Below are 72,089 nucleotides of genomic sequence, written 5' to 3' on the forward strand. Positions count from 1 at the left end.
AATCCAAAATGCTCTCGATTGGTCCCTCGGAACTCATTCAGGGTCCAAAAAAATAAATCAGATATGCTACTCTACTGAATTCGATATTCCAGACTCAATGGAATCGTTATATTTCCAAAAAGAAATTATTTTGACCAAAATCCTTCCCAAACCCCTGATTGGCCTAAAACCTCAAAACGAAAATTAAGGCCCTGGGGCTCTAAGTAAATATTCAACTAGACCAAACTCAACCTTCCGAACGCAACGAAACTGCTTGAATTCTCATCCGATGCTCGAATCTCAAAATGTTGACCGAAGTCAAACCAACTCATTTAAAATATCATTTTTCAACTTAAGACCTCAAATTCACATATTAACCCCAAATCTGATTCCGACAACTCCTCTAAATCTATTTAAACATTTCGGAGCTGATAAAACTGACGGAATTCCGTTCTGAGACCCGTAGTTCCGATTGATCCCGAAAACTACTTTTTCACCTTTTAATTCTATAAAACTCAATAATTTACCCAATTCACTAACTATTAAGATTTTTAACACATTCAACCACACAAATGAAATAAATAATACTCGGAGGAACTAATGATAGAGATAAAATGATAATTTCGCATAAATTTTCAAAAATGACCCTCAAGGTCATTACATGTAAATACTCGATAGAGGTAAGAATTGTGACGAGCTTCCCTTTTGTTTTTCAACCCTTGTTAATACTAAGAGACTGTTTCAAATCAGGTTATTTTGAAGTTATAACTTTCATGTCAAACGCCTATTAAATAGAGATTTTTTTAGGGATAATTTTCGTAGATGTCTATTCGATCATTTTAATTATCAAAAAATAGTCATTCGGTGTATATTTGGTGTATATTCATGTATACTTAGTGTATATTTCATATATAGAATGTATCATAATGTATATTAAGTGTATAGCTCATGTATAAGTAATCTATATTATATAGTCAGCTTATACTTTCTATGACTTTTGGCAAGCTATATTGTATAGTCACTGTATATTTTCTATGATTTTTGACTTTTTTTTATAAATAAAATATGACTATATTTATTGTAAACTAATTAGTTTATTGTATATATTTGAAATTATCTCTTTTTTTTATTCAATTTCTAGATCAATGATGCAATGTTGTAGAAAAAATTTCACTCGAATTTCGGCCAAGACGTCACCACAAGACACCCTTCATAGTTGATTCATCAAATGTACTAATTATTTTACCCACATAATTGTTTTATTTTATTATATGTAATATGCAAGTTGTTCACAAAAAAAGTAGGTATAAGCATGATGTAAGATTTGTATTTGCTTCAAATAAAGTAAGACATGAGCGTGTTTAAGATTTTATATTTGTATTTTCTTCAATTGGGTCATTTATAAGATAATTACAATTAAATTTATGTGATAATAATTATCAATTGATAAACTAATAAAAGGGATGACTAATAAGTTATAACATGTTAAACAACACTAATCGTATACAAATGTTTATACTGCTTTAATAAATATAATTTAATCTTCTCTATAAAAAATATTTTTCATTTTGATTATATTAGGTAAGTGAACAAAGTCCCATATTAATATTTGAAAAAATCGAAAAATTATATATAAGATATAGAAATACTCTTAATTGTATGATAAAATTGATGAAAATTGTTTAAATCTGACACATTGTGAACAATACCAAATCATATTAAGAGTTGGATTAACTTAGCCGAATAATTAATATCAGATCCAATGGTTCGACTAACGAGTATGGAGATGGAGGATTGATGGTGTGGATTAGGTCTATTACCTTTATCATGCCAAATATTGCTTGGAGGTGCACACACAAAAGAAGAAGTTAGCTCTAGGTTTAAGTGGTCATAAATGCTCAGTCATGTGATTGACACATAATGAATATCAAAAATTAACTCATGGATTGTGATGATAGACCATGTGAAATTTAGGTCGAGGGAGGAACCCATAAAGATTGTAGTGATAAACCATATGAAACTTAGTTTAAAGGGAAGATTATTAGGTGTGAACAAAATCTCATATTAATAGTTAAAATAATTGAGACGCTACATATAAGGTGTATGATATTCTTAGTGGTATCAGGTTAAATCAAATGACAAGTAAGAAGACAGTAATCCTCCATTGAGCTAAACAATCACAAATTAATTGTAAGAAATGTGAATTGCATGTCAAAGATTTGATTGTGATTTGTGAGGGCGGCTAATTTCCACTACCCACAAGAATTGATGACAATCCTTTTCAAGATAAGATTATATGCATGTATTTAGTCAATATGAAAGCACATACAGTGTAATTACAATGACCTTGCCTTCCATAAAGAAATAAGAAAGTGACATATATGGTCAATAAAAAGTGTTTCTTCATGTCTAGCAATCAAATTTTGGTCCGAGCTGATGAGTAAAAATTTCAATTTTGAAAGTGCACATCTAGTTAGACATATAACTTAGTTTGAACTGATAACTAAATATTTCAATTCGTCTTCATTGCGTTTCATGGACACTCGATGATAACATGACACATAAATTTTGGAGGTGTTTAGAATGTCCAATTGACATGGTGAAGACGAGTTGAGTATCTAGAAGTACATTCTCAAATTGGAATATTTACTTCCCAATTGAGGTCAAATTTGAATGTTTATTTATGTATTATGCCGTTATCTAATAATAAACTTCAAGATTAACTTGGTCTCCTCAACTTTGATTTGCTTGATTGTAACATGTAGCAAATTATATTATCTTGTACAAGTAGTAGATTTGTATAGTAGTAGCAAGTCGAATATTATATGAATTGGTTGTTTGTTGTTCAATTTTTTTCAAAAGATATAAAAAGTTACAAAAATGTCATATTTAGGACTTAAGATCGAAAGGCGCAATTTTGGATTACCTTTGTCGTTACACTAGTAGGTTCCATATATTAGTCAATAGATTCAACAAATTATGTATATACAAAAATAATTATTATTATCCTATTTCTGAAATATAATTTTCCGACAAAAAATGAACAATATTGAATGATCCCTTCTTTACAATTTACATGTAGCTCCATTGTCCATGGGCGGATGTAGGGTTATAGATATTTGCTTTTGCGAACTGAGTAACTTTGCTCGAATCCTATATTTATGTTTAGAGAAAAGACATAAAGTGACATCTGAAGCTGTCATCAAATTTTAAAAAAGACATCTTAACTTTGCGGGCGTTTTATTATTCTACGGAATATTTTAAATCACAATAAATACACATTTTTTGCACAACTTGTATTCTCAATGCTTGAGTGTGTGTCTCACTCCCAATTAATAATATAATTACTTTTTTTCCAACTCATTTAGTAAAAATAGAATAAAATTCTGACTCATTCACATTTTAAGTCTGACCCGCTCCATTTAACCCTAAACCCTTTTTAGATTTTCACTCTACTCGCTCTATTTAATGATCAAAACCCTAAAATATTTCATTAGTCAAAATAATTTTATTTTGCGGTGATAATTTCTTGAATTATGGAGTCAAAATGAAGAAGTGAAGGCTCACATGTTAATGACTTCTTGATTTGAATGCAAATTTTGATTTTAAAAAAATGTTCTTTTTATATAGTAGTATTCAAGAGGTATGGATTGAAAATATGGAAGGTATATTGATCAAAGCTTCTTGAAAGAAGATTTTTAAAAATTCATCTTTGTGGTGATTTGTTATTATTTTCTTCTTGTGCTATCTATTATTTATGTGTATATAATGTTGGTTTAAGACTGATTTAAGTTTGGATTTTTTTTACTGATTTAGTGTTGAAATTTGTTTTTAGTTGCACTTTCAAGATTTCCAAATTAGTTGATTTCATAACTTTAAAATAAAATTAGAAAAAATTGAAGCTAGTAAAGCTAGATGAAAATTTCGTTGAGAATGGAGATTTTCTTTTTGGTTGTAGATGTAAAGCTCTTCAACATCTATCAATGGAGGTTTTGGAGAAGATAGGAAGTGGGTTTATTAAAGAAGAAAATTCATATTGTAGTACCACATGGCATTTTTACATTGGTTTGGAGGAGTATTTTTACTCCTCCACTCTCCTATCAAACATGAAACACACTTGTGAAAATGGGTCAAAAGTGTTTATTTATTGTGATTTGAAATGGTTCCATGGGTGATAGAATCCCTACAAATTTTAGGTGTCTTTTTGAAAAATCGAAATAACTTTAGCTGTCATTTTATGTCTTTTCTCTTATGTTCAAAAATACATATAAATAATTGATGTCAAACCTAGTAAATTATATAAATGAATAATAATACATTTGAATCTTATATTCATAAGGTTCAAATCTTGAATCTGCTTCTTCCGCTACTTAAATCGTTATATCCATTTATTATAATCGCGATATTTCAACCATTCAATGATGCCAAATTAATCACATACTATCATTTATTATGCCTTTTCAAAACCATAAAATTCAGCCATCCTGTTTTCTTCTCAATCACATGATTGTTATGAGACAAATGTGTATGCCAAGACAAAAGCACAGTTGTTAGGAAATTCAAAGTCCAAAGAATATTTTTTAAAAATTTTGTTAACTAACAATGAAGTCCATAGAGGAATATGTAAAGCTTAGGTTACAAGAAATAGTTTCTAGATTTTAGATCAAAAGTAGATGAGCAATTTAATTTCTTGATTGCTTGAGCACTTTGTCTGCTATATTTTTTTGGATTACCATATCATATATGTTATTAAAATTTATTATATGTTATTTCAGATAACTTAACCTGATGGATAAGAATATCATACATTGCCTTCGAAAAAAAATTAAAGGAAAATTTATCTAAATATATCATATTTAGAAAATATTTATCATTTATAGCTATATAATTTTAATATATATAAAATTCATTTTTAATAGATAATGCAGATGTTTTATTAAAATAAGCCTAATACATTTTAAAACACTTATAATACATCTATATTGCATGTAAAATTATTTTTATACATAGTGTAATACATATATATTGCATAATTCATTTTTGATACATAATGCAGATTTTTTACCAAAACAAATAAAATACATTTTAATATATTTATAATACATATATAATTCACTTTTGATGCATAGTACAATTTCTATAAATAATAAATATTTTTTAAATATGATATATCTTGATAATAAATAAAAAATATATTTAAAGCAGTAAATATTTTATAAAAGCAACTCAAAAAGGTAATTATCCCAAAATTAAATTCAAAAGAAGATGAGGTAAGAAAACAAAAAGTTGGCAAGTATTCATAATTTGGAAAAAGAAAAAAAATAACAGGACAATGTCTCATCCATTAAACTTTATAACGAAATGAAACAAAAAAAAGAGAGATACAAACGTTTTGGACAGTTTCAATATTACAACAAATCATCAAAATCTAAACTCTCTGGAATTTCAAACTTCATGAAATCATTGAAGTTACTACAATAACTCTCTTTCTCTTCTTCTGTGCCTGACAAAGGTGTGCTAAAGCTGAAATTCTGACTATTCTGATTGTTGTTGTTGTTGTTTAAGTAACGAATCGTTGAGTTCTCAGATAAATCAGACACCGAATAACTATAGTTTTGAAGAGGTACCATCATATTTTCTTGGAACATTTGGCCATTATTCATCATATAGTGTCCCATGTTATCTTGCATGGATTGAGAAGATGAAGATGAAACATTTTGTGGGGTGTAATTTTGTATTTCTGAAACTTGGTTGTGCAATTGATCATTATGTTGGAAAATAGAGGACTGATTATGCAATAATTGATTTTGTTGAAGTTTTTGGAGCAAGAGTTCAGGCCCTTGAGAGTTTTGATTTTGTAATAATAGTTCTTGATTTTCATGAGTGTGGGATACTAAAAGGGAATTTGCAAGTTTGAAGATTTCAGGGTTTACAAGTGCTTGTAGTCCTAGCAAGCTTGAAAGATTAAGTTGAGTCGAGTTGAAAAGTGATGACAAGTCTAAGAAATCAAGACGGGGGCTATGAGTCACAGGATCAATACCCATCCTCAATAACCTTTTTCTTATATTTGTGTTCCAATAGTTTTTAATTTCATTGTCTGTTCTTCCAGGCAGGCGTGCTGCTATAGCTGACCACCTGAACATAAACATAGTGATATACATATGAGCTAAATGTTGAGAATACAATTAGGTCAAAAAATAGAAATAAAAAATTTCTAATAATTTAAATTTTTAGATAAAATTGCTACACAATTCAACATGTTATCATAATTGACAAAAATCGTTGGATTCAAGTCTTAAAGAAACCAAGTTTGCACATAAGAGACGTGTTACATATATAATTAAATAAATAAGTGTGTTATCTCTAACAACCCAAAATAGTAAAGACTAGAGAGAGAGAAATGGAGAAACTAATGGTGAAAGATTGAATTATATTTTTAATCAATCAGACATAAATCTTACTTGTTGCCAAGAACACTATGAAGTTGGATAATAGTTTCTTCTTCTTCAAAAGAGAATCTTCCTCTCCTAATATCAGGCCTTAAATAATTCGTCCACCTAAGACGACAACTCTTGCCACACCTTTGAAGTCCTACACAAAAAATTATTGAAATATTAGAACACCTATATATTATTCTTAAATTTTTAGGGGCGGAGCTAGAAGGTCCGAACGAGTTCAGATGAATCTCTTTTTCAAAAAATCACACTTTATACAAAAAATTAAAAGTTTTATATATATATATATAATAGATGTCGAATTCCTTGATGAAAATCTTGTCTCTATTACTGTTTAAACACATATATATTATTCTTAAGAAAGGATGGAACAACATACATATATATAGTGTTTAATTATCTTCATGTCAAATAAAAGATGGATGAATTTAATTATTTACCAGCATTCTTGGGGAGGTTTCTCCAATTTCCAGGGCCATGAACTTGAATATATTGAATGAGTTTTTGATCTTCCTCTGGAGTCCATGGACCTTTCTTCAATCCATTTTTATCAGAAGATAGTGTTCTTCCCATATTGTTTTTTTTTTTTGGTTGGTCTTTAGGAATATTGATTTAGAAAATTGTAAGTGTTTGAAGAAATTAAACAGCTGAAAGAAATGTGTTAAGAATGAGAAGAAAGTGAGTATTTTGGAAACAAATTAAAGTGAAGTTGTAGGTCCCTAGAGGGGGATTTATGACACTTATTTATAGATGAGAAAGAAATGATTAATTAAAAAAAAATGAAAGTCAATAGGATTTATCACCCTTATTTTATTTTATTTTATTTTATTTTCTCCCCTTCTCTTTCGTATGTTTTTACATGACATATGAGAGGAAATGTTTAAACGATATTAGAGCGGAGTCAGAATTTTTAATAAAAGAGTTTAAAATACAAGAAAGTAAAAATAAAAGTTAATTAAGAGAATTTAACATCAATTATATATCTATAAAAAAATAATTTTAACCTTAAATATACATTGTAATTTTTTATCCAAAAAAATTATGATGAAACCCTTGTATCCGGTGGCGTCGCCAACTTACCGAACCCCTTTCATTGAAAAATTATATTATTTATACATAATTAAAATATTTTTTTTATCTATATATAGTACATATCGAAATCCCTTCGGCTAATTTATTAGTCTATTTTTTTAGATTTTGAATCTCCTTACTAAAAATTTTGGCTCTACCACTGCTGGTATCCATGTGGTCCGCCTATGTGAAGATTGATTTAAGTTGTATACTCCGTATATGTGGATACTCCTTATATGTGGAAAGTTTTATCTATGTAATTATGTTAATCGTTGTATCATGTTACTGTAAAAATCTCACTTATAAAGAAAGATCGAAATTAGAAATCATATAATTAAGAGCGAGTTCATAATTCAATTATTGAGACACTTTTAATTTTGAATTAAAATTCAAGGAAAAACATGAAAAAGGTATTATAGTGATCTCACTGCACGCATTACACATTTTGTCATCTAATCAGCTAGATTTTTTCTTATCATTTAGATTTTATTGTATAAATTTACATTATAAGATCAATTAAAAATAAATATAGTTTATAGATAGTTGTGTATAAGTGTTTCTTATACTATCAAACATATAAGTAAAATCCTTTGTTGCATACCAAAGAGAAATTTTTGACAATTTCATTTTTTAACGGTAAAATTTTTGGATTTTAATTATCTTGAAAAACGAAAATGTGAAATTTTGGAAGTATGGTTAAGGGACAAGTGGCTGCTAACTAATGGTTTTGACTTTGCAACAATTATCTTCAAACAAAGACTTATTAGTTGGTATGGTTGGTCGATTTCCCCTACCAATTATGAGGACAATATTTCATGTTCAATTTTTATGAAACTGTTTGCTCTTTCTAATGAAAATTGCCTTTTTAAAATTAAATTTCTATAATATACTTCACAAGAGATATGCATATTTCATTTATTACGTTGGATATCATCATCATTCTAACTTGTTATCACCTTTTGAAGGTTGGGACTTGGGACCAAATCTTGGGGATCCATGACTGTTATAGTAAGGTATTTTTATATATATATTTGATATTTAGGTTTTATTTAACTGTCATAAATAAAATTTACAAAATTAGAGAGAGTATGAATGTCAAAAAAACAAATATTAGTAGCTTTTCTTCGTGATGTTATAACGATAGTTGATGGACATCATTTAAATACAGTTTATTTTTTTCTTTTTTATATATTCGTACTTGAAATATACTATGTGTAGACATTAATTATGATTATCATAAATTTTACTTTTATATATATATTTCTTATAAAATATTATTATACAATATTTGAGTACAATTATTATAGAGGAGTGATTTACAAAAAGTGTATAACTATAATAATTGTTATTATTGTTATAGGTAGAGTATTATTACAAAAAAGTTGAGAAATATATTTTGAAGAAAATCAAATCATCATAATAAAATATCATTATAACCAGGTTTGACATATCCCGTTTTAAGGAAGCCAACTCTCTATGCTAATTAGAGAAACAAGTGCTAAAATGTGAGAGTAAATAACTCATTATATAAACATAAGCTTAGACAAGCGTCGCGCAATTTGGTATCTATTGAAGTGAGTGTCGTAAAAGAAGTTTTTGAAGGCCCATCGACTAAAGAACAAATAGAAAAAATATTAAAGTTGATAATTATTCATTTTATGTGGTCATATCAATAGGAATATAATAATATTTAAAATAATATTATTATCATAAAGATCTTGAAATTGACCTATGAATATCAATAATGTCTATTAAGATCGGGGCACGGACATGGGTGGGCGGAGCCACCTTAAAGATGATCCAACACACATTTTTTATTGAAAAATTATGTTCTATACAGAGTTTAAATGTTACTAATTGTTACAACTATATTTTTCCTAGATGATTTTAAATTTTTCATGTTATGAAAAACACGTGTTTAGGTGTATAAGACGCCAACTTTCTAAATTGGGTACAAAGTGAGGTCATTTAAGATAATCCAATACCATACACGTACACTAAAGTATAGTACATTTGTCAATTTTAATTTCTATTTCAATGATATTAATTAGTTAACAAACCAACAAGGATTCTTATTTAGTCTCACATACCCTAATTCGTACTGTCAGCAGTCTACAAATGTTGATTAAAAGTTTATGATTAATTAATCAGATTAAAGAATTAGCTTCTTCACAACCACATATATTATGCATGGCCACAACGTGGACAGTTTAATTTTGGTTATCAACATTTCTTCAATTTTGAAATTTTGCATGTTCAAATTCTTTAGTATATAGTGTGTACACTAAAGAATTTTAATTTGGTGTATGTGTACTCATTTGGTACTCTAAAATCTTTGTTTTTATCTGGGAAATATATAGCTAAGTTTAGCTTTAACTTCTACAGTGTTCTCTTCGTTTGATGGCGAAGTCACAATTTTACTAATTAAAGAAATTTAAAATAAAAAAAAGTAAACACATGAATAATTCAAGGGGCGAGATTTAGTAGAAAGTGTGCTGTGACGATCCAACCCATTGGACCGTACGAGCACCCACTCTAACACCTAAATAGGAAAACCATTAACCTCTTAAACAGGAATAACAGGCAGAAGTTTAATAGGGGGAACAATCATAAGCCAACAGACTTACAAAAAAGGGCAGCCCGGTGCACTAAAGCTCCCGCTATGCGCGGGGTCCGGGGAAGGGCCTGACCACAAGGGTCTATTGTACGTAGCCTTGCCTTGCATTTCTGCCAGAGGCTGTTTTCAAGGCTTGAATCCATGACCTCCTGGTCATATGGCAGCAACTTTACCAGTTACTCCAAGGCTCCCCTTCGGACTTACAAAGCACTTTAAAATAATTTTACAAATTCAAGTCCTATTACAAGAATCACCTAACATCCCCAGGAATACTAGTCTAAAATAGGTACAAGAGATTCTACAGAGGCAAGGCATAAATAAAATAAATGACACAACTTCGACTATAAGGAAGGGGGTAGAAACTGCTGAAGAATTATCTTCGTCTTCACCTAAGAAATATCGTTGATCCTGCAACCAGACTATGCCAAGTGGAATATCAAGAGTAGTATCAGTACAAATAACACTTACTAGTAAGTATCATCGGTCAACCTAATACCCACCACATAGTATAAAGAAAACAATAGGAAGAAACGAAATCAATAAAGAATTACACCGCCGACCATCATTAACTCACAACTATCTCTCCTCACAAACTTTTATAGTATTTCACTCACCTATTAGCTATTGGACCACTGCTAACTTCGGTTTATAACCCCAAGCTAACATTTCTATAACACAGAGAAGTCCTCTGGAACCACACTAGCACTAAGTCTATTGTGCTAGCCTTACATACTGACAAGGCCATAAGACATCACACTGCCCTTAACATGTGGCTTAGTTAACAAAGATTACCAACTATTCTAGACGGCTACTTTCTAACTAGATAGAACTCAATCACCCCACAATCACACCTCCCAACTAGTTTTGACTCTCACTCGTCAAATACGACACTGTTACCACTTAGTTGAACTCTAAGTAATCGAATTTTCAACCTAGCCACCCAACCTCTACTCTTACGCCCAAACTCCATAGATTATCACAGACACTGCAATAGTCACACAAGGTTACACAGTCTTACCTTCCAGATAGTCTGTTATTTCCTCTTAATTCTCAACTCGAACCAGCCACCAAATCGGTAGGGTTATTCACAAAAATCTCACCCCTCAACCTTTAAACAAGTAATCACATTATTCCACAAAATGATATATAATAATTGTGTCACGCCCCGAGAGGGTACCCTAGGCGTGGCCGGCACTCAGAAACCATCTCTGGCCTCTGAGAGAACCACTTGGTCTCATCACTTATTCATTCATCAGCGAAAGACTTAATAAGAATACTTATATGGGCTCTCCATTAACAACATCTAATGAAAAAAGATTTTTTTTTTTGAAAAAGTAGTTTCAAAGGAGAACTACTTCAATTACATCATTAAACTCTGTCTATGAAGGCTCTAATACTCTTAGATGGTGCCAATGACATATCCATGGCTACCTTAAAAGAAACATAATACTCAACAATACTTAAAGGATAAAGAGTTCCTCCGAATATAAGAAGGACTCACCAAATAATTGAAAAATAATGATCTTCAACGAAGCGCCTGTTGAGGATCTCTAACACCTGTATCTGCATCATAAAACGATGCAGGTCGAATGACGTCAGTACGTGGAATGTACGAGTATGTAAAATGGCAGGAAGGTAAGGAAAAATATCAAGAAACTTCTCTCAAGAAAACTCAGCTCAGAACTCAACATCATCTCAACATCAATATGTAATGCAAGTTTAAAATATAATAATAAAAATAATAGTAACAAGCAATGCTTACTCAATTGGGAGTTTCTCTAACCGACAACCATCACTTATGAGCTAGCGATGATACAACGAAGCGATGTCGTTGCCACATCCATCCAATACCTTGCCAGGGTAAAGGACATCACCATCTTGGATCTACTCATCAAAGTCCTATTTTAGGGACTTAAGAGGCATAACCTCCATCCTACGCTGGCTACGTAGTTCTGGGGTTTGAGTCAATTAAACTCTTACCCAACTCGGTGCTCAATACTACTTCCAAAATATGTGCTCATATTAAACTCATCATCTAGTCTCATTGGACTTTAATTTAAATCATTAAACTCATCTCATTTCATGTTCATCAATCATTATACTTCCAAAAACATCATTTACATCTCATCAAAACATCTTGCTCAAAATATCATTTTTCTCAAATTCATTCAAATTCAACTCTTTTGCTCTTTCAAAACTCATTAAAAATACATATATAGTATTAATTCATATAACTTCTTTTTATCAATGAAAATAATAAAAAGCCAACATCTTTACTCAAAACATGTGTAAAAATATTCATGAACATTAAATCAATTAGGATTAATGGGAAAGTAGCCATGAACAATAATTCCAATAATATGAGAGATAACAATAATAATAATATTGATGCATAAATATATCAAACTCAATAGAAGAAGAATTAATTTATTTAGAATTCAAGATTTGGATAAAACTCAACTATAACTCAATTATAATAAATTTAAATATTGGGTGCATGGACGAACTCAATCCAATGCTATGAAAGCCTTACATACCTTAAATCGGAAGCTTTACTTCGAATTGGAACACTCTTGGACCCCTAGCCTTTTCTTCTCGCCGGTTTATTTTGTGTACTACCCGGAGTATAAGAATCACTAGAGTAGTATCTTTATACTACTAAAACTAAAACTATATTTGAGAAGGAGTAAAGAAGTATATAGAGAGAAGAGTTGCTTAAGAAAGCTTGGTGAATAAAATGAGGAAATAAGGTGGGTATTTATAGGTGTGGAGGAGGGACCTAACAATAAATAAACATAATCATAAAGGATGATCTTAAAAATTCAATGGAGAATTTTGATGTCATGGATGATGTCAAATGGTTCTAGATCTTTCTATGGTAGGTGAGATGAAATTTCTTTTAACGGAATATCTGTTTTCGAAGCTGCGTTTGAATAAGATAAATTTCTTATTAGGATTTGGTGTCTTCATAAGAATTGTAGATATAGAAGTCTAGTTTCAGTTAGTTCAAGAATCATCCAATTTGGAGCATTCTACATCGAGATATGAATTTTATTCTACAAACACTCCATTCCGTCACAGCACTATGTCTTGCAAAGATCAATTTATTTGATCTACTTAAAATCCGAATCTTAAGATATGTTCTCATGAAAGTTGTAGGTAATGATGTTGTGGTTACTCAAAAATTTTAATCACCTAATTTGGACCATCCTATGAAAAGTTATGCCCAAATTACTTTAGGCATGAGAGAACATAATCAAAATACTTTTAGAACATGATCAAAATACTTTAGAACATGATCAAATTTCTTTAGAACATGATCAAAATACTTTTAGAACATGATCAAAATACTTTAGAACATGATCAAAATCTTTAGGCATGAGAGAACATGATCAAAATACTTTTAGAACATGATCAAAATACTTTAGAACATGATTAAAATACTTTAGAACATGATCAAAATCTTTTCATGCCTTCATATAAGGACTTTTGATAAATCAACAATTTAATGCATTTAAAAGCCAATATAAGTTAATATAAGATAGGTAATTAAATTTTATATATTTAATAATCTATGCATTTGGAATTATGATATGAAAAATCCATAAAGTTTCATGCTTGAATTAAATAGAAAACTTTGATAATTTATTTGGACTTCATGAAAGAAAGGATCCATGAATCAATAATATTTATGGGGTGTTACAATATCTCCCCCTTGGAATCATTCGTCCTCGAATGAAGATGAAACTAGGAGACATCAAGAATGAGTATCATCAAGACATCAATTTCTCATAAACTCCATTACTAAAATTCAAAAATATACATCGACTCAAAGGTTGGAGTAAGGAATATTACCTTGAACATCATCATCGGAAGGCACAAATAGATGAGGATATTTAGCCTTCATATCTTCTTCAGCTTCCCATGTATCCTCTTCAACAAATTGATTTCGCCATAAGACTTTGACAGATGCTACTTCTTTAGTTCTTAATTTGCGAACCTGACGATCAAGAATCTGAACTGGAATCTCTTCATAACTCAAACTCTCTTTCACTCCAATGCTCTCAGCTGGGACAACAAGTGAAGGATCTCCCAAACACTTCTTAAGCATAGAGATGTGAAACACGGGATGAATAGGAACTAATTCTGGAGGCAACTCCAATTCATAGGCTACGTTACCTACCCTCCTCATAATCTGATAAGGACCAATGTAGCGAGGACTAATCTTTCCTTTCTTTCCAAATTTCATCACACCCTTCATGGGTGAAACTTTCAAGTATACCCAATCGTACACTTCGAACTCTAAATCTCTCCTCCTAACATCAGTGTAGGATTTTTGGCGACTCTGAGCTGTCCTCAACCTTTCTTGGATGGTTTTCACCTTCTCCATAGCTTGGTGAACCAAGTCTGGTCCAATCAACTCAGCTTCACCAACTTCGAACCAACCAATTGGTGATCTACATCTCCTCCCATACAGAGCTTCATAAGGAGCCATTTGAATACTCGAATGGAAACTATTATTATATGCAAACTCAATAAGGGGTAAATGATCATCCCAATTACCTTTGAAGTCAATGACACAGGCTCTTAACATATCCTCCAAAGTCTGTATCGTACGCTCTGCCTGGCCATCTGTTTGCGGATGAAAATCAGTACTAAGGTTCACTCTTGAACCCAAACCCTTCTGAAATGACTTCCAAAATTGAGCAGTAAATTGAGCTCCCCTATCAGAGATGATAGACAAAGGAACTCCATGCAGTCTAACAATCTCTCTAAGATACAGTTTGGCATAATCCTCTGCAGTATTGGTAGTCTTCACTGGCAAGAAATGTGCCGATTTGGTCATCCTATTCACAATCACCCAAATAGAGTCATGTTGTTTGCGGGTTCGTGGTAAACTGGTAATGAAGTCCATATTGATCATTTCCCACTTCCATTCTGGGATCTCTATATTCTGAGCCACTCCACAAGGCCTTTGGTGCTCAACTTTAACTTGTTGGCAGTTTGGGCACTTGGACACAAATTCTGCTATATCTCTCTTCATTCCACTCCACCAGTATACTTCTCTCAAGTCATGATACATCTTTGTTGAACCTGGATGGATGGAATACCTAGAATTATGGGCTTCTGCCATGATTCTCTCTCGAATACCATCAACACTTAGAACACATAATCTTCCTTGATATCTCAACACTTCATCTCCCCCTTTGGTAAAAGCCATTACCTTCTGCTTGTGAACCTCATCCTTCAGTTGAAAAAGAATGGGATCCTGATCTTGTTTTTCTTTCACCTCTGCAACTAGAGATGATTCAGCTCCATTTCGTACTATTATACCACCCTCACTAGAGTCAATAAGTTGAACTCCCAAATGCGCAAGTCTATGCACTTCCTTTGCCAACTCCTTCTTTTCCTCTTCCACATGAGTTGTACTCCCCATAGATAACCTGCTAAGAGCATCAGCAACTACATTTTCTTTACCTGGGTGGTAGAGAATGCTCATGTCATAATCCTTGAGCAACTCTAGCCATCTCCTCTGCCTCAAATTCAGCTCCTTCTGGCTGAATACATATTGTAAGCTCTTATGGTCTGTGAACACATCCACATGTACACCATAAAGATAGTGACGCCAGATCTTAAGAGCAAATACCATAGCTGCCAACTCAAGGTCATGAGTGGGGTAGTTTCTCTCATGAGTCTTAAGCTGCCTGGAGGCATAGGCAATGACCTTACCTTTCTGCATCAATACACATCCCAACCCAACTCTTGAAGCATCACAATAGGTTACAAAACCATCCATTCCTTCGGGTAGGGATAGTATTGGAGCAGTAGTCAATCTAGCTTTCAACTCTTGAAAACTTTTCTCACAAGCATCAGACCATTGAAACTTAGCCTTCTTCTGAGTCAGCTTAGTCAATGGTGAAGATATGGATGAAAATCCCTCAACAAACCTCCTGTAGTAGCCAGCCAAACCTAAGAAACTCCTTATATCGGTTGGAGAGGTAGGTCGGGGCCAGTTCTTAACTGCCTCAATCTTTTGAGTATCAACTTGGATTCCATCCCCAGATATAATATGGCCTAGGAATCCTACAGACTCAAGCCAAAACTCACACTTTGAAAACTTAGCATACAACCCCTCCTCCTTAAGAGTTTGAAGGACAATCCTAAGGTGATTAGCATGCTCACTCTTACTTCTAGAGTAGACCAAAATATCATCGATGAAGACAATTACAAACCTATCTAGGTATGGCTTGAATACTCGGTTCATGAGGTCCATAAAAGCTGCTGGAGCATTTGTCAATCCAAAGGACATAACAAGAAACTCAAAATGACCATAGCGGGTTCGAAAAGCCGTCTTCGAGATGTCACATTCTCTCACTTTCAACTGGTGATAGCCTGATCTGAGGTCTATCTTAGAGAAACATGTGGCACCCTGAAGTTGGTCAAATAAATCATCTATTCTGGGGAGAGGGTACTTGTTTTTAATGGTGACCTTGTTTAGTTGTCGGTAATTAATGCATATTCTAAGGGACCCATCTTTCTTTCGCACGAATAGGACAGGAGCGCCCCAAGGTGAAACCTTAGATAATCCTTTAAAAAGTCTTTAATATGCATCCAATTTGTTATACTTAATTGTTCTAATTTTATTACTGCATTTCTTTGTAAAGCTAATAATCCACTATTTGAATCTTCTCCTGTTAACAAAACATGTATTTTATTAGCAAAATTATATGGATTTGGCCCCATTTCTATTAATCCTTGGAATTCTTGAGGATAGGTTTGTTTATACGCTTCCCAAACTGCTTTGCATGATTCTCCTAAAAAGGTTTCTAAATATTTATACATTGTTTCGGCATCTGTTTCTTGGTAATTTTTTATGAAATCTGCTACTATTATTCCTTTCCATACATCTATTACTGTATTCCACATTTGTGGATCATGAGCTGCTATATTAAGTATTTTTCCTTTATTTCCTCCTTCTTGTAATTTAATTGGTTCTTCTAGAGGCATCCGTCTACCTGCTGGTTTAATGTTATCTCTTATTTCTAGGTCTTGTGTTGTAGGCCATGCTTTCCTTGGAAGATTTCCGGAAGTATGAGTAACATTTGCTGCTGGACTAGTTCTTTGGAAAGGGCTCGCACTATGAGCACTAGTTGCTTCATTCATTAATTCTTTGTAACTAATTATAGATTCTATATCATTAAAATATTCTGAGTTTTCTATGGTTGAGGTCTTTTCTATACTTTCATCTGTATCCTGTATTCGGTATATCAAATTATCGTCTCTTTCTGAGCAAGATCTAAAGTGTTCTATGGTTTCTAAAATATCCATTTTACCTTTTTTACAACCTTTACATTTAAACACACTATATTTATTTTCTTTGTATAATTCTTTTACTATCTCTATGACATTATCTACTTCACATCCTGTTTGTATTACTTCTATATTCATAAATCCTTCTTCTTGTGCTATAGTACTTTCTGTATCTGTGTCATCTACTAGGTTTTGAGTTATATAATTATAGTCTGTAAATCTTATCGAAGTTTCTCCTTTAGAGCTAGTATACATTAGGTGTTCTTTAGGTGCGAATGACTTAGGTTTACTTAATTTATCTAAATTCCATTCTAATCCTGCATATTCTTCTGGATTTATTTTAATAGGTTTTATTAATTTTATTCCTTTGTTTCCCATTACTTCTACTACATCATTTACTTGTAATCTAAATTTTGTATTACTGTTTAACGTTAGTTTTCCTATAAATCCTAAACACATTAATAGATTATTACCGCTAACCATTTCTTCATAGCCTTTAGTTTGTATGCCTATTTTAATATTATTACCAAAATCCTTTAAATTCATTAGAAAGTCTGGACTAATATAAAATATTCCTCCGTTGTTTGTCATATCTACTTCAGTGAGTCCTATTATGGATTTCTTTAGGTCTGACCATCGATCATCATATATTACTATTAATACTTTGGTGCCTAAATTTTTTCTAGTTAGGCCTTTTAGTCCTATAACAATTAGTCCCATATGCATCATCATAAGTCGAGGATTTTTTATTGTCTTTAAGAAATCAGGAGTCACTAATTTTAAGATAGAGCAATTTTCTCCTAAAGCTGAGATTTGTTCTTCTCTATAGTGTCTACATAATTGATTGTCTTTTGAGAAACAGCCTACTTTGTATAAAGTCTTAGGATTTAGTAGTTTTAATTGATTTTGCTGAAAGATCTGTAAATCTTTATCTACATCTACTATTTCATTTAGCTCTTGATTTTGTTCTTCAGTAGGATTTCTTCTTCTAGATAGTATTCTTGATATAAGGTTATTTCCTATTCTATTATCCGAGTAGCTTATGCTTGGTCTGCTTCTTTGGATTTCTTCTTCGTCTGTTGATCTAGACTTGTGTGAAAAAAGGTCCATGGTTGTGGTTTTTTGACTACTTGTATCTTTTCTTTGTGGGGGGTTATTTCTATTCTTTTTAATTGTTTTACTAGATCGTCTATTTCTCTGTTAGGAAGTTGCGGTATTGGTAATTCAGGTTGTTTTTCTTTTAGTATCTTATCTATTTGAATATTTAAGTCTATCAATAATGCTATTATTGTATTGTTTTGTTTTACAATAATTTTGTCTGAAGTGCTAGTCGGAATATGTCTTGTAAATCCTATTGGTTCATCATGGTATAATTTTGAGATTTCTATGGCTTTTAGATAATTTATATCTTGTTCTTGTTCGTTCATGAAAGAGAAATTTGTTCTAATCTTTTTATTATTTCCTTTAAATTATTTATTTCAGAAATAATATAGTCTATTTGTTCTGTAATTTTTGTTATTATCTGGATGTTTTGTATTTCTAACTCTTTAGGTGTTTCTAGAATTGTCTTTATTAATCTTTCTATTTCTGATTTAGTAGGTATTTTTTCAAGGTTAAATTTAGTGTTTATAAAGTGTACTTTTCTATCAACTTCTATCTGTTGCGTTTTTAGAAAATCAAAGTTTTGTTCTAACTTATTTAGAGTCTTTATTTGTTTGTTGACTACAGAGTCTATTGTTTCGAGAAGGCGTATTACTACCTTATCTTTTAGCTGAGTATTATCGCTAAGATTTATGATTAGGTCTACTAGCGTATTATGATGTTTATCTTCTGAATGTAATATATGTTCTCCTTGCGAGAAATTACACCTAATTGTATTAGTCTTGTGTATAATTCTGTATTTCTTTTCTGGATGTATTCTTAGGTCTAAATATTCTAAGTGTTTTAGGGAATCTATTTTGTTTATCCTAATGTATTAATTTTCCAGATTACTTCGTATAAACTTTCTCTATATGCACTGAATCTAATGTCCGCCTCTATTTGGTTTATTTCTTTGATAAATTCTGCTCTAAGTTCTGTCTGCTTTTTATATAAGTCTTCTGAGGTATACAAAGGTTTTTTGAGAAAAGAGTTTGGTGTCTATATATATATATATATATATATATATATATATATATATATATATATCATGTTTATGAATTAGGGATCATAACAATTTTTCGAGTTGAAAAAATTGACTAAACAACTGATTTTTGTTTTTATTATTATTATTAAAGAACTGATTTATTATTTGGTGTCTCAAAATACGTACGTGGTTACGCTTCATGCAAATACGTGTTGATGCATGTCATTCAATGTATTTATCGATACGTTTCTCGATTAATATTAATGTCTCCTTAATTTGTTCAAATTAAAACGTAATCACCCCAATATAAAATATGTTACAGAGAAATTAAACAATATTTTCCTCTGCTTTAAGCATCTGTTGACACTGCGACAACTTCAGAACTTCTCTTCTCTCTCGAATTATTTGTTGCATTTCTCTATTATATGATTTTTAAGAAAATATTATTTAGCAGGAGATTTTAATTATTTTACCGTCATTTATATCTACAGATATAACTTCTATTCATTAAATATATTTGACTTTTAAAAAGCCATTAATTAGTTGTTTAAATTATCGAAATGTTAATTAAGGGTTTTTTTTTATTTGCGTCCTTTGATATATATAATCTTTTGTGATTTGCATCCCATTCTTTTTTATTTAATAATTTATACCCTGATCTTTCTTTTTTTGTAAAAAAAAAATTAAAAAGATAATACATTTGAATTAAGTGGGGCTTTTGGAAACAGTCGTCCTACCTTGGTAGGAGTCAAGTCTGCGTACACTTTACCCTCCCCAGATCTCACGCTGTGGGATTTCAATGGGTTGTTGTTGTTGTTGTTGTTGTTGTTGTTGTTGTTGTAAGTATTACTCCTTCCGTCCTATTTTAGTTGTCATGTATGCTAAAAATACTTGTTCCAAAATGGTATTTGTCAATTTAAACAATTAAGAGATAATTAATTATCTTTTTCCAATTTTTCCCTTAACATTAAATATTCTAGAATTAAAAGGCACATATACAGATAAAATTAAATAATTAATAAGGGATATGTTAGTCAAACAACACTTCGAATTAATTTTTTCTTAAGTGTTGGGTAAAATTTTATCATGACAACTAAAAAGGGGCGGAAGGAGTAATACTTATGTGAGAAAAATAGGATATAACATACAATTTGAAATATTTCCTAAAGCTAAAATCTTATATGTTGGAGGTGTGGAGGAAAACTCTAATTAAACTTCAGATTAAAGTACTTAAGATTGTGCAAATTACATTTGAATTGGGACAAATCACAAAAGATGACATACTTTAGAGAATGCAAATGACAAATTAAACGACTCTTTGATTAACCAAATGAGAAGCTTAAACAAATGTGATGGTTAGTTTAGATAAATACTCTTATATAGTAAGGTGTTCAAAAACTATATGAAAAGTGTTATAAGTTGAAATTCTTCCCATATTAATATGATGAAAAAATATGACTTCAAATATTGATCAAAATTCATGTATTTTGATTCTCGAGAAGAGAAACATGACAAAAAGTGATCAATCGAGTAAAACTGATGATATGTGAGCTATTTGGGCTCAATTGGTTGGGCCTTATAGTCGTATAGTTTGGGCTTAACGTCTGTCCAACAACGCCGAATTGCACAGATAGCCAATCGAAGTTTATAATTTTTTGCTATTTTAGCCATTTCTAAATCAACTTTGTACGTACGCGATTGAAGTTGCAAAATCTTGAACATCTCTATTTATTGAAAAAAGTGGGAACTGGTACATGAACCATGCTTTTCTTCACTACTTAAAACATGGTTAAAGCGCTAATGATGATTCCATTAATGGTGGTTTGGTTCTGATTTTGTTCTTATATTAATTTATGCTACTAGATTTTGATGATGATATCAAGGATAAGTTTGATAAAATTATGACAAGTTTTAGATTTGGTTTTTTGAAAAAAGAGTGGAGGGTCAAAAATACATCTAAAGTTTTCTGATTATTTTAGTTTAATATCTAAATATATATCAAGTGTGCGAGTTTCCTACCTGAACTATCATCAATTATTTATCAAAACACACCTTGACTATCAATTCTTCTTTTTTCCTACCTAAATGATGGTGAATTATTGGTCGCACGCCCTTTAACAAATTATCATTAAAAATTATTGTTATCGCCCATCGAGCATAAATTCTAGTTGTAGGTGTGCATAAGTTAGTTTTGTTTATGATGCAAGAGATTGAGACATTTCAAGAAGTTACGGACAATGAGGATAGAACTTATTGTCAATTGAGCAAAACTAAATGGTCATATATAACTTATCATGCCTGGCGGAAAAAAGAGGACATTTTTAAATTAAAGTTTTTTGTTTATCAAGACCAACACCTTGTGGGGGTCATTCTTGCAGATCACACCTTAAATAACATGGTAATTAGGGTTGTGTATTGATTGATTCGGTTCGGTTCGGTTTTGAAGTTTATCGGTTTAACTTATCAGTTATAGGTTTGTAGATATGCTAAACCATTATAGAACCATTAAGATATTGCCTTATCGGTTATTTATCGTTATCGATTCGGTTATCTGTTTAACTGTTAACATTTCACACAAAATTTGACTTAGAAACAAGGTGACAAATCAAATGAACCATACATATTAGTTGACAGATTGCATCTTGATCAAAAGCAAACACTTTCACATTTTAGAATAACTGGGAGTTTGAGACAATCCAAAATAAAAGTATAAAACTGTTAAGGACTTTATATACCAAATGGTACAATTATAATTATTTAATTTACTATCAGGTTATTGATTAACCCAATAAGAAAAAATCTAGAACCGCTAAAAATTGATAACCCAATAATAATAAAAAATTGAAACCTTTATCGAAACTGCAAAACCAATAACTTATTATAGATAAATCAATAGCTTTTTTCGATTCAAATTGATTTTGAACAGCCGTAATGGTAACTAACAATTGGCCACCAGGTGCAATTCCTGCGTCGAATGACATGGTAATTAACAATTTGCACGTATTGGATCATTTGAGACCGCTATTTAAATTTTGTCCTCGTTTAAAGGAATTTGTACAAAAAATGATCTCAACCCTATATGTTAATTATGAAATGAGGATTCAAATCTTGACAAAATCAACTTAGATATACCAAATAGCATTTTGAGAAATAAAAAAGGATTCATAATTAACTCGGTCAAGTTTGATCTCTACATTCGCGATCCTGGGTCCTACGTTTGCGGAGGCTAACTGATTGAGTTGTTAAATTTAATTCTCGTTTTTAGCCTTTTTCCTCATATATTTTTCTTCATAAAAAGACTTTGAGAGCTTGAATTGTGAGGAGAATCAGTGAGTTTTGTTGAATTTTGTTTGTGGATTGATTAGGAGTGTTGCTAGAGTCGATTGTATCGCGTTTAACCCGTAAGTTTTCATCGAATTCCCATCTTCTGATTCCTAAATTGGTGTTCTTAAATCTTTTTGGTCATAGTCTGATTTGAATAGGTTCTCAAACTCGAATTGTACTCAAATTTTGAGCACAAGTTCCTCGAGCTATTAGGGACCTAGTGATAGGTTCAATTTTGGAATTCCATTAACGGGTCCCACTAGCCTATTCTTTATCTGATTTTGGGCTTGGGTTATATCATTGCAATATGAGTATCATTCTTCTCATAGTGACGTGTAGTTTACAATATTGATAGTATCGTGGCATTAGAAGGACGTGAAGAAGAAATGGACAGCTCGTGAATGGTCTGAGGTTGTTGTTTGGCTTTCAAGTAGGCTACGATCTATTTTTCTTTAGATTGTGCTCCACGAGATAATGTTTAGTAAAAATTGCATGTGAGTTGGGAATGTATGTAGCGGGTTTAGGATTTCTTTCCTTATCTTTATTTTCTTGATTCTCGTAGAAGCCTCAGGCTAGTATAGTGTTGCAAGATCCTTAGTCTAGGCTAGAAATGTCTTGCTTATACAGTAGTTGATGTTGTTAGAATCTTCGGAGTTGATGTTTGGGGTCTTAGAATAATGTGGTGATCTAAGTGCCTTAGAATGAGTTTTATTGATCCCTATCTCAGATTAGGCTATGAAACCTTAGTTTCTTGTTATTGTCGTAGGTTGGCATTGGTTGCATTTGGTATTCGCTTGAGTAGTACTTGTGGGTTAAATCTGAAATCCTTTAGTTACCCTTTTTGATTGTTGAATTCTTCAAAAATTACTTAGTTTCTTGAGTTATGGTGATCATGATATGGTATTATTGTTGCATATGTTGAATTATCATTGGGCGCGAGACCTTGATCGAGGACCAGTTGGATTTCAGGTCAGTTTTCTAAGCTTTGGGAGTGAGAAGATTCTGGTTATGTACTTTAGGTTGTTTAGATACTATTGTTTGGATGTTGATGATATCATGCATTCTATTGGTATTAAGTTTCATGTGTTTTGTGATACGATCCTAGAAAATGCGTCGACTTTCTCTACCATTATTTTAAGAAAGTATAATTTTGCACTTTTACTCGCAAACTAATTTTAATGGGAGTTGTACCACCTTTACTGTTTGATAAATGAATTTTTGAGATGAAAAGACATCGGAGATGCGTTCACTACTTGTTTGTCTAGTCGAGGATATTACCGATCCTCTCTTACTAATGTGGTTTCATATATATCTCTAGTACCACGATGGAATAGGTCCAAGAGAATCGATTGTGAAAGTCTTGGGTCAGGACTAGGCAAGTAGATACGGGCTTCCCAAATTCCCTATGGGTACCTCCGTCCGTGTGACCCACTGAACCGGAGGAGGAGACCACATGGGTCCTACCTAGCATGTCAGGGGCAAGAGGTAGGTGTATATACTTTGTTACATTGGTACTTGTTATTAACGACATTATGAATTTTCATTGCATAACTTGCCTTCATATGCATCGAATATCACCAATATATTTGATGATATTTGCACCTTCTAGTCTTATGGGGGGGCGGTTGGGTTATATTTGTTATTGTGTGCGTTCCGAGCTTATGGGGGTCTAATTGGGTCATTATTTGATTATAATTGTGTATTTTGTGTCGATTTTATATTGATTATTATATTTGATTGGATTGGATTGGCTTTTTGGCTGTTGTGATGTGTAGCGGTGGTTATCATTGGTATATCTCTGGTTAGCTGACTTCCGTAGTAGACTCTTGTAGTGATTAGGTTGTTGGGTCAGCACCTCCATGTATGTTCCTTTATTTTAGCTTTTTGCTTTTTTTAATCCCATTTCCTTGTCTCTGTTTAAGTTTATTGTGGATTATCTCTTCTTAGTTGCTTGCTTGCTTGCTGTATATCCTCCTTATTCACCTATTATTTTTACGTGCTTTGTATTTGAAGTTCAGTCGGCCTATGCCTATTGGGTAGCACTTGTTGATACTTATACTACACTTCTGCGCCATGCAAATCATAGTATAAGTTCTTGTCGCTAACATATTCCTCGTACGAAGCAATTTATGGATCGGAGATTTGAGATGAGCTTCTAGCATCCGGAATTGTCCTTTTCCTTCTGTTTTTGGCTGAATTAGTCTTTACTTAGTATTCAAAGACTATTCAATATAAATATATTTACTTTGTACTCCTATTTTGAATTAGTAGCTTGAATTTCGATTATTACCAGGTTTTGGGGATATATTATGTATGTTTGATTCTCTCTTTCTTTTTTTCTGATTATTGTCAATTATGCTCCACATTCTCCTCTTATGTGTGATAGCATGTTGCATCCGGTTCTGGACTACAAATTCGGTTACCTATTGGTAATCCTAATAAGTGGGCCGGGACGGGTTAGATCAGCCCGCTAATTATTTTGACCATGAGTTACCGGGCCAGGATCGGTCGGTCCAGTCCGGGCCCAACAGTGCAATATTTATGTATTCAAAAATTTGAGTCAATCATCAATACAGTGTATCATTATCTATTTAATTTAGAAGTATGTCTACACGTGGGTAGCACTCAAAAACCATTACTGGCTCCCAAGCAAACCACTTGGCCTGATTACACATTCTTTCATTCATTCAATCAACGAAAGACTTAAAATAAAAAGATAAAGAAGTGGACAATTTCAATTAACAATCTAACTTAAGGAATAAAGACCATAGGCCAACAAATCTAACTTCAATCTATGTCATGAGAATAGTCTGACAAGAAAAAAAATTCAAAGAATAGAAATACTCAATCAACCCATCTCTATCTAGTCTATGAAGCCTCTATCACTACTGTCTAAATGGTGCCAATGAAAGGTTCATGGATACCTCAAATCAAAATGAAAAGACTAATTTAAAATCAAGAATAACATAAGTGGTATCCTCCCAGTGCAGGGGAGGACTCACCAATCAGCTGAATGTGAACAGATCCTCAACGGTGCGCTCGTTGATAATCTATAGAACCTATTTTTACATCATGAAATGATGCAGGTCCAATTGGACGTCAGTACATGAAATATACGAGTATGAAATATGGCAAAATGAAACATGCATCAAGGAAGAATAATATCATTTTAGATATCTCAAATCAGAAAGATGAGAAACTCAATCAGGATGTCATAAGTCTAAAGCAGGAGTAAGATTTAGATAGAGACCAATCATATACAATATAATCCAATCCACTTCGATCCAATCCAATCAAATCAGAGTACTATTAATACTTATATGGAAGTTTCTCTTATCCAACAACAATCACTTATGAGCCAGTAATAGTACAACAAGCTCGTTGTTGTTGCCACAACCGTCCAATAATTTACAAGGGTAAAGGATGAATTATCCAATCATGGATCCAATCAATCAATCAAGTCCTCTCTTTTCAGGATAGTAAAATAGGAAAACATCCGACTTTAACGGTCCAATCCTCTCTTATATTTGGCTACATAGTTATTGAGTTCGAGTTATTACTTACTCTTATTCAATTCGGTGCTCGATACTCATTCCAAGACTTAATGCTCATACGACAATCAATTCTAATCAACCAATCAAAAAGTCTCATATGGACTTTTATTAGTTCATCAATTCTATCAAATCAACCTTTCAACAATTCAATCTATCCACGTAATCCCAATCACATATTGCAAGAGTGGTTTAATCTCACATTTATGACCACATTCAGTTAGGTTCAATCATTTGGGTTCAAGTTATGAAAATAAAAAGGACCTTCAAATTTGTTAAGAATATCATCATAATCATATCTCATTCACATTCAAGCACTCACAATTCAAGGCTCTAGGTTAAATCATTAGATATAGACATACAATTATTATCAAACTATAACTAGGATTTTATGAACTAAAATATGTAACTTATTTGTTCAAGAGTTCAAGTCGTGAAAATCATCAATCAATTAATAGTATGTAAAAATATTCTAGAGTTAAGGGAAAATTCAAAAAATCATTCATGGAAGGTTCAAGTCTTTCACAAGTCCATCAAACACGTCTATGGGTCACATGGAAGAACACAATCCATGTTTTAGTTGACCATACATACTTGGAACGAAGAATATCTCATCGAAAATCAAATACCTCACATGAAAACCTTGAACCCTATCTCTTCTCCTTCTTTCTAATCACTTTTCTCAAAAGGTTTTAAATGTTAATGAGAGAAAACTAGCATTAGGAACAGATATAGGGTGGATTTTAGTCCCAAAAGGACGTGGATTAGGTATAGAAGGGGTGGGGAAAGGTCTGAAATGCTCTTATTAAAAAATATCTAAAAAATAGGGTCTGGAGTGGTGCCCCATGCCCCAATATACTGTGGCATGTTTCGGGCGCACTGGTGGCGTGCCGTGCCAGACCCTAAACTATTGTGGCACTAGTCTTCGGTAAAATGATTATAACTTTTTAATTCAAACTTGGAATGAGGAAAACTTAGTGACGTTAGAAAGAAGACTCAAATATCCTTAATTTGATAGGTCATGGGCTACCTAACTCTTAATATTCTGAAAGTTATTATCGTTTGAAGTTGACCCTTATATAATCATATATGAAAACTCAATCGGTAAAGGATCTTTGAACTCGACTTAGTACTAGAGATTCCTCATGACCCTAATACACTTCAAATAATTAGGAATTGATCCTAAAATATATATACAATTAGGATTCGTCGGGCTCGGTCCTATACGTATAAGAAGAATGGCTCGGGTCTTAGCTTAAAATATTTTAGGGTATAACAATATCTTTCCCTTGAGATCATTTGTCCTCGAATGGTCAGTAAACCAAGGATGGACTCGAGGCAAGAATTACAATCAAGACTCAATCATTTAACCAATCAAATGCTCTAAATAATCAACTATTCAAACTCAAGAATAGACAAATCAATTCAAGTCAAGAGTAGGGACATTACTTTTAACATTATCATCTTTAGGCACGAATTGAACATCAAAACTCAATCATTCGAATTATTTAAAAATCTAGATTATCAACCATTGAACTCAAGAAAAAAAATCAATTTGAATCAAGAATAGGATGTGGCTTTCAACATCATTATTGATGGCATGAATAAAAGTGGATATTTGGTCTTCATATCATCCTCATAGGACAGGCTATCCTTTATTTCAGCACTATCAATGGGAACTACCAACAACGGATCTCCCAAGCACTCCTTCAATCATTGAGACATGAAGCACCGGACGAATGAAGACTAACTCAGAAGGTAACTCCAATTCATGAGTGACATCTCTAATCCTCTTCACACTTTGGTAAGGCCAATATATCGATGCCCAAGCTTCCCCTTCTTTCCAAGCCACATAACACCCTTCACGTACGTCCAATCATTCACCTCAAACTCTAAGTCTTTTCCCCTCACCTCAATTTTTACACTCTCTGAAATGGTTTTTATTTCCTCCATAACTTGGTGAACTATAGGGAACTCACTCACTAGAAGACATCATACCAGAGATGAAAAAAGAGTTGCAACCTCGAATACTCCCCTCAACATTCCTCTTACTAAGTTCAATAAGAATTATCAAGCCTAATTTAACACTTCTACGTCCATTATTGCATGAGCTCTTACCCAGAGACACACTAACATACTCTTACCTATCTATTACATATCAGAGGGTCTCATCTTGCTCCTCTTCTATACCGTTATCCTTAACTAAACAAGTACAAAACAACTATCATAAATAGGAAATACTCATTCTCCCCCATATACTCTCACTCAACTCAGTCTACTATCATCTATATCGCTATCAGGACTGGAAAGGAAGAATCACCAAAAAAGTTTAGATGAAAAAAGTCAAAAGCATGATTCATTCAAGAAAGTCTGATCTTGGAACATCCAAAACTAATATGATCTCTCTAGTCCTTCAGGGACTAATATGAGTTCATGGAATTGTACATATTGTGAAACTCAAGTCATGTCTCGAGTAACATAGGGCTAAAAACTCTTAGATTCATGAGACAAAATTAAGATTGCTGAATAAAATTATCAATTCTTATCCTTGAACTCATCATGGATGTGCATTAACATGGGGGTGCATGGTTCTAGTCCATAGGCATGGTGCTCATACACACACCAAGAATAGAGTATCACCTCGACTGAAGTGTTAGGAATATGGAAGATGAAAAAATATCGATGTCTCATCTTGATCAACTCATTACTATCGAAAGCTCAAGACTTACTTTGGTTCATTACCTTATCATCTCCCCCTTAGCTCAAAGGTCACCTCCTTAAGTGTGTGAAATGATTCTCTACACTTAGTTGTAACCATACTACTCCATACGATAGAGTATCACTATTCACAAAAACACTTAAACTCTCCGGTTATACTATACCTAAGTTACCAAACTGCTACTAGGACTCATTCTAAGATACTTCCCTTAACTTCCTTGTATCTTTTAGGCATCCTTCTATACATGCGGATCTTATTGGCATACACATCCACTTTCTTTATTCTTATGATATAACCTCCTCTCTTTACCTTCTAACACTCGTCTTCTAGGTTCACATATTCCTAACTTAGTTGAATGAAACTTGAACTATAACAAGAGACTTATCATTATCTATAGACAACTCCCTTCGACACAATTCTTATGGATACTAAATAGAAAGACAAACTCACATCCAACCTTCTCCGCATTAACAACTAAAGGATACTAACTAGTCACCCAAAGCAACTCATAAAATTAGACCCTCATACAACTCTATACTATCTCAAATACACATCTTAAGCCTCTTCTCACCAAATGACTTAGCTTCAATTCACTATTTACATCTAAGGATCACATACCCCTCATTCGTAACACACACTCCTCATAGGTTAATATCTTAATCTCTCATATACACCATGTCAAGCCTACTAAATCAAATCCTAAAACTAGCACTATCACACTCATAATGTTATCCCCTCTTTCTTCACACTACTCATCTCAAATTCAAGCTTATGGTCTAGTACTAACATGCACATCACACACTACTCGCATGCTATACCAACTTACAACTACTAGGTAAAATTAAGAAACACTCTCCTACTAAGACCTCATGACAAGTAATTGATCCTCATCTCATTGTATGTCTAATTACAATTTATCACCTTGTCTCCTTTCTTAATGTAAGTATTATTTACCCATTCATTACACCTCATTGCCTAGTTATATTCATATCCCTCTAAATAACATGGGGTTCTCTTTTCAAAATCATAAACCTAGGTTAGATCAATCATCTCATGACTACTCTTCCCTTTCATTCAACACCTATACTAAGTCATTACTAACATAAAGACACCTCAACATAAAACTCCTCTCTTGGTTCAAGTATACTCTAACTCATTCTAACCAACAACTCTTCCTCTACCTTCTATCATGGAAGCTAGACGATACATACTACATCTTTAGTCAAAGTCAAAGGGACTTGACATCTAACCCCATTACTTACCTTATAGATACCTAACTATAGGTACATGACTCAATCAACCACCGCTCTCACTATCTGGTTTCTATTCCTTTGACTCCATCTTTCTAGCTTTAGGATCATTCTACAAATCATAGCTTACTATGCCTCAAATCACATTTCATCGGATGGTGACACCAATCATTTAAAGATATAACTTTCCTCTTGAGGGTAACATCTGAAGTAAGGTTTTAGAGAAAAGAGTATGGAAATACATCTTGCTTAGGCTCAATGCACGATTCATATGAATGAGGGTGCATTCTTTCAAATCAATAGAATTGTGCACACTAATCGGCTCCTCTCAAGCTAGGTGCAATGTCTTTAACCTCTGAATACTTTATCTGAAAGTAACTCATCAATAAGGATCTAAGCTTTGCGGTTCCAACCACCTTGAGTATGAGGTTAGTTGAATGGATTTGAGAAGCGCGTGAATTAGAACGGAAGTTTTATAGAGTTAAACTTTATCGCACGAATTCAGAATATGAAAGAAATGAAATAATTCCTAATTTCCTATAGCCTCCTGATTATAAGTATGGTACAAAACACACCATAAGCAAGACTTTACTAGACATGGCTTCATAGACTTTCTAGGACTTTTAAACTCTGTGCTCTGATACTAAGTTAGTCACGCCCTGAAAAAGTACCCTAGACGTGGCTGGCACTCAAAAATCATTACTGGCTCCCAAGCAAATGACTTGGACTAATTACACATCCATTATTTATTTAATCAACAGAAGATTTAAAATAAAGAGATAAATAAGTGGGCAATTTCAATCAATAATCTAACTTAAGGAATAAAGGTCATAGGGCAACAAATCCAACTCCAATCTATGTCATGAGAATAGTCTGACAAAAAAAAATTCAAAGAATAGAAATATTCAATCAACCCATATCTATCTAGTCTATGAAGCCTATCACTATTGTCTAAATGGTGCCAATGACAGGTTAATGGCTACCTCAAATCAAAATAAAAAGACTAAGCTCAGAGTAAGAATAACATAAGTGGTATCCTCCGAATGTAGGATATGACTCACCAATCAACTGAATGTGAACAGGTCCTCAACGGTGCGCTTGTTGATGATCTCTAGAACCTGTCTCTGCATCATAAAATGATGCAGGTCCAAATGAACGTTAGTACATGGAATGTATGAGTATGTAATATGGCAGAATGAAACATGCATCCAGGTAGAATAATATCAGTTTAGACATCTCAAACCAGAAAGATGAGAAACTCAATCAGGATGTCATACGTCTAAAGCAGGAGTAAGGTTTAGACAGAGACCAATCATATACAATCCAATCCAATCTACTCTAATCCAATCCAATCAAATTAGAGTACTATCAAGACCTAAATATGAGTTTTTCTTATCTGAAAATAATCACTTATAAGCCACTTATCGTACAACAAGCTCGTTGTTATTGCAATAACCGTCCAATACTTTTCCAAGGTAACAGACGAATCATCCAATCATGGATCCAATCAATCAATCAAGTCCTATCTTTTCAAGACAATAAAATAAGGAAACATCTGACTTTAATGGTTCAATCCTCTCCTACGTTTGGCTACGTAGTTATTGAGTTTGAGTTATTACTTACCCTTACCCAATTCAGCGTTCGATACTCCTCCCAAGTCTCAATGCTCATAAGACAATTAATTCCAATCAACAAGTCTCGTATGGACTTTTATCAGTTCATTAGTTCTATCAAATCTTTCAACAATTCAATCTATCCACGCAATCCCAATCACATGTTGCAAGAGTGGTTTAGTCTCACATTTCTGACCACATTCAGTTAGTTTCAATCATTTGGATTCAAGTTATGAAAATGAAAAGGACCTTCAAATTTGTTAAGACTATCATCATAATCATATCTCATTCACATTCAAGCACTCACAATTTAAGGCTTTAACTTAAATCATTAAATATAGACATACAATTATGATCAAAATTTAACTAGGGTTTTATGAACTAAAATATGCAACTTATTTGTTCAAGAATTCAAAGAGCAAAAATCATCAATCAATTAAAAGTATGTAAAAATATTCTAGAGTTTAGGAAAAATTCAAGAAAACATTCCTGAAAGGTTCAAGTCTTTCACAATTCCATCTAACATGTCTATGGGGCACATGGAAGAACACAATCCATGTTTTAGTTGGCCATACATACCTGGAACGAAAAATATCTCGTCGAAAATCAAAGGCCTTACTTGAAAACCACAAACCCTAGCTCTTCTCCTTCTTTCTAATCTCTTTTCTCAAAAGTTTTTAATTATTAATGAGAGAAAACTAGCATTAGGAACTGATATGGGGGGAATTTTAGTCCCAAAAGGACGTGGGTTAGGTATAGGAGGGGTGGGGAAAGGTCTAAAATGACCTTATTAAAAAAATATCTAAAAAAGGGGTCCCACATTTTGGGCGCACTGGTGGCACGCCGCACCAGATCCTAAACTACTACAGCACTAGTCTTTGATAAAATGATCATAACATTTTACACCGAACTCGGAATGAGGCAAACTTGGTAGCGTTGGAAAGAGGATTCAAAGACCTTTAATTTGATAGTCATAGGCCACCTAAATCTTAATACTATGAAAGTTATGGCCAGTTGAAGTTGGCCATTATATAATCTTATACAAGAATTCAATCGGTAAAGGATCTTTGAACTTGACTTAGTACTAGAGGTTCCTCGTGACCGTAATTCACCTCTAATACACTTCAAATACTTAGGAATTGATCCTAAAACATATATACAATTAGAAGTCATCGGACTCGGGCCTATACGCATAAGAAGAATGGCTTGGGTCTTAGCTTAAAATTATTCGGTGTATAACAAAGTAATTATAACAATTTTTACTTAAAATATATAATAATATACTTATATTATATTACATATATACTTATAATGTATACCAAATATAATCACAATATATTATCTATTATAATGATATACTTACATTAAATTATATATACGGACAATGTATACCAAATATAATTACAATATACTATCTATTATAATGATATACTTATATTATATTATATTTACTTACAATGTATATCAAATATACTCAAAATATATTTTCTATTATTCTATTATAGTGATATCGTTATAATATATTATATATACTTACAATGTATACCAAATATACTCACAATATATTGTCTATTATTCTATTATAGTGATATAGTTACATTATACTATATATATGTACTATGTATATCAAATATACTCACAATATACTATCTATTATGGTGATAGACTTACATTATATTATATATACATACAATGTATGTAAAATAACTCACAATATATTATATATTATAGCGATATAGTTAAATTATACTATATATACTTATAATGTATTTCTAATATACTCACAATATACTATCTATTATAGTGATATACTTATATTATACTATATATACTTACAATGTATATCTAATATACTCACAATATACTATTTATTATAATTATATACTTACAATATATACCTAAATCCTAATATACTCACAATATACTATATACTATAGTAATATAGTGTGTATATAATTATAATATATACCTAAATCCTAATATACTCATAATATACTATATACTATAGTAATATAGTTACATTATACTATATGTACATACTATGTATATCAAATATACTCATAATATACTATCTATTATAGTGATATGCCTACATTATATTATATATACTTACAATGTAAATCAAATATAATCACAATATACTTTATATTATAGTGATATAGTTACATTATACTTCATATATGTACTATATATATATATCAAATATACTCACAATATATTATCTATTATAGTGATATACTTATATTATATTATATATACATACAATGTATATAAAAAAACTCATAATATTCTATATATTATAGTGATATAGTTACAATATATATCACATATGCTCACAATATACTATCTATTATAGTGATATAATTACATTATACTATATATACGTATTATGTATATCAATATACTATCTATTATAGTGATATAGTTACATTATACTATATATACGTACTATGTATATCAAATATACTCACAATATACTATCTATTATAGAGATATAGTTACATTATACTATATATATGTACTATGTATATCAAATATACTCACAATATACTATATATTATAGATATGTAGTTAGATTATACTATATATACTTACTATGTAATTAAATATATTCACAATATACTATATATTATAGTGATATACTTACATTATAGTATATATATACTTACAATGTATACCTAATATACTTAGATACTATGTATATCAAATATACTAACAAAATACTATCTATTATAATAATATACTTAATTATAATATATATACTCACAAAGTATACCAATTATACTCACAATCTACTATCTATTATAATCACAATATATTATTTATTATAATGATATACTTACATTATATTATTTATACTTACAAGTTATACCAAATATATTCACAATATACTATCTATTATGATAATATACTTAATTATATATTATATATACTTATATACTAAATATACTCCCAATATACTATCTATTATAATAATATACTTAATTATGTATTATATATACTTATAAAGTATACAAATATACTCACAATATACTATTTATTATAATAATATACTTAATTATATATTATATATACTTATAAAGTATACAAATATACTCACAATATACTATCTATTATAATTATATTTTTTCAAGTATTGAAATCTTATAGTGACTACAAATTTAATTTTCAATATATGATTATGTAAAGTAAATAAAATTATTTAATTGATTCATTCAAATTTTATGGAAAAAAATTAAGAAATGCAAAGACTTAATGAGTCTTTGACTTTATTAATGTATTGATAAAATTCCAAACATACAAAGTTACAAACTTACAATTAGTTATATATAATAAATTGTAATTTCTACATATTTCGAATCATTTTCTCCAATTCATTTGTATTAACATTAACATAGACTCATAATTTTCAAAATCAATTAATTCATAATTTGGACTAGCTTGTGTCGAAGGATCTCCAATTGACATTATTTCTTCAAGTTCTTCTTCTTCTTCTTCCGTATCTTGTGGTCTTTCTTTATTTTTTCGCTCTGATCTAATCCAATCTCTCAGGAAAACTAAAATATTCATGACATTGCTCCCCAAAGAGTGTCAATTATCTCTAATTTGCAGCCTTTCTTGACTAAATGCGATCTCCGATGTAACAGTTGATATTGAAACATTTAGCACATCCCTAGCTATGGTTGATAGTATTGGATATTATTTTTTATTGTTCTTCCACCACTCCATTGTGGTGACACTATTTCATCATAGGTCTCTGGGGCTGTCAAAAATAATAATTAAGCTTGTCTCGATTTACACTCCGTTGTGATGTAGGTTGTATTATATTCCAAACATATAAATTAGTAACACAATGGTAGGCATACCACGTGCCTGTCTTTTAGAAGATAATGGCTCGTCAGAAGGACGAGATAGAGGAATAGTATGAGTAAGAGTAGCATTATCAAGTAAATCGATATAATGATTTTAAAATGCTTGAATATGATCATTTGCATCACACATTGTCTTAAATATACTAGGTTCTTCATCTTTTTTTAATTTCTAAAGAACTATATATAATGCGAACAAATTCAGACATAGTAGTAAATTTTATATACGGATTTAACATAGCACCAATTAAATAAATAGGAGGAATAGGAAAAAGATGTGTTTTTATTTTTTTTATCATTCCAGTGACAACTTCTTTGTAATCATCTTTCAGTTTATACTCCAGAAGCATTTTACAAATTTCGGCTAAATAAACTAAAATATTACAAACAGTAGGATAATAAGTACCAAAAAATTCAATAGTAGCCAAATAAATTTTTTTAAGAATATAACAACATCATTAATTTTAGTCCAATCAGATTCTTGCAACATGACTTCGGAAAATTTATATGCATATTTATTAAAAGTTGTAGTTATAGGGATTTTATAAATATTGCAAGTCTTTAAAAAATCATAAGTAAAATTTCACCTAGTTGCAATTTCTTCGGGCATTAATCTTGGTCTAAGATTATTTTTCTCGCATTTTCTTTTAAATTCTTTAAGTCTTGCTTTTCTATTATTTTCTTGAATAAAACCAACTGCATGCCTAACTTTTTCAATTATTGGCTCAAAAAAAATAAAGACCATCTTTTACAATTAAAATTATATATATAATAAGCACATTTAATATAAAAAATATCCTCTAAAGGAGGGAAAGCTAAGTTTTTAAAGAATTAATAGCAGCGGTGTTGTTAGATGCATTATCAAAAGAAATATATAAAACTTTGTGTTGAAGATCATAATATTTTGCAACCATTGATATAGAATCAGAAATATATTGTGCAGTATGTTTTTGGTCTTCATCATATTAAAATGCTAAAATATATTTTTTTGCATGAAAAAATCACTATCTATCCAATTACAAATAATAATTAAATAATCATTTTTATTTGTAGCACTACCAAGATCAGAAGTAAGTGAAACTCTACATGAAAGATTTGTTAATAACCAACGTAATTAATATGCATATTGTCCATGAGTTTAAAAATATCTGATCTACAAGTATTTCTAGGAGTACATTTAAAAATAAGATTATAAATTGATTGTATATAATGAATAAAAACATCAGAATAATCAAATGAAAAAAGGTAGACAATCCAAAGCTATCATTTTTGCTAACTCTTCACGGTCCCTTATTTTATTATATGTTCTCATTAATTTTTTGGTCTGTGGATTTAATCTACCTTGAACTGGCCTAGTAGCACCTCCTATTCATTCTCTCCAACCAGTATGCTGAAGATCTAGATGTCTAGTCAATTCACTCATCCTACCTTTATTACCCCCGGTCTTATGCTCGAAAATTGATTGACAATCTTTACATTGAACTTTAGTTGTTCCGGCTATGCGTTCAAAATAATGTCATACTAAATTAGTTTTTTTTCTTTCTTTTACAAGTTGTGGAAGAAGATTAACAGTTCTAGATTGAGTATTACTTATATCAACATCAGGATTGGTTGGTGTAACATCCTCATCATCATTATTATCTTGTTCTATTACTACTTCAACTTCATTTGGTTCTTTTATATTGTAAGTTTCTTGATATTTAAGGAAGCTTTGGAGTTTCCAAAAGGCCCCATGACAAGATCCCAAATAAGGAAATTTTGAGACAATCTTGATGGGCTAGAATTGGCAATTAAAAAGTATTTTATTGGGGAAGAAGAGCTAAAGCCCAAGAAAATGAATTGTCCAAATACTATAACTATTTGGTGGCCCAAATTCAAGTCCAAGAGGAGGAATATTAGGGACCAATTTTGTGCAAACTAGGCCCAAATAAAAGTCCAAGATGAGAGGAAATATAGCCCAAATCAGCCCACAAATGAAAAGAAAATTTCAGCACTTATTTAGTCTTTTAACTAGTTTCTAGAACTAGCATTTAATATCATTTTTTCTTCTATGTTGACCTTATGGTATCTATGTGTGTGGGCAGCCTTCTTGGACTTTAGGAGATGTCATTTTTTTCTTATATTTTGACATTATAAGTCATATGTATAGGCAGCCCACTAAGACTTTAGGAGGTGTCATGTTTTTCTTCTATTTTGACATTATGTGTCATGTGTGTGGCAACTATCTAGGACTCTAGAAAATTCCATTTTTTAAATTATTTTTTTAATTCTGAACAACCCCTTCTTACTACTATATAAAGGGGAGCTTTGTTACTTTAAAAGGCAGATTTTGAAGAATAATATAATTGAGAGTTCTTTGAACCTTTGTACCAAATTATTTTTGAATTTATCTTTCAATCTAACTAATTCATAATGGCATGCATCTCTAAATTATATTTATTTTGTATTTCGCCTCATATGAACATCCCTAGTGCATGTGTCTTTGATTATGAACCTATCATAAAATCGAACGAACTCATTCAATTCGCTAAAAATAATTCATATTTTAGATAAAAAGTTTATTTTATTTGCAAAAGAAAAAATATTATATTTATGATTTTACAAAGGGTAATAGCGGAAACTATGGTTCAAATTATGTCTTTGAATGTTTTTCTTAATATATATACATTGACTCACAAATTCAGTTAATATGGAATGGAGGGAATAGTAACAAAGCCCACTTGAATGAAATGAACTTACAATTAAAAGTATTTCATATTTATTCAATCTAGGACGACATGTAAATGCAACTCTATGCAACATGCAAAGTCACATAAAGACAGATAGGCGTTATATTTTCCTTGACGCCTATCTGTCACGTTAATCACAATAACTATGTTTTAATTACAAATAAATTTTGAATCTCCATTTTGTTGAAAAGAATATTTATGTGTTTCCACATAGAAACAATAGGCAGACATAACTTTTCATAAATAAGCAGTTGGTTACAATTATTCATTAAAAATACAACTGATTTCGACTTACAATACAAAGTCACGCAAGAGCCAATGATAAAAAGGATTTTGAGTCCCAACACATCATCCTCTTAATTATTTTCTCTAGCTTAAGACTTCCACGAAATGAAACCGGGCTTCTTATTTATTCAATGCAACATTATTTTGTGGTGAAAATATTACTACAAGAAGCTAAGCCCGTGCGTAAATATAGAAGCAAAAGCATTCATTCGAGTTTTAGGCAAAGACAAACCAATTTCTAAATCTCCATTTGAGTCCTTGGACTTAATAAGGGACATGAATAAACCACCATATAGAGAAACGTATTCCCATATTTTTGGCCCTCCCTACCCAAAATCAGTCGGGTATAAATCAAATTTTGGCGATCCAACAATCGAAAAAGATCTAAACCGGCGATTATCTGCCCCGTCAGCTTCTTTCAACCACTCACCCGTCAACACGTAGTCCTTATCCATATTCATTTTATGAATAGTTTCTCCAATTGATTCAGCCGCGATTGTAAAACCTTCATTTCCAATTAAATCAACACGTCCTATTTTTGAAATATACCAGATGATATAATTCCCGAAGTAAGATGTAGGAAGTGGAGGATCAATATAAAGTTGCTCTAACACGTACCTTACTAGTTTTAAATAAAGAGAATGTAGGACTTAAGAAATTTAAACAACAGATATACATAATTAGAGCTGTCAAAACAGGTTGCACGGTAAGATATTCTGATATATTGTTTATGAACAAAGGTTTACTCAATTGTTAAGAATATATAAGAATTGAGAAAATTTTAATAGTTTTCACAATTTATAAGTTTTCATGTTTGTGAGAAAAAATCTATACTATATGTTCAAGCAAATCAATCTGATACCTAATCATAATTTCATATTACATGTCTAAACGAATCATAAAACCAATCCCATTTTGATTAGAAATATCACATTATTAACACTAGAGAAAAGAATGGAATGAAATGTCAGAAAAGTATTTAGCAATTTAACAAGTGACAAAAATGTAAAGAGATTGGACCTTTATGTGCTTGAAACTGCAATCTATTATGTCCGTGTGTGTGTCTATTGTGTAGGCAAGATCTATATATAACTATTAACGACTAGAGTATTTAATAAGAGGGAGTTTTCATGCCAAAGCAGCACGCCAACATATCTGCTTTGACAAGGGTAATTTGGTGATTTTAAATAAAATAAAATAATATAATTTGCGTAATTTAAACGACACATTTTGCAACTACTGAAACACATCTGGTGGAGTTGGAATTCTTTCAGGTGATTTTTGAAAAAAATGCTAAGAGTCATTTGTTCACGATAATTAATAACTTAAAAATTTATGAGTGTCATATAAGTTGATATATCAAAAGTAATATGTATTATTTAAAATGACGTGAAAAGTAATCTAAATCATAATAATTAACAACTTAAGAATTTAAGACATAAAAAATTTGACTGAGTCTCAAAATTTTATCAGCACCACATAAATTGAGATAAAAGGAGTATATATATTATTTAAAAATTATATATATATATATATCTTAGATTAATTACCTCAATTATAAGGAGGGAAAACCAGTATGTGACACTAAAAAAAACAAATAAAGGGAATCTTTTTCCTATTGTTCACCACAATAGCCAATACTAATCTCTTTGTCTCTTATACAGCGGGCTAGCAGAGTAGATCAATAAAATGACTAAAATAGATAGTATTTAATTTCTTAAAACTTTGGCTTAAAATTTAAAAAAATATATGTCACTAAAATTAAATAGAAACATCACTTAAATGAATTGAGTGATTTTGTGAGTGAAAAAACAATAATCGAGTCATTTTTTATAACAAGGTGAGAGGGGAGGAAAAACGAGAGGCCGTCGAGGCCGAGGTAATGGTAATGCAGGTCGAGGAGCAGTGCAACTAGGCAAGGAGGTGGCCCACTAGGATGACAAGGCTCAATTTTATTCCTTTTCGGGCAAGATCGAGACTGAGGTATCAGATGCAGCGATCATATGTACTATTCTTGTCTATGACCAAATGACTAATGTTTTATTTGATCCGAGCTCTGCTTATTTCTAAGTGTCAGTACAATTTGTCTCAATATTTGATGCGATTTGTGACGTACTTGATGCCCCCATCCATGTTTCTACCCCTATTGGAGAGTCTGTCATAGTCACTTATGTATATCGTGTTTGTCCTCTTATGTTTATGGGTTTTCAGACTTGGGTTGACTTAGTAATTCTAGACATGACAAATTTTAATGTGATCTTAAGCATGACTTGGTTGTCCCCTTATTATGATGTGCTTAACTTTAATGCTAAGACTGTGAATCTAGAGATCCCGAATAGAGAAAGGTTAGAATGGGAAGGAGTGTACAAGACTAAGTCAGCTAAGGTCATATCCTCTCTCCGGGGTAGAAAAATGGTGAGGCATGGTTGTTTGGCATATTTGGGATATTGATGTTGAATCTCCCTCTATCGAGTCCATTCCGACAGTGTCTATGTTGAAATAAGTATTTCCTACTGATTTGCCTGGTATGCCTCCTGACAGAGACATAAATTTATGTATTGATTTGGAGCGAGGCACTCACCCTATCTCTATTCCTCCTTATCGCATGGCTCCGGTATAGTTGAGAGGGCTTAAGGTTCAAATCCAAGAACTTTTTGATAAGGGTTTTTGTAATGACCTTGAGGGTCATTTTTTAAAATTTGTGTGAAATTACCATTTTACCCCTATCATTAGTGCCCCTGAGTATTATTTGATTGGTTTGTGTAGTTGAAAGTGTCAAAATCTTAATGGTTTGTAAATTATGCAAATTCTTGAGTTTTATAGAGTTAAGAGGTGAAAAGGCGATTTTTGGAACCAACAGGAGCTATGGGCTTAAGGTTCAAATCCAAGAACTTCTTGATAAGGGTTTCATCCTTCCTAGTGCTTTTCCGTGGGGTACTCCGACCTTTTTTGTTAAAAAAAATAGTAGCATGAGAATATATATAAATTATCGGCAACTGAATAGGTTCACTATTAGAAATAAGTACCCGTTAAATCTCATAGATGACTTCTTTGACCAGTTACAAGGTGTGTTGGTCTTTTCAAAAATTGATTTAAGGTCTGGGTACCATCAGCTGAAGATTAGACTGAATGATGTGCCCAAAACAGCTTTTATAATCAGGTATGGGTATTATGAGTTTTTGGTGATGTCGTTTGGACTGATCAATGCACTTGCGCCCTTTATGAGTTTAATCAATGGGGTGTTCAAACCATTCCTAGATTCATTCATGATTGTGTTAATAGATGATATTCTGGTTTACTCGAAAAGTAAGGAAGAACATGCAGACCATCTTCGTATTGTTCTGGGTGTCTTGAAAAAACAGAAACTGTACGCAAAATTCTCTAAGTGTGAATTTTGGCTAACTTTTGTTGCCTTTTTGGGGCATGCTGTGTCAAAGGAAGGGGTAATGGTAGATCCACAAAAGTAAGAAGCGGTCAAGAACTGGGGTCGGCTCAGTTCTGTGATCGAAGTTAGGAGCTTTGTGGGAATTGCCAATTACTATCACTGGTTTGAGAGAAACTTGCTTCTATCGCCACTCATTTAATAAGGCTGACTCAGAAGGAGATACCCTTTGAGTGGACTAATAAATGTGAAGAGAGCTTCCAAAAGCTCAAGACTCTTCTAACCACGATGCGTATCTTGACCCTATCAGTTGAAGGTAAAGATTTCATTGTTTATTATGATGTTTTATATTCAGGTTCGGGTGTTGTGTTGATGTAGGATAAGAATGTTATAGCTTATGCCTCGCGACAGTTAAGGTACAAGAGAGAAACTACCTGACTCATGACTTAGAGTTGGCAGTGGTAGTGTTTGCTCTAAAAATATGGTGGCATTATCTCTATGGTGTCAAGTGTAAAATATTTATTAGCCACAACAGTCAACAACATGTGTTCATTTAGAAAGACTTGAACCTGAGATAGCAAAGGTGGAAGGAGTTAATCAAAGATTATGATGTCACCCTTTAGTATCATCAAGGTAAGGCAAATGTGGTGGCAGACACATTAAGCTGGAAACCAGTTAGCATGGGCAGTCTAGCCTGTTTGTGAGCTTGTAAGCGGCCCCTAGCTAGAGAGATCCAGGCCTTGGATGCCAAATTTATGAGGCTAGGCATCTCAGAAAGGGGTGGGATTCTAACCAGTGTTGATCTAAGGTCTACTTTTATTGAAGAAATTAAGGCCTAGCTTTTTGAGTATGCAAACTTAAATGAGATCAGAGAAAATACCCTATTGGGCAAGGCCCAGGATACAGTCCTTGATACAGGTGCGGTGCTCAATTTTAGGAAAATGATTTGTGCTTTTCGAGTAAATAGTCTAGTTGAGAATGTGTTGTCCGAGTCTCATGGTTCGCGGTACTCCATTTATCCAGGTGTGACCTAGATGTACCAGGATTTAAAGTGACTGTATTAGTGGTCAGGCATGAAGAAGGACATAGCCGAGTATGTGACTAAGTGCCAGAATTTTCAGCAGGTAAAGTATGAGCACCAAAGGCCTGCAGGTTTTCTTTAGAGAATGCCCTTTCCTAAATGAAAGTTGGAAAGGATAGCCATGGATTTTGTAATGGGTCTCCCCAAAACCTTGGAAAAGTATGATTCTATTTGGGTTGTGTTTGAACGATTGACGAAGTCAGCCTATTTCATCCAAGTCAAAGTGGACTAATATGCACAACAATTGGCTAAAATTTATGTGAATGAGATAGTAAGGTTGCACAGGGTGACCCTTTCTATCATCTCAGATCGATACGCAGTTCACCTCCAAATTTTAGGAAAAGTTGCATGAGGATTTAGGCACTCAGCTTTCTTTTTCCTTCTTAAGCAGATGCCGAACCTCATTATTTAGCGGCTCTCCAAAGTCCCAAAGGTGGAAACGGTTCTGATAGGCGGCATAAAACACTTTTAATGGTGATGAAAGAAGGGAAAATTCCTGGATGACAGTCACTCTCCCAACCTAGAGATAGTATTGTAAACCCTTGGCTCGCAATTGAAATATGTATCTTAGGCGCCTCTATCCAATAGCGATCCCTGCGTACATGATAGATCATCATCCTTCTCTAAATTATGCATATTGGTTTGTTGTCGCGGTAAACTCCTTCGGTTCTGTTCGCAGATCAGGAACATTTCTTGGCTGCGAGTTAAACGATCGAACATCAACAACGGCAGTCACTTTGGCTTGGTGAGCTAGGTTTAGTGACTGGGGCGGACTTCTATTCTATACCTGTCTCCTGGGACTGAAGTAAAGTACTTGAGAGTTGCTTTTTGCCCAAAGCCCTCCTTCCAACTTAGTTAGCAATACCAACTCTAAATAGCTTTAGCATTTCTTAAGTTGAAAAGGTATTTATAGATTTTAAAGCTCAGGGGAAGGTTTGAAACCCTAGTAGCAGAATGAAATTAGTTTATCGGGCTAACTTCCATGCCAACACGAGTAGTTTAACTCATCACTACCTCGTAAAGGCGTTGAGAATTATTTTTGCTTTTTTTGCTAAAAACTTTGGAAAAAGTCTTCAAAGAGCCTATCAGAGAGGACCATTCATGTGTTGGAAGACATGTTGAGAGCATGTGTGATTGATTTTGGAGGACATTGGGATAAATTCTTGCCCTTGTATGAGTTCTCCTATAATAATAGTTATCACTCCAGTATTGAGATGACACCATTCGAAGCCCTTTATAGGAGGTGGTGTAGGTTGCCAATAGGGTGTTTAGAGATATGAGATGTAAGGCCCTTGGGGGTTGACTTAGTAAGAGATGCTCAGGATAAGGTAAGAAGCATCCAAGCTAAGCTTCTTGTAGCTCAGAGTCGTCAAAAAGAGTATGCTGACCGTAAGATAAGGGACATGACATTTCTAGTAGGTGAGCAAGTTCTTCTAAATGTGTCACCCATGAAGGGAATGATGAGATTTAGTAAGAAGGGCAAGCTCAGTCCTCGCTATATTAGCCCATTCGAGATTTTTGACTGTGTAGGACCAGTGGCTTATAGAGTGACTTTACCACCTAACCTGTCTGGAATTCATCCAGTGTTTCATATGTCCATGCAGAAAAAGTATCATGAGAATAGAGATTATATCATCAAGTGGGACTTAGTCTTGCTAGACAAAGATCTTCAGTACGAGGAAGAGCCAGTGGCAATTCTAGATCATGATGTCAAGAAGCTGAGGACTAGAGAAATCAAGTCCGTGAAAGTTTAGTGGTAGCATCATCCGGTAGAGAAAGATACTTGGGAAACTGAAAAGGACATGCATGACAAGTATCCCCAACTATTCTTCGAATCAGATACTACTCTATTTGTGCCTTAACCCCATTTTTTCTAACTGACCACTTAGAGACGAGTGATGGATAAATTGGTATCTATTATAATGACCTATCTCCATCATTATGGATAATCCAATGAGGAAGGAAATTGAGTTAGGAAACTTTTGAGTAGTGATTTGGAAATATTGAGCCTAGGCCAGACTTGGACGAAATCTGAGTCAGGTGAGGTCTAGGATAATCCGATAATAGATAAGGGATTTAATTTTTAGTTTGAAAGATTGGATTGATATCCAAGACGATACAAAGCCTGTACGACTTTGCGAAATCATATTTGGGCGATTTAAACTCCTGAAATTAAACTTGGCGTGAAGTATAAATGTTAGAACGTCATGGGATGAGGGTGTATTATAAAATAAGAGGCTTGAGACTCAAATACAGAGATTTTTTCTTGATGTATCTTGCTAGAGCGGGATTAATTCGGCCAGGGCGGGGCCGCTATAGAAGAATGGTCCCGCTATGGAGGGATAGTCCCAACTTAATAGGGAAAAAAGTCCCAAAGTCGTTTTTAATCCTCCCACTTCGTTCTTAAAAGATCATAAGCAACCTAGGGCGATCTCTTTCGGTTTTGCACTATATTTTGTGCTAAAGGCAAGTTAATCACTCCCCTAACTTGTATTTTGACTATTAGTACCTAGAATCCATGAAGGATAACTTAGGGGAGGGTTCTTGACTTAGATTTAATGGTAGGAAGTATTCCTAGATGGGGTTTAGGATCATGGGTTTGGCCAAGGTTGGAAATTCTGTTATAATTAAGATAAATTAGGCCTTTTTTAATCCTTTATATAAGTGTGTCTGATTTTAGACCAAGATCAAGTTGAACGAATTCATAAAGGGAAAGCTCCACCAATTTAGAGTTCTAAAAGTTTGGTTTCAAGGTAGGTGATGGTTTTGTCTACCTGTGTGTGTTATATCTGCTTGATAGTTGCTTCATCAGTATGCATATATGTATGTAAATAGGGAAAGATGGAATGCACTATGTGAAATGACTATTTATTGTCTATGGCTTGCAATAAGCTTGTTCTTGGTAATTATGATTGTTGAAATTATTTACTGTATTTGTGGTTGTGCTGTGTTTGCTTGGACCAGGTGTCACGTTCTGACACATATTTGGATCAGGCACATTCCGACACACGTTTGAATCGAGTGTCACATTTCTTCACAACATTGGATCGGGGATCACGTTCTGACACACCAATAGGTGAAGAGTGGGTTCCATGAGAGGATCATTCCTTACTGTGTTATGAAACTAAGACTTTTAACCTGTGTATTCTATATATATGTGTATATATTGGTGTTGTAAGTTCTTGTTCATATCTCACTTACTAGCTAGTCGCGTGATCCTACCAGTATATTGTTGTTTTGTGTATTGATGTTGTACTTTCTCTTTCTTTGTTGAGTATAGGGCATCTTCAGGCGGCTGATGAGAAACCTCAAGTATACGATCGTTAAGCTATAGAATTTAAGGGTAAGTTATGTCTTTCAGGTTATCATGAGTTCTTCTTATATCTTGGTCCATCTTTCCCTGGCTTAGACTTTCAGACGTTGTATTGTTTTATGAATTTTAGGGTCGCACCCCCTTTTCTTCAGACGTGTTATTTTATTAGAGTTTTCGTACAATGACCTTCAAGTCCTAGGTGTTAAATTTTCGCATATTCTAGTTGAACTGATTGAGTTTATGGGGACTCAGCACTCTTTTCTATATTTAAACATGTTTCCGTATCTTTTAATGTTTTTATTCCTTTGAGAGCACCGAAGAGTTAGTGTGGGTGTCAATCACGACGGGTCAAGATCGTGACATTTTTAAGTTATAAAATAAATTAAAGAATAGTAATTTCAGTAAACTATTCTTATTTGAACTCTAATGTTTAATACAACACAAAGCTCACTTGGACGAAATCAACTTACAATTGCAAGAATTTCATATTTATTCATTCAAATGCAATATGTAAATGCAACTATATATAAGATTCATTAGCCACCGTATATATAGCCTACAACACACGGCGATATGTAAATGCAACTCTATATAAGATTCATAAGCCACCGTATATATAGCCTGCAACACACGAAGCTAGCGATTGTTCATAGATTAAAAAAAAGGTGGTAGACCGACGTTGAACTCTTCAACTTGGCCACTAAAAAAGACGAAGGTTGGACGAGAGGAAAAACTAGCTATGACTCAACCTCCCCTCAAGACATTCTAAAATATTTTTGACAAATTATTTTAAATAAAGTTTTCAAAATATAAAAGTTTAAGGTAATTTTTAAATTTTTAGAAATTTCCAAATAATAAAATTTGACCCAAATACGATATACTAATTTTTTCTAGTATTTGAATATTTGGCATGTTTGTCAAAAATATTTATCAAATAATGACAAGTTATATGACCAACACTATTTTTCAAGTTTTTTCCCAAATAATTTTGGGAATATTTGTAGCCAAACGACGTTGAAGTCACAGAAAGACTGATAGATGTCATATTTCTCCTAATGTCGATCTGTCAGGTCGATGACAAATAGAGGTATAATCATGATTTCAAAAGGATAAGTTGTACTCTTATGGAAAGTGGATTTAAAATATAAATTTGATCAATTTAATTTTGAGATTTGTGTTACTATAAATTTATAAACTTTTAAAATTATAGATCCAAAATCAATCATTATTACAAAGACTTCAAATCCAAAGCTGGAATAGAAGTCAAACCGACAATGATATTTTTTTTCAACTTAGATACCTCAACTGAAAATATATCTTAATACTCCTTTTATTTTAATTTATTTGTCCTACTTTTTTTTAATATGTTTTAAAAAGTTTTGTTGTTTGAAACTCTAATTTAAACATTTCATATTGTATGTTTGGTACCACAAAAATAAAAGATATTTTTGATATATTTGACATATTTTTAACTTAAAATTTCAATATTTTTTTTATCTTAAATTATATATCAAATTAAAACAAAACGAATAAATTAAAATGAAAGAAAGTATATACTTAAAAGTATATGTAAACTGTATTTATTGAACGCCAAAAATGCTGGATGTGTTGTGTTACTCACCCACATTTGATCAATGCTCTCGACCCTCGAGTATTGTGGTGGCTAGATCTAGATCTAATTGGGTCTTATTTTAAGTGTGTATATATATATATATATATATATATATATATATATAATTTTATTATTTTATCAATAAATATGTTCTCGAAAATTAAAATATTTTGAACTAATAGTTTTTGTTTGATCCAGGTGTATTTTGTTTTTTTCTATGAATTATTTTTCTTGGTTAACATTAATTGTCTATTTGTGATTTTTTTTAATTATCTCTCTTTTTCATAAATAATTTTGTCTTTACGATGAATTATTTTACTTGTTTAACAATAATTTTATTTCTTTAATTATCTCTCTTTCCCATAAAAAAATTTGTTTTTACTACAAATTATTTTTTTAGTTAACATAATTGTCGATTTATTTTTTTAGTTAACATAATTGTCGATTTACTTATATTTGCGATATCCTTAATTATCTTTCTTTCCCCTAAAGAAATACTTTGATGGTATACCATAATATATATATATATATATATATATATATATATATATATATATATATATATATATGTATGTATGTATGTATGTATGTATTTTAGAGCCCCTCCTAAAAATTTATGCATTTATCATTTTCAGTCGGATGATTCACTAATCCAACTACTGGAGAATTATAAACGGATCAATTTTTTTTTTCCAGTGGAGATTAAAAATTGATGGACTTTCTATATGACCCATTTTATTAATAAGACCTATCACTTCTTCAGTGATTTAGCGATTTGTCCAGTTATTCACCCACATTTGATCAATGGTCTCGACTCTCGAGTACTGTGGTGGTTAGATCTAGATCTAATTGGGTCTTATTTTAAGTGTGTGTATATATATATATATATTTTATTTTATTATTTTATCAATAAATATGTTCTCGAAAATTAAAATATTTTGAACTAATAGATTTTGTTTGATCCAGGTGTATTTTGTTTTTTCTATGAATTATTTTTCTTGGTTAACATTAATTGTCTATTTGTGATTTTTTTTAATTATCTCTCTTTTTCATAAATAATTTTGTCTTTACGACGAATTATTTTTCTTGTTTAACAATAATTTTATTTCTTTAATTATCTCTGTTTCCCATAAAAAATTTTGTTTTTACTACAAATTATTTTTTTAGTTAACATAATTGTCGATTTACTTATATTTGCGATATCCTTAATTATCTCTCTTTCCCCTAAAGAAATACTTTGATGGTATACCATAATATATATATATATATATATATATATATATATATATATATATATATATATATATATATATATATATATATATACATATATATTTGCGATATCCTTAATTATCTCTCTTTCCCCTAAAGAAATACTTTGATGGTATACCATAATATATATATATATATATATATATATATATATATATATATATATATATATATATATATATATATATATGTATATATATATATGTATGTATGTATGTATGTATTTTAGAGCCCCTCCAAAAAACTTATGCATTTATCATTTTCAGTCGGATGATTCACTAATCCAACTACTGGAGAATTATAAACGGATCAATTTTTTTTTCAGTGGAGATTAAAAGTTGATGGACTTTCTATATGACCCATTTTATTAATAAGACCTATTACTTCTTTAGTGATTTAGCGATTTGTCCAGTTACACAAAATTCGAGATTATTTCATTTTCTGATGTTAACAATGTATAATGGTGAAATTAGATCAAAGGACCCCTGACAAAGTTTTAACATAAAAAATATCATATCGTTTTTGGGAATATTTAATAACTTAAATGGGAATAATGAATATTTTTTTTTGTTTGATATAATAATATGTATATCACATACTCTTAAAGGGGGAAACAAAAATAGATCACCAAATTTAGTATAGACATATAATATTGATCGGACAAATTGTTATGCTAAGCATGAATAAGATGGATTTTTTAGTGGTAAATCTCTAACCTTATTAAGCTTAGCGGTGAAAATTTTATCAAGTCTTGATGGAACTAAACTAATTAATCTGAGATTTTGTTAAAATAAATAAATGGTAATAATAAGCCAGGTTTATTTAAGAATACACAACAGATTAATTCAAAATGCAAATCAACTTACAATTTAAAATATTTCATATTGTAGTTGAAATTTATTGAAAGAAAAGTACAAATACAAAGTGAAAGCAATGGAAATGATTTCCACGTCCTTCTGTTGATTTAATTATTTCTTCGAAATGAAAACGGGCTACAGGAAGCTGAGCCCGTGGGTGAATATAGTAGCAAAAGCATTCATTCGATTTTTGGGCAAATACAAACCAATTTCCAAATCTCCATTGTCGTCCTTTGACTTAATAAGGGACATCAATAAACCAGTGCCAAGAGACAAGAAATCCCATTTTTCTGGCCTTCCCCACCCAAAATCAGCCTCATATAAGTCATACTTTGGCGATCCAGCAATCGCAAGATATCGACCCTCCTTACTTGCCGCCCCAACTTCTTTCATCCACTCACCAGTCAACACGTATTCCTTATCCTTATTTCTTTTATGAATAATTTCTCCAATTGATTCTGCCGCGATTGTAAAGCCATCATTTCCAACTAAATCAACATGCTTTGTTCTTGCAATGTACCAAATGACACAATTCCCGAAATAAGATGAAGGAAGTGGAGGATCAAATCGTTCTCTGTAATTTACCGCACATCCAAAGTATTCCATTACATTCTCGTCTATTATTTCAGTACCCACAATCATGTCCTCTGATTTTATGAAACAAGTCCATATGTAACTAGATGTTACAGTGTATGATGTTACATGAGTCAAACTCGGTCGTCTTGACAATATTAAATTCTTGAGCTTCTTGATGTCATCTCGTCTTATTATAAAAGTACATCGAACTATGTTATCAGGATCAGGATCAGGAGTCGGAGTAACAATCACGTCACTCATCTTCTTCTTAAATTTCTTCATTTCATCCCATAGAAAATACCTTTGTCCATAAGGGTCTTGTACAATAGACCGATCATAAAACGGAATGAACTCATCATGATCTGCTAAGAATTGCTCCTCATTTCCTACATATTTGTTGAACAAAGCCCATGACTTTATGAACGCTACTATGGTAGATCCGTCACCAATGACATGATGGGTAATGAAACAAATAGATATGCCATGATTCCGAAAAAGTGTCACTTGAATAGCTAAAACCGGTGCAAATTGTACCCCCGATACATCCTTAGGTTCCGCCAATTCAGGAACAAGGGGATGAAAATCCTTAGCATTACGAGGATGATCATTACCAACAAGATAATCAAAATCCATATCACTTTCAGAAAAAATAACAGATACAGAATCTCCCTTTTCATAACGCAGTTCAGGATAATCACTCGAATTCCATGCACAAACAAAGTTACCAGCTAGAGGTAGATAATGTTTGAGAGTGAGGGATAGTGAATGTTTGAGAGTAGGAATAATGTTTTGGATGAAACTATTTTTGTCAATGGGGAGCTCATAGAATAGAATCCTTGGTACACGATGGTTATGTAATATCCACAAAGTATCAAAGCATGTGAGAGGAAGTGTCAGCTTATCTGCGGCGCATGAAGGTGGCGCAACTTGGCATAGCTCAATAACTGAAGTCATTGCTGATTGCTGTTCGGTTAACAAAAGAGATCACTTTAGTTGAATGGTTCATATGAGTTATTAAAGCAGCAAACCAGCAAATATATATAATTATAGCAGTCAAAATGGGAGACTGCAATAGAATAGTATAAGTCGGGCTCAACCATCATCTAAAGGGACGCTAGCCCAATCCAGCCTTTAGCGGGTTTGGCTCGTGATCCAAGGTCCAATTTAGCAAACTTTTTAATTTATCCATGTTTGATTGAATACAATTGATATAGTAAAATCAAATTGCTCATGATGAATTGGATTGATATTTACTTGTGTAGGTTTGATTTCAACTTTAAAAAGTCCTTATATCATAACTCATGTCACTGAAGTTTTTTTTATCAATAAAGTCATTCAACTTAAACTAATTTTCCCAAAAAGTCACTCAACCTTACAGCCAAAAAGCATGTTAAACTGACAAATAATACTAATATGTAAGTTTTCGTGGTGGTTTGATATGCCTAACATAAGATATAAAATTGTTTAAACAAAATTAAAATGAGAAAAGTAAGCATATCATAAACCATAAAGGAAGTATTACGAAATCAAACTTGAATAGGGTTTATGTAATTATCTCTTTAGTATTTTTTGGTCATAGTAACTATATAGAAAAACTAGTGTAAGTTGATTAACTTTTTGGGAAAATTAATTTAAATTAAATAACTTTATTGATACAAAATAAATTTAAGTGACTTTACTAGATAATCTGCTACAGTTGAATGATCATATGTAAAGAAAGGGATAACATGTCATAAAAGCAGCTAGAAATTTGAACCACTTAAATCAAGAAGTGACAAGAATGAAACGAAACTGTAAAAAGATTGGACCTGCAATCTATTCTACCCTGTGTGCAGCGCGCTAAGCAGCGTGAGAGCTTTTTTTTTTGGTCTATGTGTGAGTATTATGGAGGCTAAATCATGATTTAGGGCTATTTTAACTCTCTACTTCTCTTTGTAAAGGTCTTTTGGTAGCTAGGTAAGAAATAAATTATTCAAGTATGAATTTTGTATAACTTATAAGATGTTTGTTAAGTAGATATATAAGAAATAAGTTATTTATGTACAAAACTAATATGTTGTTTGGTTGACAATTCAGAAACCCGCATAACTAATACATGTTTAAGTTATGAGAAAATTTATGTATTATTTTATACGGGATAAAAGATGTAATAACTAACATATGAATAACTAATCCTTGTATAACTAGCTAACAGATGCTTAAATAATATATAGATTCACTCATAAATAATTCTTACATTACTAACTCTAACTAGCTACCAAACAACCCCTTATAGTATATAATAATATAAGATTAGAGCTTAATTGTGCATATCAAGGGTTTGAATTGACTTATTTTATGTACTATTAAACTAAAATAGCTTTTAGCAATTTTATAATGCTTATAAGCACTTAGTTTTAAGCTAAAATGATAAAATTAATAAGTCAAAAATCATAAATTAAAAGCTTATAAGTTAAAACTGGAAAATCAAATCCAAACTAGCTCTAAATATTTCAAACACTTGAAATGCACAATTACGCTCTAATCTTATATTATTATATACTATTAAAACTGGAAAATCAAATCCAAACTAGCCCTAAATATTTCAAACACTTGAAATGCACAATTAAGCTCTAATCTTATATTAATTAAATCCAAACTAGGTCTAAATATTTCAAAAGGCATATTTAGACACTTTTAACCTGATTTAATTAAGCTGGCTTTATAAACATGTGTGAAATGTCCAGTAGGATACTTAATTGAACTGCATTTCTTATTCTCTTCCTTCACATGGAAAAGGTTCTTCATGTCCCTTCATTTTATTTATCGGGGAAAAGACATAAGTTTCATCCTAAATTTGTTTGAATTTTTCTTTTTAATTGAGCCTCTCTCCCCTTTTTCTTACAATTTTAAAACGGTTTTATAAAAGAGAAAACCAATATCATAAAAATGGTGAAATATAGATTTGATTGACAATACAACAAATATATATAATGATATTTTTGATGATTTGTTAGGAGGTTCTGAAACACGTACAAAAGAAAGAGAATGAAAAAGAAAAAATAAAGAAGTAAAGCAATTGGGTTTGACTGAAAAAAAAGTTTGATAAATGACTATCAGTAAATATTTTTTTCGGTAAAGTCATTTTTATGAAAATAAATTTATGAAGTAGAAAAAAAAATGAAACTTGATTTAAAATTTCTTTTTCCTTTATTGATTCAATGCATATTGTAGGGTTTTTAGTACAATAATATGTTCTTATTTCTAACACAAACAAATTAAGCCACTTAATTATATATTCCCTTCTGTTCCAATTATCCCAAACAAGAAATTAAATACTTAATAAATAAATATTGTTTAATTTATTATATCCATGAATCACTAGTGGCTGATAAAACATTATTTATATGTAATTATATATTATTTTTTCACAATTAGATATTTTTAGTATATATTAATGCGGCATTTGAGGTTATTTCAATATCTGATTTATGAATTAGGATTTACTCATTTATTAAAATTGTAAAAGAATTAAATTTTTTTTAATAATTTTCATGATTTGTAGATTTCATGTTTATGCAAAAAAATATAAAAATAAATTCAAATTACATATTTAAACAAAACTTAAAATTCAAACAAGCCTATACTATCATTCATTTCAACTTTAAAAAAGTTATTGTATCATACTTTTCTCGAAAGAAATAACCAACCCCATTGACTAGAAACATCTCACATTAAACCAATCAATTAAAAGTGAAAAAAATGGCAAGAGATTGAACCTTTACGTGCTTGAAACTGCAATCTATTATGCCCTGTGAGTATTTTTTGATAATTTTTTAATTTTAATATGTTACGTTTAAAATTATAAGATTAATAAAATTATTTTTAATATATGTAGCATATTTTTAATTTAAGATCATAAAATTTGAAAAATTTATTTTATTTTTTAAAATTTTATATCAAATTAAAACAAGACAAATAAATTGAAATCGAAGGATATAACATGCATTTGTTGAATACATAAGACAAAAGGTTGACATGTGTTGTGTTACTAATATGGATCTGTTGATTTACTCAATATACAAATCTTTTTCTTTGTAAGTTGCAAATCTCTTTCACATGAAAAGAATTCCTTACATCTCATTTGGACCCTATCTCTTTCATTGATTAATTCCATGCATGTCGTAGACTTTTTAGTACAATAATATTCTCTCCGTAAAGATTTTATTTGTCAAATATTTTTTTATTTTTTTATTATTTTTGATAAATCAAGAAGGTATAATATTTTTTCTATTAGTTCTAACACAAACAAATTAAGCCACTAAATTATCATCCATATGTTTTAAGAAGAATGACCTAATTTGAAAATAATAGTTTTTTTAATAGGTGTGTCAAATTAAAATTTGATAAATAAATTAGAATGGAGGGAGAACAATCTTAGTCCTAACACAAATAAATTAAGCCACTAAATTATCATCCATCCATTTTAAAAAGAATGACATAGTTTGACTATTATACCCTCAATTTATTGAGAGAGCTAGAGTCCGTTTGGATTGACTTATAAGTTATTTTCAGTTTTTTTGAGTGCTTGGCTGACCAACTTAAAGGGGGCGGAGTGTTGGCCAGTTAAGGTCTCTCACGTTCAAAAGATGAAAGTTGCCGAGATGAGAATGTTGAGATGGATGTGTGGGCATACCAGGAGCGACATGATTAGAAATGAGACTATTCTGGATAAGATAGGAGTGACCTCGGTGGAAGACAAAATGCAGGAAATGCGATTGAGATAATTTGGGCATGTGAAGAGGAGAGACATAGATGCCCCAGTGCGGAGGTGTGAGAGGTTGGTCATGGATGGTTTCAGAAGAGGTAGGGGTAGGCCGAAGAAATATTGGGGAGAGGTGATTAGACAGGACATGGCGCAGTTACAGCTTATCGAGGACATGACCTTAGACAGGAGGGTGTGGAGGACCACATTAAGGTAGAAGGCTAGTATATAGTCTCGTTATTCTTCCTTAATAGAAGGTGCATTAGCGCACTATAATTTCTTGTGCTCTAATTTCTGTTATTATCTATTACTTTCTATACTTTGATTATTCTATTTTATTTGTGTCGCTTCCGTTATTTGCTTTTCTATATCGCTTTGAACTTCTTAGCCTTATCTGACCTCTTTCTATGCTTTTATTGAGCAGAGGGTCTGTCACACCTCGGGAGGGTACCCTAGACGTGACCGACACTTGAAAACCATTGCTGGCCATCAAGCGAACCATTTAGTCCAATCACACTTTCATTCAGTCACATTCTATCAACGAAAGACTCAACTCACAAAAATACTATTCATAAATAAGGTCAAAGGCCAACCACATATCCAATCAACAACTAGTAAGAATAAAACTAGTCAAAATGAACAAATCAATATCATCCACACTCTAATCTATAAAGCCTCTATCAACAATCCAAGAGGTGTCAATGACAAGTTCATGGCTACCACAAATCAAAATAAAGGAAAACAAACTCAAATTTGAAAAGATAACTGCGGTATCTTCCGGAAATAGGGAGGACTCACCAACTAGCTAAAAGTGAATAGATCTTCAATAATGCGCCTATTGATGATCTCTAATACTCGTCTTTGCATCATAAAATGATGCAGTCCAAATAACGTCAGTACATGGAATGTACGAGTATATAAAATGGCAGGATAAAATATGCATCAGGGTAGGATCAAATCAACTCAGAATCTCAACTCAAAAGAAGGAACAACTAAATTAAGATGTCCTAAGTTTAAACAAGAATATGATTTAGACAAGACCAATCATATACAATCCAATCCAATCCATTCCAATATGACTCAGAGTACTATCAAGACCTATATGGGAGTTTCTCTTATCCGACAACCATCACTTATGAGCTAGTTATAGTACAACAATTTGACATTGTTGCCACGTCCGTTCATGCCTTGTTAGAGTAGGAACGAATAAACAATCATGGATCCACAATCAATCAAGTCCTATCATATCAAGATAGTAATTTGGGAAACATCCGACTTTAATGGTCCAATCTTCTCCTATGTTTGGCGACGTAGTTATTGGGTTTGAGTTATTACTTACTCTTACCCAATTCGGTGCTCGATACTTCTTTCAAGACTCAATACCCATAAAACTCTATCCAATCAATTTAATCTAATCATATCGACAATCTTATGTGGACCTCTATCAATTTATCAATTTTATTACAATCAAACCTTTCAGCAAATCATACTATCCAATTAGTCTCAATCACATCTTTCAAGAGTAGTTAGATGTACTTATATGACAACAATAAGTTATGTTCCTATTTTATGCCATTCACATTCCTAACTATCCCAATTCGTACTTTTCATTCCAATCAATACATATACATAATCATTTACAATCAATATATATATATGGCTACAGTTTAAGAAATATCATGTAAAAAGTAATTTTTTCAAGAATTCAAGTCATGAAGATCATCAATCAATTAATAGTGTGTAAAGGTATTCTAGGCTTTTAGGAAAATTCAAGAAAATGTTCATGGAGGGTTCAAGTCTTTCACAATTTCTATCCAACACATCTATGGTCATATGGAAGAACTCAATCCATATTTTAGGTTATCCTTACATACCTTAAAAGCTCCATAAATCTTGATGAAAAATCTTAACTTGAAGAAGAACAATCAAGAGACCCTTTGTTGAAATTCTTAGATTTGTTTTCTTGAAAATCCTATTTTTAGGATTTAAGATTTCTCTTAGCGATTCATCAATAACTGAAGAAGTTTCGTTTGGAAAGCTTGAAATCTATGAAAGAAATTACCTTGTTGAATAATCTTGAAAAAGAACCCTTAACTTGATGGTTTCTTGAAAATTCTTGAGCGTTGATGTTTAGAAGTGAATGAGAGGGTTTTTAATGAGGAAAATCGATTTTTACAAGTTTAGGGACATTAGAATAACTCTCCAAAGGGTTATAGGACAAAAATACCCTTAAAAAATAAAGGGGGCATCATTCATCTTAGGCAGTGGAGTTTGTGTCCTTTCCGTATCGCGGATCCATCGCGAACTTCTATAAGTATAGAGCATCTCCAGTAAAATGGTCATACATTTTTACTCTGAACTCCAAATGAGACAAACTTAGTGGAGTTGGAAAGAAGACTCAAAGAACGTTAATTTGATAAGTCATGATCCACTCAATTCATTATATTTTAGGAGGTATGATTGTTTAAAGTTGACCCTTATACGGACTCATCAGAAAACTTAGCCGATAGAAATTCTTTGAAATCAGCTTGGTGTTAGGGATCCCTTATGACCCTAAAACACATCTAATACACTTCAAATACTTAAGAATTGATCCTAACTCATATATACAATTTAAAGTCTTCGAGTTCAAGCATATATACCTAGGAAGAACGGTCTGAATCTTAGCATAAAGATTTTCAAGGTGTAACTATATCTCCCCCTTAGAATCATTCGTCCTCGAATGATGAGTAAAACAAGGATGGAATCGAGGCACAAATAAAAATAAAATCTCAATCATTCAACCAATCAAATTCTCAAAATAAATTACTGTTCAAACTCAAGAATAGACAGACGAATTCAAATCAAGGAAAGGGACATTACCTTCAACATTCTCATCGATAGGCACGAATAGATGCAAATATTTGGTTTTTATATCTTCCTCAGCTTCCCATGTGGATTCATCAACATATTTATTCCTTCCCAAGACTTTAACTGAGGCAATCTCCTTGGTCCTCGATTTGCGAATCTAACGATTAAGAATTTGGACCAAAATCTCTTCATAGGACAAGTTTTCCTTAACTCTAATACTATCAATGGGGACTACCAATGAAGGATCTCCCAAGCACTCATTTGATCATCGAAGCATGAAACACTGGACAAATGACGACTAACTCAGAAGGTAACTCCAATTCATGAGTGACATCTCCAATCCACTTCACACTTTGGTAAGGCCAATATATCGGTGCCCAAGCTTCCCCTTATTTCCAAGCCTCATAACACCTTTCACGTGTATCTAATCATTTACCTTAAACTTCAAGTCTTTTCCCCTCACCTCAATTCTCACACTCTCCGAAATAGTTTTCATTTCCTCTATAACTTGGTGAACTAAGTCTGGTCCAACCCACTCAAAGATACAGAACTTACTCACTAGAAGATAAAACACCAGGGTTGAGAAAAGAGCTACAACCTCGAATTCTCCCCTCAACATTCCTCTTACCAAGTTCAAGCCTTGCTCTAAGTCCTGAGGTGCTAGTCCTAAGAACATCATATGTATACAAATCTAACCCTCGAATTCATACTCTATACCTCCATAAGGACCTGTTACTTATAGAACACTACTCCTCCCCACTATTTCATACAAACACTCACAATCATTACCCAAAAGTCATCAATAGCCTGCTAACTTCACTCTCATGGTGACAACCACACACTCAAGCCTACTTTAACACTTCTACCTTCATTATTGCATTAGCTCTTACCCAAAGACATACTCTTACCTATCTATTGCACATCACAGGGTTTCATCTCGCTCCTCTTCCATATCTCTATTATTAATTAGAAAAGTACCACACAATTATCACAATCAGGAAAATACTCACTCTACCCCATCTTCTCTCACTCAACTCAGTCTACTATCACCAACATCGCTATCAGAACCGCAAAGGAAGGATCACAGAAATTGTTTAGGTCAAGAAGTCATAAGCACGATTCATTCAAGATAGTCTGATTTGGGAACATGCCTAACTAATATAATCTCTCTAGTCTTTCAGAGCCTATCATGAGTTTATGGAACTGTACATATTGTGAAACTTAAGCCATGTCTCATGTCATATAAGACTGAAAACTCTTGGATTCATGAGATAAAATTAGAATTGTTGAATAAAATTATCAATTCTTATCCTCGAACTCATCATGGTTATGCATCACTTAAGGGGGTACATGGGTCTAGGCCATGGGCATGGTGCTTATGCACACAACAAGAATAAAGTATCACCTTGACTGAAGTGTTAGGAAAATATGAGATGGAAAAACATTGATGTCTCATCCTGATCAACTCATCACTATCGAAAGCTCAAGACTTACTTTGGTTCATTACCCTATCATCTCCCCTTTAGCTCAAAGGTTACCTCATTAAGTCTGAGAATTGATTCTCTAAATTAGTTGTAAGCACACTGCTCCACACGATAAAGTATCACTATTCACAAGAATATTTAAACTCTACGGTTATACCATACCTGAAGATACCAAACAGCTAATGGGGCCTCATTCTAAGATACTTTCCTTAACTTCATTTTATCTTTTAGGCATCTTTCTATACTTGCTGCTATTATTAGCATACATAGCCTCTTTCCATAAGTCTTATGATCCAACCTCTTCTTTTATCTGCCAACACTCAATATCTAGGCTCTCATATATCTTTAGTCTACCAACACTTAACATCTAGTCTCTCATATATTTGATTGAAGAAAACTTGAATTATAACAGGAGACTCATCATCATCTATACATAACCTCCTTCGACCCAACTCTTAAAGATAATAAGAAATGCTTACATAGGCCCTCTCCACATTGACCACTCAGTTATACTATTTAAGTACCTATAAAAAATCATAAATTTATAGCCTCACACTACTATATACTATCTCGGATACACATCTTAGGCCTTTTATTACCTAATAACTTAGCCCCAATTCACTATTTCCCTCTAAAGGTCACATACACCATACTGATAGCATTACACTTCTTGCATGTCAATATCTTAGCCTTTCAAATATGCTATGTCAAGCCTACTAGAGCAAATCTTACAACTAGCACTATAACACACTTCTTGCATACCATACCAACTTATCACTACTAGGTGAAATTAAGAAACACTTCCCTATTAAGACCTCATGAAAATTAATCGATCCTCATTTCACTGTCTATCTAATTTTAATTTATCACCTCGTCTCCCTTCATAACATAAGTACTATTTACCTATTCACTACACCTCATTGTCTAGTTATATTCATATCCCTCTAAATAACATGGGGCTCTTTCTTCAAAATCATAAGCCTAGCTTAGATCTATCATCTCATGACTACTACTCCCTTTCATTCAACACCTATACTAGGTCTTTTACTAATACAAAGACACCTCAACATAAAACTCCTCTCATGGATCGAGTGTACTCTAACTCATCTTAACTAACAACTCTTCATCTGCTTCCTATCATGAAAGCTAGATGATACTTACTACATCTTTAATCAAAGTCAAAAAGGATAACTTCTAACTCCATTGCTTACGTATAGGTACCTAACTCTATGTACATGCCTCAATCAACCACTGTCCTCACTATTCATTTTCTACTCCTCTAACTCCATCTTTCTAGCTCTAGGATCATTCTACGAATCATAGCTTATCATACTTCAAATCATATTGCATCGGATGATGACACTAATAATTTAGAAACATAACTCACCTCTCAAGGATAACATCTGAATAAAGGTTTAGACAAGAGAGTATGAGAATATATCTTGTTCTGGCTCAACGCATGATTCATGTGAATAAAAGTGCATTTTTTCAAATCAATAAACTTAAGCATACCGATGTGCTCCTCACAAGCCTTGTGCAGCCTCTTCACATTCTCAAGATTTTATCTGAGAATAACTCATAGAAAATAATCTAAGATTTACTATTCTAACCACCTTGAGTATGAGGGGTAGTCAGACGGATTTGAGCAATGCACGAATTAGAAGAGAAATTTCATAGAGTAAAACTCTATCGCATGAATTCAGAATATGAAATAAGTAAAAAAATTCTTAATGTCCTATAGCCTCCTGATTATAAGTGTGGTGTACGACACACCCATAAGCAAGACTCTACTAGACACGACTTCATAGAATATTTATGACTCTTGAACTCTGTAATCCGATACCAAGTTCGTCACATCCCGGGAGGGTACCCTAGATGTGGCCGGCACTCAAAAATCATTGCTAGCCTTCAAGCAAACCACTTGGTCCAATCACACTTTCATTCAGTCACATTCTATCAGCGAAAGATTCAACTCACAAGAATACTATTCATAAATAAGGCCAAAGGTCAACCACATATCCAATCAACAACTAGTAAGAATGAAACTAGTCAAAATGAACAAATCAACATCATCTACACTCTAGTCTATCAAGCCTTTATCAACAATCCAAGAGGTGCCAATGACAAGTTCATGTCTACCATAAATTAAAATAAAGGAAACAAACTTAAAGTTGAAAAGATAACTGCGGTATCCTCTAGAAACAGAGTGGACTCACCAACTAGCTAGAAGTAAATAGATCTTCAACGGTGCGCCTGTTGATGATCTCTAGTATCTGTCTCCGCATCATGAAATGATGCAGGCCAAATAACGTCAGTACGTAAAATGTACGAGTATGTAAAATAGTAGGATGAAATATGCATCAGGGTAGGATCAAATTATAGCATCTCCTTTGGGAGGATGCCACTTACGAAGTAAAAGATTATTTTTTTATAATCTCAAATAGTCAACACATTTAGAAAACTTATTTTGAAACTCCATTTTCAATTCAACACCATTGCATCTCCATAAAATACACAAAACTCAAACTAGTAATTATCACAAAACTATTATCTTCCTTTGTGCATAATGACAAGTCAAAATATAAACACATTACATAGCATGACTTGAGTTAAAAGCACACTCTAAAAATAGCAAAACTAGTCACCCAGTTCAAGTTACAAGCATATGGTTTTGTTTTTACAAGCCTTCAAAATTTCATATATGAGTGCCACATGTATCCTGTACAAGTCTCCAGAATATTTACAAAACTAGATGCATATACAGATGTGATCTTCACAAGGGCTCCAAAAACTCTACTCCAAACGGCCATCTTTATATCTCATCCCGCACATTACTTATGAAAGCAAATAACTATCGCTAAGCATAAAGCTTAGTGGTGTATGAACTTTGGTCTTGGAGCCATTAAATTCTTCAATTCCCTTGCTCATCACGGGTGGCTCAATAATGTAAAAGTAAGCCCAACTGAACAAGTATATCAAAGTATCGAATAAAAACCTTGAAGAGTTTCAAAATATCAATATTATTATTCGAAGGTTTAAGTATCAAGAAAGGTGACAATTTAATTCAAAAGAGTTGTCAAATAATTAATTTCGCCCAATATATACATCATGCCTTCACACTAAGCATAATCAGTATCAAGACGAATTGAATCCCCAAAATCAAGAACGATCGAAGCCCATGTCAAGAAGGGTCGTCACCCAATATCAAGAGAATCAAGAACCATGTTGAAAGTGGCTTCCTTTCGTACTCTAAAATGGACGAAAATCTATCGTCAAGATGAAATGTAAATCCAAAGTAAAGATGGCAAGATTCGAATCGAGAGTCATGCCAATATTGAAGACAAGTCACCGTAACAAAAAGGACAAAGTCCCAACAAGAATGCAAAATAATTAAATAATTCGTACAAGTGGGCGGTTTAGCGGAAGTTTTGCAATACTTGAGATAATATTCATACCATAATACAAGACAAGGAGTAAGGAAATAACCCATCAAAATACTTCAAATTTTTAAAAATAAAATATTTCAAGTTCAAGTTTATACACAAATCTTGGCGTTTTAGCACATAACAAGTTCTACCACAACTCGAGGAGTTCAATTCATCTACGCCATAGACAAACCAAAATTTACTTCGTCAAACAACTCTTATTATCTTGTATAAGAGAATATACACCTTAAATACAAAATTAAATATCTACTTAAGTTTAAAAATCTCAGCATATCAAAACTCAACATGAAATCAATAAAAATCAGCCCAAACTATCAAAATAGGAATTTTGGATAGCCTACTATCTTGTATTATTGCTCAATTTCGAAGGGGTAAATAGGGGAAATAGGATTTGTGGCCTAATGAAAGTTATAGACATATGTCTTAGGGTTGCATACGATTTCGAATCACCCTTACAACAATTTTGTACAAAATGATATGCCCAAATTACCAACAGCAGTCCATGTAGGATTTCCAAAACAAAATCTGGGCAGCACCTCCCTTATACTTCATCACCCTTTGTCGAGTAGATACAAGCAAACCTAGATTTTAGATCCTAAATGAAAGTTATAGCTCTATGAAATATTTTTCTAACACATCTTGAATTACTTGAAATGAAGCTTTACACAAAGAGTTATACTAATATTACTAACAACAGTCTCATCTAAAAACGGGTTGGCAAAACAAAGTTTATTCACAAAATTTCGACAACAACAACTTATCAAAAACATCGACAATAATATCAACAATCATTCTAAATCATAAATTAACTAATTCCACCCATTTAAACCAACCAAAACAGCCCCTAATCCATATGTCTCAACAAAGCAACAAACAAGTTTACAACGCTACTTCCTCTATTTTAATCCGTTAAATCTCTAAACAAGCATGTTAACAAGAAAAAGAACCTCAATCTTACCTTAGATGTGCAACAATCATGACAACACACTCCTTCTTACCTTATTTGTAGCTCAAACTGGAGACAACGCAACCTGCAACACCTTTCTCTTCACGAGCTTCGGAATTCGGGACTCGAATTTGGGTCAAAATGGCTTTTCTTAGCCTAGAAGTTCTCTCTCTCATCCTCTACAATGTTCTGGAAAGTTGTGGTCTGAAAATGAAGAGATAAGATTGACCTTATCCTTAAATGTTCGGGGCAATGGGCCTGACCCGACTTGGAATCGGGGTGGGCCCAAAATCGCTACCCAGCTTGATCTTTCTGCCTTAAAATGGTCATAATTTTTTATCCAAATGTCACATATGAGTCCACAACCTATGGTTGGAAAAGTATTTCAATTATCTACAACTTTTATTTTATGAGTTTTCCCAAAATTTCAAATGCTAATGGGTTTATGACCTCCCGAAGTCAGATCACCCGAAAACGTAGCTAAAAAAAACTTTTTTATTCTTTTTAAAAGAATATAAAATTGGGGTGTTACAACTCTTCCCCCCTTAAGAAATTTCGTCCCAAAAATTTACCTTATACTATCCTCAAAACAAATGTGGATATTGAATTCTTCATCCATTAGTTCCAATACTGCGCCAAACTTTTTCTCCTGCAATCTCACCTTCACGCCAAGTCCTCTGGAGGACCACCACAGTCGATATAAGCCATCAGATCACCATCTGAAAGGGTCATGATTGCTGCTGCAGCAGTCTCATCACAGTAGGCAAGAGTGGAGGGGGAGATTTCACCAATTAATCTGTTGTGATCAGCAACGACTGCCACTGAAGTTTGCTCAATGTGTGCAAGAGTAAGGGAATCTAAGGCAGAGATTTCAGGGTCATGGTAACGAATAGTCATGACGTTACAATCTATGATGTCGAGTGATTCAATTGAAAAAGTGGGAATTGGGGAGAAGACACCAATGGAGTTTAGAAGGAAGCGGACAACGTCTTCTTGCGTTAGCCAGAAGTATTTAACTCCATCACGATGTTTGCTACTCAGGGAGGATGATTTACTCGGCGTTTCCTTGACTTTGTGCTAATGTAATTTTGGATTGGTATAACAAGATTCTGGGTGCCTTCAATAATGTAAGTTATTGCGTCCAGCAAGCTAAACAAACAAAAAAATAAATATCAGAAGACAATCAATAACATGAAACAACAAAAGTAAACAAAATAAGAATTCCAGCAAAGCTTCAGTTAGACTAAGAATGCGGCTACAGATGTGTTGCATGCCTTCCAAAGTTCCAAACGTTGTTCAAGAAAGCGTGACCAAACATATATACATACTTGATGCTAGACCTAGTGAACAAGTAGAACTAAAGATTTGTAGGACAAGTAGTGATTACGTTGCAGCACCCGCAGACAATTTTTCTTCTCTTTTTCACAATGTGTATTATGAAATAGGGAGAAATTTTTTAGGTTATTCTTTATTAATATTTTTTATGTGTCACTATTATTTACGAAAGTCAAATGGATGAAAGAGTTATATCGAAGGTAAGTAAATCAATTTATATATACTACGTATAATACAAAGCCTCTTGGTAGATGATTTTCTTCGCAACTTCAGGTTTTCATCTTCTACTTTATCATAATCTTTTATGTTATTATTAATTAATTTGTTACATGTAGTTGTGTTATATTATTATGCTCATACATAATGTAGTTTGATTTTTTTTTACCTTACTGTTTAGAGTGTATTTTTGTGTACAATACCAATATAATTTTGACTTTTTATGTCAATGATGAAATTTTGTTCACCACAATTAATTTTGCTCCTTAATTGTTAATGTGATAATTATGAGTTATCATGTTCCTAAGTTCCTTTAAAACACATTTTTATCTTAAAAAATTTATGTTATTTTAAAAACTTGTACTTAATAATATAACGTATACCCAATAAAAATTTTATATATACATTTATTATTAATTAACGCGATACACATTTGCAAAGCAGGTATTCTTGATTAGTTTAATAAAAATACAAATGATTCGGATAGAAATCAACTTACAATATGCAGAAAAGCACAAATACAAAGTCGGATTTCAATGTGATGTCCCTCTCTAGATAAGAAGTAGAACTAGCCATCACGTGCATCAACCCCTTAATTTGGCCAGAGTTTCAATGCATTGACTTGTGATCTCGACATTGTACACCTAACAAAAATGAAAAATTACCCTCTACTATATATGTTAATTATGAATTGAGGATTCAAATCTTGACGAAATCAACTTAGATATACCAAATAGCATTTCGAAAATAGGATTCATACCTTGACTAATACTAATTAACACCACTAAAAAATTTATTATTTTTTCACTGAAATTTTTCACTAAAAATTGTTCAACAACTATTTTCATAGATATTTTTATTGAACTGATGAAAAAAAAATAGTAATATTTTCACATTGAGAAATTAGAAAAAATTTTAATACTTCAATGAAATTTTGTTTCCTACTACGCGCTTTTTAGCGAGATGATGGGTGTGTTAGACACCTCATCTTGGTTTAATTAAGTTGGCTCAATAACTCACACGAAATGTCATACAGAATGGGTGTGTTTGCACCTCTAGGAGGCCAATTTAAACCAAGTTAATAAGTTCAATTTTCAAGGACAAAATTAACGTACAAGCTCATTTGAAGGACAAAAGTTAAAGACTATCTCGAGTTTTTGGCCAAAATCATCCTTACACTATACTCCAAGCTTAGATTACATCCTTAAAATATTATTCTTAACAGAAAACATCCTCTAAGTATTTAAAATTTAACAATTTTCATCCTTCTGCTAGAATTTTTCAGAAAAGTAACAGATTCTACAAAAAATCAAGTTACCCATTTGTATTTATTATTCTAAAATATGCCAAAATATTATCGTGAACTTTTTGGGCGATTGACTTTAATTAGCAGTTTTTTTCATTTATTTCTCATGTGATTTAATATTAAAATATTACCAGTTGAAATATATTTTTGCTCAACTGAATCTGCTTAAGCGGTGTTTGTAGGAGACTTCCACTTCTAGTAATGGAGAATGAAACTCGAATGCGAGACATAATCAAAATTTTATTAAAAACTCGAATGCGAGACATAATTAGAATTTTAATCACCTTAATATCATATTGCACTGAAAAATTATTGATCTAACTACAATTTGATTTTAAAAAAGGTGAAGATAATTAAGGTCCAGCTTTTTTCTGTTGGTAAAAGAGAAGAATAGCAGATTATGTATCCTCACATCTTTCTAACATTTTTTGTTTCAGCATGATTTTAATATTCCTTTTTTCAGGGCCTTTTTATAGCAGGTAATGAATTATGCAAAAAAAAAAATTGTTCACATAAATTGCACATGTTTTTGTAGGATCTCTTAATTTTTTGACAATATCTCTTAATTAAGTTTATTGTTCCCACCTCCTTTGAGTTTCGTCTTCTACACATGATCAATTTTAATATTTTTCATTAGTGTATTGAACAAAGTACAATAAAATTTAAATATATTGTAATTTCTTTCTAAATTTGATTTTGAAACAACACTTGGTTAAGTAATTGACTAATGTATAATTGAGTTTTATCAATGGTTGATTTAGCTTTTAATGTAGAAATTACACTTAACAATACAATAACTTTGTTGATGATGTTTTTTATGGATGCATGCTTATATGAGAATAGAGAAAATTAGATGATTCTTGGAAAACAATTTACAACGTAATCTGTAGTGGTAGAAATTAGCCTAAAAGTTTTGTCTAGTCAACCGAGTAATATTTAAAACTCATTTATCATATATTTTTTTCATCTAATTTTGACTGCACCTATCTTTTTCCTTGGGTCCCACAAATGTCTCAATTCAAAAAAGAGAAATCTAGATTAACCTAGTGGGCTGGCCCAAAATATTTCTTTTCACTAACTACATCTATTTCATTATTTGATCATGTAATAATAAGTACATACAAACTAAATTAAAGGAGAAAATTTCAATTACCAAATTCTAATGTAGTGACAAAGGGGCTCAAAAGTTGCTTTAATTTAGATCATGTTATGAATTAACTAACTTGACAATTTTATAAAGGAAGAAGAACAAGAGAATATGTATATAGAAAGTGTTAATAGAGAGAGTAGTAATATAGAGAGAGTAATAGCAATTCTTTCTCTTATGTGTTTTGTGTGTTTTTACATTGAAGTTTAAGGCTATATTTATAGCCATATTTACAAGTGGAGGAAAATATTAATGGGCATTTTACTCACTTAAAAAGTAAATGGACTATCCACCATTTTAAGTGGACAACCATTTTACTTGGTTGATATTACTTGGTTGATAATACTTGGTTGATAATACTCCCCCTTGGATGTCCACGAGAAATGTGCCTCGTTAAAACCTTATTAGGAAAAACCCAGTGGGAAAAAGCCTAATGAAGGAAAAAGAGTACACATATCTGATAATACGCCTTGAGTGCTGCCTCATTAAAAACCTTATCAGGAAAACCCAGTGGGACAAAACCTTGACTAAGGGAAAAAGAGTACAGCGCGTATTTTGCTCCCCCTGATGAAAATATCACTTAATATCTCGAAGACGACGCATTCCAATTTTGTATCTCATTTTCTCAAAGGTTGATGTTGGCAATGCTTTGGTGAACATATCCGCCAAATTGTCACTTGAACGAATTTGTTGGACATCTATTTCACCCTTCTTTTGAAGATCATGAGTGAAAAAGAATTTTGGTGAAATATGTTTTGTTCTGTCTCCTTTGATGTATCCTCCCTTCAGTTGAGCTATACATGCAGCATTGTCTTCATACAATATTGTTGGAGCGTCTTTTGTCAAAGAAAGACCACATGTTTCTTGAATGTGTTGAGTCGTGCTTTATATCTTACGACTTCACCCTTTTCATTTTGTTTACGCACAAAAACACATTTGTGCCCTACTGGCTTGACACCTTCAGGTGTTCGAACTATTGATCCGAAAACTTCACGTTTTTCAAGTGAAGTTAACTCTGCTTGAATTGCATCCTTCCATCTTTGCCAATCATTTCTCTGTCTGCATTCATCGACAGATTTTGGTTCAAGATCCTTATCTTGTTGCATTATTTCAATGGCAACATTATAAGCAAAAATATTATCGACCACAATATTATTTCGGTTCCACCGTTTTCCTGTCGAGACATAACTTATTGAGATTTCTTCATTCTCATTATTTTCAGGTGCTTGGACCTCCTCGGTGGTATCACCATTTGTTGTGTCTCTGGGCTCTTCTTGAGCACTCGCCTCCAAATTATGATCATCTTGATCATTCATTCCTTTCCTTTTTCGAGGATTTTTATCTTTGGAACCAAATGGTCTTCCACGTTTTAAGCGTGGTCTAGATTCATTTGCCTGAATAAGTTGTCCTACCGGGACATCAACTCGAACTTGAGCATTAGCAGCTGGGATATGCGATTTAGTAACCCGTGGAAGGTTAGTAAATGCATCCGGCAGTTGATTTGCAATATTCTGCAAATAAATCATCTTTTGAACTTCTTGCTCACATTGATTTGTTCGAGGATCTAAATGAGATAGTGACAATGAATTCCAATCTATCTCATTTTTCATCTGCTTATGTTCTCCCCCTAATGTTGGGTATACTGATTCATCAAAATGACAATCAGCAAATCTTGCCGTAAATAAATCTCCAGTCATAGGTTCCAGATATTTTATAATAGAAGGAGATTCATACCCAACATATATTCCCAACCTTCTTTGGGGACCCATCTTTGTGCGATGCGGTGGAGCAATTGGGACATATACCGCACACCCAAATATTCTAAGATGGGATATATTTGGCTCCCTTCCAAACGCCAACTGTAATGGGGAAAATTCATGATAATTTGTTGGCCTTACGCGCACAAGTACTGCTGCATGCAAAATAGCATGCCCCCATACTGAAATAGGAAGTTTTGTCCTCATTAGCAATGGTCTAGCTATCCATTGGAGGCGTTTAATCAATGATTCTGCTAGACCATTTTGTGTATGTACATGAGCGACCGGATGCTCAACTTTTATTCCAATCGACATACAATAATCATTAAATGATTGAGATGTGAATTCACCAGCATTATCAAGACGAATTGTCTTTATTGCATAATCTGGAAATTGTGCTCTTAACCTTATAATTTGAGCTAACAATCTCGCAAAAGCCATGTTGCGAGTTGATAATAAGCACACATGTGACCATCTTGTAGATGCATCTATCAAGACCATATAATATTTGAATGGTCCACATGAAGGGTGAATTGGCCCACATATATCACCCTGTATACGTTCCAGAAACGCAGGGGATTCAATCCCAACCTTAGTTGCTGATGGTTTGATAATCAGTTTTCCTTGGGAACAAGCAACACAAGAGAATTCCTTAGATTGAAGAATTTTCTGATTCTTCAAAGTGTGTCCATGTGAATTCTCAATAATTCTGCGCATCATATTATAACCGGGATGGCCCAACCGGTCATGCCAAATGATAAAATCATTAGAATCAGTAAACCTTTTGTTTACAATGGCATGTGATTCAACAGTACCAATATTTGTATGGTACAACCCAGAAGAAAGTGCAGGTAATTTTTCGTGCACAATTTTCTTCTCCATATTTATTGTAGTAATATAAAGGTATTCAACCTTTCCTTCATTTGTAGTCTCAATATGATAGCCATTTTGGCGAATAACCTTGAAACTTAACAAGTTTCTTTGAGACTTACTACAATATAATGCATTATCAATTACCAATATCGTTCCTCCAGGTAGTAATAAGGCTGCTTTTCCAGAGCCTTCAATTAATTTTGTACTACCAGATATTGTATTGACATAGGCCTTTTTCATAATCAAATGACAAAAATATTTCTTTTCTTTTAATATCGTATGAGTTGTGGTACTATCCAAAATGCACATATCTCCATTATTCATCTTGAATCCAATTGAAGACTGATAAATTTATTTATCTTCATAAAATAAAAATGCATTGTAAGAAATAAAATAAGTAATAATTTTGCTAGAAAAATATAAGTCCTTTTTTTTTAAAAGTTAAATTATGGTAATTTATAATTAAAAAAAATTATATGATTCAATTATGATGAATGTTACAATAATTTAGTTTATGGAATTGTATACTTATTAACCTTAAATAAATATTATACACAAGTATTAAAAACAAATATAAAATATTATAAAACATTAATATAATATTATTCATCATGTATAGATAATTTGTTTATTGACAAAAATAATACAATCATTATATATTATTAATGTCTAAAATATTAATAAGAATAAATAGTTATTATAATGACATTAAATAAGGCGAATATTATTTTTAGTAACAATATGATATTAAGATTAAATAATAGCACACTAATAGTAATTAATTACAACATTGTAAAATAGCACAATGTAATAAATAATATACAATTATCATAAAAATGTAACCTTGATTATTATTTTTTTCTTCAAATACATAAACGTAAAAACACAATAATTTGAAGTGCATGATAACATATTGAAAAACATGAAATTAAACATCAATTAAGATCCTTAAAAAAATCTTCAACCTCCAAATGAGTAATATCATTGAGGTCAT

General features: G+C 32.2%; 3 protein-coding genes across 3 annotated transcripts; 1 reads left to right on the forward strand and 2 right to left on the reverse strand.

Moving 5' to 3' along the window:
- Positions 1-5,309: 5,309 nt before the first annotated feature.
- LOC129876609 (transcription factor MYB41-like) lies at positions 5,310-7,111 on the reverse strand. Its single transcript, XM_055952084.1, has 3 exons — positions 6,875-7,111; positions 6,441-6,570; positions 5,310-6,114 (listed from the first exon to the last, which is right to left on the reverse strand). The coding sequence occupies exons 1-3, from the start codon at positions 7,005-7,007 to the stop codon at positions 5,388-5,390; spliced, it is 990 nt and encodes a 329-aa protein (XP_055808059.1). The 5' UTR covers positions 7,008-7,111; the 3' UTR covers positions 5,310-5,387.
- Positions 7,112-44,764: 37,653 nt separating this feature from the next.
- Positions 44,765-45,115, forward strand: LOC129875836 (uncharacterized). The gene has a single exon (XM_055951062.1). The coding sequence runs from the start codon at positions 44,765-44,767 to the stop codon at positions 45,113-45,115; it is 351 nt and encodes a 116-aa protein (XP_055807037.1).
- A 5,396-nt stretch (positions 45,116-50,511) lies between these two features.
- LOC129877455 (phenolic glucoside malonyltransferase 1-like) lies at positions 50,512-51,945 on the reverse strand. The gene has a single exon (XM_055952958.1). The coding sequence runs from the start codon at positions 51,943-51,945 to the stop codon at positions 50,551-50,553; it is 1,395 nt and encodes a 464-aa protein (XP_055808933.1). The 3' UTR covers positions 50,512-50,550.
- Positions 51,946-72,089: the final 20,144 nt, after the last annotated feature.

Source organism: Solanum dulcamara, chromosome 12, assembly GCF_947179165.1.
Source record: "Solanum dulcamara chromosome 12, daSolDulc1.2, whole genome shotgun sequence".
Classification (NCBI taxonomy): domain Eukaryota; kingdom Viridiplantae; phylum Streptophyta; class Magnoliopsida; order Solanales; family Solanaceae; genus Solanum; species Solanum dulcamara.

Bases quoted from the DNA above. Each gene is read 5' to 3' on its own strand.
- LOC129876609 (XM_055952084.1), bottom strand. From the start codon at position 7,007: ATGGGAAGAACACTATCTTCTGATAAAAATGGATTGAAGAAAGGTCCA. The intron at 6,571-6,874 runs GTAAATAATTAA...TTTTTTGTGTAG, and splicing joins AAACCTCCCCAAGAATGCTG to GACTTCAAAGGTGTGGCAAG. The intron at 6,115-6,440 runs GTAAGATTTATG...GTTTATGTTCAG, and splicing joins CATAGTGTTCTTGGCAACAA to GTGGTCAGCTATAGCAGCAC.
- LOC129875836 (XM_055951062.1), top strand. From the start codon at position 44,765: ATGACATTTCTAGTAGGTGAGCAAGTTCTTCTAAATGTGTCACCCATG.
- LOC129877455 (XM_055952958.1), bottom strand. From the start codon at position 51,945: ATGACTTCAGTTATTGAGCTATGCCAAGTTGCGCCACCTTCATGCGCC.